At 40.6% G+C, this 60,948-nt stretch overlaps 2 protein-coding genes across 2 annotated transcripts in view; both read right to left on the bottom strand.

Annotated features, from left to right (window-relative positions):
• Nucleotides 1-13,796: 13,796 nt before the first annotated feature.
• LOC111249885 (transforming growth factor beta-2 proprotein-like) lies at nt 13,797-28,947 on the bottom strand. The gene is made up of 3 exons (XM_022804336.2): nt 27,696-28,947; nt 16,118-16,318; nt 13,797-15,920 (listed from the first exon to the last, which is right to left on the bottom strand). The coding sequence occupies exons 1-3, from the start codon at nt 28,036-28,038 to the stop codon at nt 15,367-15,369; spliced, it is 1,098 nt and encodes a 365-aa protein (XP_022660071.1). The 5' UTR covers nt 28,039-28,947; the 3' UTR covers nt 13,797-15,366.
• A 12,092-nt stretch (nt 28,948-41,039) lies between these two features.
• LOC111249430 (uncharacterized) overlaps nt 41,040-60,948 on the bottom strand; it is a 33,277-nt gene continuing 13,368 nt past the window's right edge. Inside the window, exons 4-9 of the mRNA XM_086987529.1 lie at nt 60,272-60,520; nt 59,746-59,797; nt 58,216-58,407; nt 51,043-51,301; nt 43,562-43,644; nt 41,040-43,113 (exon numbers count right to left, since the gene is read on the bottom strand). Coding sequence (XP_086843655.1) covers nt 43,025-43,113; nt 43,562-43,644; nt 51,043-51,251 — 381 coding nt within the window. The 5' untranslated portion in view covers nt 51,252-51,301; nt 58,216-58,407; nt 59,746-59,797; nt 60,272-60,520 and the 3' untranslated portion in view covers nt 41,040-43,024. The remainder of the gene's footprint in view (nt 43,114-43,561; nt 43,645-51,042; nt 51,302-58,215; nt 58,408-59,745; nt 59,798-60,271; nt 60,521-60,948) is intronic.

Below are 60,948 nucleotides of genomic sequence, written 5' to 3'. Positions count from 1 at the left end.
GGTTATTATAATGATTGTTACAGCACTATTGGCGGTGTCTCCTGCATGTATTTGCGACGTAAGAATGGTACTTATAAGACCATTAGGGGATATCTATTTGTTATTATTTATTATGCAGATGGTGCAAAAGAAATACTCTCTTATATGGTGGCTTGGCAAAAATAGGTCAGATTGGCTTATACTCAAAACAGGTAGCCCTAATTGATAGCTGCGAAATATCTGTCGGCAACATTGTTTACCAATAGATGACAAAGAATATACTATAAAAGTCTATAAAATACGGCGATCTTGCTGATGTCGTGAATTTGTTATGAAATTTGCATGCAATGTATAACAGATCTTGAAAAACTAAGGACCATGTTATCGTTACGTCCAATAGAAAATATGGCTCCCGCGACGAAGAAGAAATCTCGGGCAAGTGATACAGATATACGGAACCCGTATAATCCGTGTTACGAGGTAGACAACCGCCTTGTGGCGCGTTGTCGCTCAAATACACGTATTGCGTATGCCACATTTATTATGGGGTAGAAGGGCATACATCTAAATGCGGTACGGCTCACGGAGAGGAATGCAATTAGGTTGCACTATGTTGTGAGCAACTGGGACATTAGGCAACAGCATGTAGAACGTGTAGAATCCCTACCAAGGAAGGATTTTCATCCTTACTCTGCTGGTTCTACGTTAAACGAAGTTATTGGCAAATTTGAGTAATAAAAACGAACGCATACATGTATGTAGATTATGCTTCTATGTGAGCATCTATTTTTGCTTTAAACGTATATTATACGTGAGCACGGAGGAAGACTTCATTTGTAGTTTACTGGGAAGATATGCTGCCTGTGCGAAGGTAGAAATGAGAATGAGCTTTCCCCAGAGTCAATGGAGAGAGCTTGTGTAGTTGATTACGATCTAGTGGAAAAAGTTTTCTTGGTCTAATGAGTTGTTAGTCAGTTAGAAATATCAGCAGGATCATCTATAATGTATAAAGTAACAGAAATTCTAATATCTTAAGAACTAAGCAGTTTGCCCTATGCAGGTGGAAAATTATGCTTTTTAAGTGATTATTATATATAGAGTAGGCTTGCGTTCTCATTGTGATAGTTTATAGAAGTACTAGTAACGAAAGCTATGGTGATCGTACAATGTTTCTTAAAGAAACTAGGTCAACATACTTTACGTTATGAGTAGAGTCTCTAGATAGAAGTACCTCCCTGTTTTTTTTTTTATGACAGTGTCGTAGTAATAGCGTCGAAAGAAAATTGGTATACGTAAGAACAAGATCGTCATTGAAGTAAATCTCTAAATAATGAGAGCGATAATACTGCTTTGTTACGCTTTTTTAGGCACAGGATAAGATGTATAAGAAATTTTTCATTAAGTACATTTTGAATAATTGTCGGTGGTTTACAAATTTGCAATACTATTACGTTGACGCCTAGGTCTTTACCGCTCCTATTGATTCCTTCTTTTTCCTGACTGACGATTAAGTGTTGTAATATATATATTATCGCAAAGATTTTTTGCTTTTTAAAATGTTACCTAGGGTAAGAAGCTTTGAAACGTATGTGTCTTTTTTAAAATGCGTGGGTTTCGACATTTTTTAAACTAAAACCTATATGCAACCTTTGAGAAGAACCATGGGAACTTGAGACAACGATTTAGACAGAACAACTTAAACAATTCTCATCATCGATCTTATCATCAGGCAAATCCTAGCAGAAAATAGCAAGTTAAACTTAAATCACCATCATTCATCATTTTTCAATATCGTACATTATTATGTTGGCTGTTTTTCAGCAGTTATCTAGCATTATTTGTTTTAATTCTAACAGTTTTTCGAAAACCTTGCGCCTATCTAGCCCACTTGCTTATATTGTCAGGTTTTTTTGTCCTTCGAATGGTATTCATTTTATAAAATGTGGAAATTTCAAAATCTTAATTTAGGATAGAGCAATTTCTGTTCGGTCAAAACGACAGTAGCAGGTTTCAACAGCATATCGAACTTGGCGATCAGTGGTCATCTGATGACACAAAAAAAAAAAAGCAAGAAACCAAAGGATTTCTACATATATGCTTTATATGGTCGAATGGAGACACCTGCGCTACTGAGATTTTACTCAAAATTCTAATTCAAATTTTTCTCATACGACAGAAACAATTTCTTCTTATCCAACAGAAGTATTAGCTGCTTATCGATTAAATCGTCAGACTTGGTCAATAAGCAGCTGATGCAAAGCAGACAATAATGTTCTACCACGAACGATGAAGATCAAACGATATCGTAAAATCGTGGGAAGTATTCATGATGAATGTTGTTTTTAGGCACGAACAGACGCTTGTATATCAGCCGATAGCAATATACATCCATTTCTATCGGTTGCTATGCCCTCCACGTACTCTCCATAGTACCAATAGATGCGGCCGTTAAATACTGAGATGCTGACCGCCACATGATCATTTTATAAGGAATTCACCCAATCTCCCAGAACTGAACAACTAGCTGTCAGTGAACGCGCGAGATCAGGCGCAGTTTAAAAGTGGGTCTACCGCACTACCGGCAGGAATCAATCATAGAAACCTATCTCATATTTTAAGTCAAGACATAGGGCCTTGGCGTCGTCAGTTGTAAATCATGAGTATGCATTTAAAATGCGCATTTGCAACATTAGGATTATGCAAAGTCTGCCACGTCGATTTATATTGCCACGCACCGAGGCCGCGATAATAGTCAGTTTCTTGAAAATCCGATTATCAAAATATTTGTTTTTTACCCGTAAATACGGTAAGTTGCCTTATATCTGGGCTCATGAATGAATCAAATGCTTAAGATCTGACTGCACACGTCTGTATTTGGAAACGTGCCCGTTAATTTTTCGAAAAAAAAAAAAGCAACCCTTGCATTTGCTGCCCACCCCCTCAAGTAGAGTATATTTTTGATAAAAACATAAAATGCTTTTGTTAAACGCGCCCGATACCGCGGTCGGTTAATTATTATTACTATATATATATATATATATATATATATATATATATATATATTTCATATTTTGTTTTTATCAAAAATATATTCTACTTGAGGGGGGGAGGGGGCGGCAGCAAATGCAAGAGTTGCTTTTTATATTATATATATATTATTTTTATATACTTTAGTTAAAAAATCTTTTTGACGGAAAAAAGTTCTTACAGTCAATCATGCTCAATTATAGGCTGCAGTCCGTAACCACAGGACATAAATAGATAGGCTACTTGTATAATAACCGTTATTATTTTATATGACTTATGTTTATGAGTAATTACATTTTTAATGTATAAAATAATATTACTGTTTGTAGTAACATACTTGTTTTGGTGTACTAATAAAAGTGTTAGTATATGCTGAGCTTAATAGTGAAATTTCATAAATTTCAGGACAAGTACATTGACTGCTTATATGAGAACGAGCTCATACGAATCGCTGAGCTGCACATTCAGTGTACGGTGCATATATTACATACGTGCACCCATGTCACAAAACAGTACAATTTGGACAAGAAAGAGCAAGTGGTTCCAATCGTAACATGCCTTTAGATTTAGAGAAATTAATCTCTATGACACCTTATGAAAAAATCAATCTATTACACCAAATTTTATACACTATATATACACACTATACAAGAATTTTTCGTTTTAAGTCATCGTTTTTAGGAGCTATTCTCGGGGTGGAGATATCTAGGCAATCTTGCAATCAGTGTTAACTCTATTAGTCATATCGATTTAAATTCACAGCTCTGATAAAGTGCTTGCCTAATAAACATAGAAATACTTTACAACATGCTCTAGGTTCGAAACCGAGCGTAGACGCATTCGTTTAGCGCTAAAGGGAGCTATCAATGCTTAGCGGTAATGTATGTAAAATTGAAAACATTTTTTTTAAATAGAAGATAGTGTCAATCTGTCATCACACAGGCAGTAATATCACACACTAGTATTACAAGCTGATTTATTCGGGTCGAGGTCTAAGCTAAAATTATTTTCAATCTCGTAGTTCTTCTCTCCGTCGCATCCAATATATTCGAAGGGAAATTAGCGTCAAAGAAGGTACCCGCTATATGTATATGGTAGACGTAGTTGTCGCATGAACCGCATGTACTCTAATGTACAATCTAGCCATTTGGAGTTTGCCCTTTCGTCAAGTCGGAACCTCAGCGCGTAGGATAGGTTAGAGAGCACCCTCGAATCTATCATGTAATTATTCGAGTGCGAAAGCCTTACCTATGATTTGACAATGAGATCTATTCGCTCAAAAGCCACATATCCAACCTGTAGTTCTCGCTTTCGGTCGTCGAGCACAGTACCGCTTCCGTTCATTCCGACTGCTTCTGTTGCTTTCGAAATTCTGCAAAGGCAACGCCGCACACTGCCAAACATACAATTTTCCTTTTCGAACCCTTCAAGAGCGGGAAAGCGTGTGAAAGCGAAAAGGTGGCGACGATTGTTGCTGAATCTAGCAGCTGCGAAGAAGTAGAAGTGCAGATTAGTACGTATAATGTGCCCAAAGCACCTTACCTAGCAGAAGCCAAACTGCATTGTAATGCTGCTTGCTTGGCGTGTAGGTTCCGATCCATTCTACTCCAGAAGCAGCGGTTTCAACAGTCAGTCTTCATTGCCGCTGCCTCTCCTCATCGACTCCTTTTATGGCGAGCAGTCGACCGAAAGACATGGCCCATGTGTCGTCCATGCGGCGCCCACCTTTCCTGACATTCCTTGGAGTCGGTGTCGTCTACCTATTCGTTTGATTCCCCTTTCAATTTTTGGCTTCGAGTTCCTTATACTGCAACAGTAGTGGCAGCAACAACAGTCACAGCTGCAGAAATGGCGCCGAATGCGGGAAAGGTAGCTAACCTCAGGAATGGTGAAGGGTAGCGACTAGGAGCTCAGTAATGGAAAATATGCTTAAGGCAGTGAGTGATGGAGGAAGCTCCATTTTGCCTTACCTGTCCGTCGCTGATCTCGACCCATTTTGGCCGGCTTTGTCCTGCAATATGAAATCTAACATGTACGTATTAACCAACGAAGCCGTGTCGTCTGTCGTCTTCTACAGGAGTCACGTTTGAATACGTGGCTGTGACGGGATTTATCAAGAAATCCGCGTGGACGGTGCATCAAGACACTGGATCAGTATTATTGTGTCATTCTAATTTAGAAGTATTAATAGGACTCTGCCGGAAAAGGATGCAGAATTCAATGTACTGAACGCCGTTGATTTGGTCTTGGGGAAGAGGCAATTGTGCTAGGTCTTATGAGGCACGTGTTTGGCCAATTGTATTTCCTTTTGGAAAATAAGTGCTATCAAGGACAGATTTAATACATATCTAAACGAATGAATCCATATGAAAGGACGTCAGCACTGGAACATTTTAAAGGTCAGTGCTTAAGCACTCTTTCTTAATCCTTCTAAGAAAATTAATTCGGCTGAAAATTTCGGCAGTCAACGTTTATATAACGATGGCGTATGAACAGAGCATACGTCAGTACTACCTCGTCTTGAATCCGCTAAGTTTGGTGCGAAAACAAGTTAATCCTATACACGCCGGAGAAGTCATCGATAATTTAAAAACTTTCGGTTTTACTATAAATGTTCTCGAAATCGGCCCGATGCTGTTTCGTGCGGAAAAAATAATCATCAAACTGTGTTTAATTTGACGTTTGATGGATTCAACTTAAATTACTGAATGCTTAAATCTAGTCCTTGCTTTAGCGTTCAAATGCTACGTATTAAAAAGACTTAACGAGCTCTCCGTACTTAATGAAAATCTTATGACATCTCCAATAGACTTTAACAAGCACAGTGGCGTCCTCAAAGCCTTTAATGCTCCCTGGGAGTCCTAAAGCTTTCATCAATAATTTGAGCTCCTCGAGTCGCTCTCCGTTGAAGAAATCCATAGCATATGTTTTATCCTCCTCGTTTCTTAGACGGTTCAAGGTCTAATTCCGCTGGAACGCTGTTTACCCCCGACGTTTATCGCCGTCGTCAGCTGATCTATTCATTGCCATATATCTACATATGCTAATGAGTTTGAGAGACTAGCTCATCCCTGCCTTCACCACTAGGACGAAGCTTCCTTTTGCAAAACATTTGGACACCCGTTTTAGTAAAGAAATTTAAGCAAGAATTAATTAGAAACAAATATGACTACCTAAACGTAGGTATGTACACACTGAAACGTATAAGACAAATAGTTAATTGCAACGACGAGACCGATATACAACGACGAGACCTAAGATACAAGACGCTATGCAAATTCTATGGTGTTTTTTTCACTGTTATTTCTAAGAGAGCCTCAGCGTTATCGAAAGCACTGCCCTGTCGATAAACGAACGTTTATATCAGATCGAACAAATAGAAACCCCCTGATTCGCTATTTTTTTTTCGGTTTGCAATCATATTGTTTGTAGAAGATTATTCATTCCAGTGCCAAAATGCAAAGTTCTTCCAAGGTTTTCTTTTTATCGAAACAAAATGATTAACAAATATATGAAAGACGACACGATCCACCCATAAGCCTTATAGGCTTATGAGAGGATCATGTCGCCTATCAGCCAGCTAAGTTAATAACATTCTATTCAAACAAAGTTAAAAGCTCCATTTTAGAATCGCTATGGGCGTGTGAATATGCTTAGAGAATAACTTGAGTTTCTGTACTTTGAGACTTGCCCCTTACAAAGCACGTTGCCGCTCGCTGAAGACTGACGTTGCAATAATAATGATAATCCTAAAGGGAGAAATTGTCAAAGGACATATACTGTGCTGGTTTTATATGAAACCTCATGAAGCGTTATGTGCGATAAAATGCCGTTTTCAACATGAAGCCTTCGTTTGGTTTTCGACCTGCTGATAAATTTGAAAGCTTCTTGTCTATGGATTGCACTTGGATATAACGACCGACGACTGATCCGAGCTTTGTCCCTATGACATCATGCATGAAACCTATCAAAAACTGATCGCCATACCGATGTTCTACGTTGAACTGTGTGTATGTCGGATTTGCTTCTGTCTTTCACGTATCTGTGTATCTTCACTTTTACATCGCTAAGCTTAGCTCGCCGAGTATTACGACGTTAAATCTTTGAAGTATTTCATAATTCAGTAAGATACACTACAGCAAGTACTGGGGGTACGACATGACCTGTAGCGTTAATATGTAATAACGAGTTGCAATGTGGATTGGTAAGATCTTAGATCAGGGATGGGTCGGCAAATTCTCTTCTCCTGGTCTCCTTTAAGCAAACGACATCGTTTGCCTGACTCGCACCGCCAGGTGGGAATTATAAATTTTATGGGGCGAAATACATGTACAAATGAATTTCGGTAATTATTATTTAACGAATTAAATTGATGTGCGTTCTATATAATTTAATCGGTTGTGGCGACTGAATTTCGAACGCTTTTAATCTATGTCCTTATGCCTCGTAAAACTGGTCCCATAAAAGAGGATTTTTCGAAGCTGTTAATACTAGGCGCAGCTCGAATAGCGTGTCTTGTCTATTGAGCGTTACTGAACACAGATACGATAATGGGTTTGAGGTCCGCCTATTAAAACTCATGTGAGCTTTAATCACGTTTTTTTCTTTCTCCTTTGAACCGATGCTTAATAAAGTCGCAGTTCTTCTGTTCTCTCATATAAAAAGTATATATTAACGTGTAATAAAGATAAAAATTGTAGTCTTTTTATTTCCAGGGCGACTCATCGATGATCACGAGTGTGATAGTTGTGACCATATACGGTTCACAGCGAACTAGGAGATTACCGCTTTGTGAAAGATATATTTGGGCGCTGATTATGGGTTCCCGGAAAGGGTGACTGGCTGTGTTTATCACTTGTGAAATGTATGCATATGTTGGGCGCCCTCTTAATTAGCGTAATTAATTCTTCGAGATTAGTCTGAACAACAGATCGAACCGCTTCCCGATCTTAATTGAATGAATTAGAAGAGCATAATGGTGACTCAAAGAAAATTGATTACGTATGATCAGAAGCCGAAACGCTATTTTTGGGGACAAACCATTCCAAAATCCTCTATTGCATAGCAATGTCAACGATAAATTGCCCCTTTGAATCATTTCTCTATACTATAGATTAGTAGTACGGTACTCGTATAGCAGTATCAAAGGTACTGCTATCCTTATTGTACTGAACACATTTCCATTTCTTGCTGCGTCTCGCTGTCTCCTATCGGCGGTTGTTTTTAAATACGCGTCTTCCATCTTCGTCGTCTTCTTCTTCTGGTACAACAGGCACTTCACTACGACTAACCCCTGCAACGGCCTCGTACATTGACATATAGTGCACTGCGCACGCCGACACCTTTAATGTCACCAATGCCGCCTTTGTCCCAAATCAAGTCATAATTTTGCCGTCGCCGAGGTCTTTGCCAAGTGGGACGACTAGCCACTAATTCTACCATCTACTTCTTTGCCCTCTGCCAGCGTTCATTGCATCAGCAAGTTGACGCCTGCTTATCTGTGTACATGGTAACGTATGTGCTGGAATAATAGTAGCAACAACCACTGCAATAGAAAACAGTGCACATTATTTGTCGCGGTGCCTTTGCCGCTGGGTCGTTTGTTGCTAAAGATGATGGGCCTACTAACCGAGGCTGCCCGAAAAGGACTGTCAGAGCAATCTTTCCTGCTTACGCTGGAAGAGCGTGTCGGTGCTCTCGCGTGACAGCAACAGGATGGGAGCGGCATGGAGGGATGGCGGCAGACTACTGTAGAGAGCCTGTAACGAACAGAGACCTCCTGTGCATGCGTGTGCAACATTCGCACACTAATGGCCGACGAATAGTAGCTCTCAGCAACTCTTCCAGCTACGTCGTCTCGTTTCGTTCGTTTTACACAATCTTCAAAGAGATTTCCCTCAGGACCGTGGTTGTGCGTCTTCTCGTAGAAGGGACAACGGCGGCACGGCAGTTGAAGAAATAGTTAACGCAGGACGAAATGAAAAAACTTGTGCTTTTCCTTGGCCTGGTGGCCTGTGTGCTGGTATACATGTTTGTGTGGCTGCTCTTGTGCCAATCATCTTCTTCGATGGAAAGAAAATGTACTCACATCCTATCCTGCCGATTGGAGAGACACATTGCAGAAGATATGCTGGCTGCTACTTTGCTCCTAATAAGTCCTAGGGAGAGCTATTCTCTAGCTATTTCAAGCTGTCGAAGAAGTACCGTTGGCCGGCAGACTAGTTCACTGACCAACATAAGGACATTACCGGCCGGTACCGGATACTGTTGGGACGGAAAAACGCAGGGCCGGAAGTACGAGCGGTGTTTAGCCACGCCCATAAGGCAACAACTGACCTAGTAGCTGCCTTAGCAGCCGGATACGGAGGCGGCCTGGATATCAGAGCAAGACGGTCGTCTAGAAGCAGCAGCCCCGATGGGGCAAGAGACCTCTTAAGAACCACTGTCGCCGCCGGCAGCAGCTACTAATATATCCTTCAAGCAGAATGTGTGAGCAGTATTGGACTCAAGGCAGACGATACTTAGTATCCGTCCGTGATGATGGAGCGGATGTGGAAGCGACAACGAGCAGGACGAGCTCCACAACGAACCTCTCAAGGGATTAGACAGGGATCGGGCGCTGAGGAAGAGCAACAGAGACTGGAGGTAATTGCTCGTAATAACAAGGCGTCATCAAAAGGGCGACCGGGCACCAAGGGGCGGAAATGGATCTACGATGGGGAGAAATTTCAGACGGGAAAACTACAAAAAGCATATTACGACTCGATTTAGCGAAATAGAGGGAAGCGGATAGACGAGACAACACTTGTCGCTCGAATTTGTCTATAATTAGTAAATGCGTCGCTAGAATACACTGTTAAAATTCTAGCATGAATAATTATGGTAGATGATTTCTGGTATAGGTCGGCGAATATTTTGAACCTAATAGTGTAGTATACGTAAAATGTAAAACATTTATAATAGGCAGCTTCTATTATATTATTTGCACTGCATGAGCCTCACGTTAGTTGGAGGCCAGTAATGCATACGTTTTGCAGTGTTATTTAGTATTATATTGTCAATTAAATTGGAAAATGCGTCGACGGCGGGGGAGAGCTGAAAATGATTGTTTTTGCTCTTGCATGTTCTACTTCTATATTTCGCGCAAAAGATCACTCCGTGTCATAGAAACTTGTTATTATCTCTTCTATGTTGTGCAATATAGTTGTAGCAAGCTTCAGTGGCAACGAGACAATACAAGGAGGCTGACGGATGAAATACAGACGGCCTTAAGTTAATCATTGCCGTTAGCAACATAAAGACACGAAGCAACAATGCTCTGCGACGCTTCAAACATTGCAACGTTAATAAATTACGGAGGGCAGTGATGTCGTCTGCAAACAAAAAGAAAGAGGGACGGGAAGAAATGGGGGTTCGAAGTCAAAACAGCTAGCCGCTTGCTCATATTGCTTCGCTTAGGCCACTAGGTGACTCTTGCGTCTCATATGTCACAAAACGTTGAGACGTTTTTTCTATATATAGGGGTAAGTTTGAGCCGGCTCGCAATGTTGGTTAGTAACCATCTATGATATACGCTGTTGTAACGTAATTACAATCCGAGGGAAGGGCTTTACGGGAACAGGGACAAAAAAGAGGACTCTTATTAATTACAATGTTCCGTCTCTTTCTTCGTTATCAATAGGACGTAGTAGTAGTAGTACTATTTGGATATAGATTTTTTTCTGACGGGTCGCTAGCTTTCATATACCTCGTGTCGAAGACGTTTTGGGTTAGACAGTCATGAACTGGATCCGATAATTATCTCGCTACTATTAAGTGAAATCTTTACTCGGCTGTGTGGAATAATTTAGAAGGAAAATATTACTTAAAAAAAACTACATGAAACAAGAGGCAAATTGTATGTTAAGGACGACATACGTGTCAACAAGATGGTGCAATGATTTATCAAATCATTTGCTTTGCACAGTGTGGTTCGGCTTTGATGTTGTAGATACAGTTGACTCGGTAACAAAGAGATCTGACGGTCTAAGAGATGGACGGTCACAACTTTAAAGAGCCAATGCTTGACGAGGTTGCCCCCGTTGTACCGAAACGCAGTCAAAACAAAGCACTCAAAGGGTTACCTTGTTAGTTACCTTTACAAGTCAGGCCATACATGTCGCGTTGATAGAACGGCTCCAGTGTCCAGATGAGCAAGTGATGAAAACTCCAAGCGTAGCATCTTGATTAACCGAAGTGGGGAAACGAGCAAAGGCAGCCTGAGAGGTTTGCTAGGAGCTTTCTATCGCTAAGCGGTAGTGATAGCATTGTATTTCCACGTATCTCAGCCGGGTTATTTCTGCCGATCCGCTCCTTGTCAAACCCCCGTATATCGTTGTATGTATGTTATGCAAAACGGCCAGCCCGTTATGAGCTCGAGTAGGAGGAGACCACTGAAATTCCCAGCGTCAGCTAGTCACTCCCTTCAGCTAAAGCGGCGGCGTGTTTTAATAGAGTGCCGAAACAGGACATGTGATACGCACTGCCTTACGAGCCACTGTGGCAATGGGGACCCTGGATGATGAGTGCCTGCTGATACGACGACAGGCAGAATGTAACCCCCCTTTTCAAAAAGTCCTCTTCCCTCTATGGGAACAAAATGCACAGAAACGCGTGAGAGGATTGTTTCCTGGGCAGGAAATATGGGCTTCCTAGTTCCCTCGAACAGTTCTCCACCATAGCTGAATCCCATCTTTACGAAATTCTAAGTAAAGTTAGGCGGGAGGCGTAGAGAGATCCCCAGGAACTACTAGCGGATGGAAGGCCGCTTGCCCACTGATATTAACTAAATGAAATGCTGCTTTAGTTTAAAATTATCACACTAAAAGGTACTGATTTTACCAAGCAAGCAACAGTAAGGCGGCGAGCCACAGACTTAAACGGACCTGGCAAAAGCGGAGGGCCTAGAGGCAATTCTTTTACTGGACATTTACCGTTTGTACTGCTATCGATCAGAAATTTTTCGAATTTAACTTTAGGAAAAATACTATTCCAACTTCGACCACGATAGGAATCAAATGAGGTCCAAGGAAAGAAAGAGAAAGATGTCAGATTTACGGTCATGCGGAATCACAGGCAAAATAAAAAGGAATCGGAGGACATATGTCGACAAATAACCAGAAGGAAGAAAATAATGGACAGACAGGGTGGATTTGGACGTGTAGATGGTTGACGCACCGTACTAAACGGAAAAAAATGAGCAATAACAAAAATCGGGTACTATTTCGAGTTAATTATAAGAAGTTCGTTTAATTGATTATTCCTTAATTAAATCACTAACAAGATCTGCAAGCCACAATTTTTGCGACATCGTGCATATGCTCCTATGGATTTAAAGCAATTTTCTGAGGAGTTGTGAAATAAAAAGGCGGCTTACCTTTGACGACCTTTGAAAACGAAGAAATAGACATGCAGTATATTATGGGAGTCAATCAATTATTCAAGTTATAGGAATTTTATATGGCTAAGTATAGTCAGTAAGATTGCACTCAACTAAGCACTAAGCCAATGAAAAGGGGTTAGATTCAGGCCAAATTTGGGTTTGTCGTAGTCATGATTTTGTTGCGATTAGAACGTGCCTACTTTGGAGCTGTTGTGTAACTGGTAAAAAGCTTTTTGATGCGGCAAGACATTCAGTTGAAGTTATTTCATACTTAGTTGGTACACCATATATTACCTCTTATTCTATGTCTATTATCATGAGAATTATATATACAACAATATGATTTATTTAAAATTTCAGAGGAAACTTGCAGGCCGATCACTAATTATAATTTGGGGTAAACAAATGAAAACTATATGCTTAGATCCTATCTAAGCAGTTCATAGGTTCTACCTAACAAGTTGTGACCATTCAGCTGTCTAATGTGTTTGCATAAGGCACAATATATCTGAGACTAGGACCTGAAGTTAATAATTCCTGTATGTTTTGTTGCATCGATTAGGTCGGCTGGATATCGCGACTGAAGTTCATTAATAGAGAATTAAATAGGCTGTAAAAAGTTTCATATGTATTTTGACCTATTGTCCTGATAAAGTGCGCTAATCAGGTAGTCATTTATTTGCAAAAAAAAAAAAACGTTGTCTGAGCCTCGACAGTGTCCCCAACCCAATTAGTAACTACTATTATTATTACTATTGTCTATCAGTATTAGACGAGTCTGGTTCAATCCAATTTCTATTCTATTTCTATTTCCAACTATTCATATATGAATAATAACATATCCCTAGAATGAAGTTGTCTTTAAAAGTGATAAGTCCATTTAACAGTATTTTCCACAATCCCGTTGCTTCTCCCGGATTAAAACATAGGCACACCTTATCCGGGTAAAAATGCACCATTCGATTGGATCCACCTCGCCTCGCCAGCTCCAGCATGGATCCGCAAATAGTCCCGACGAGGCCGTGTCCTGAGCCACACGAACGCGGCCTGAATTAAGGCTGTGGGTTCACCCCGCGGCCTCTATATCATTTAACCAGTACCTATAAATCAACAGAGATTGCATCGCAAACCTTTCAGTTTATCACCAAGGTTGCGTGCACACCCCATTGTATGAATTCTATACAATCTTATACAATCTACCAATTAACACATATCGATCTGGAGTTATCAGTCGAAAATAGCGTTTCTGCAAACTGAGATAATACCAAAGCTAGTCAAAACACCGAGCAAGTTTTCCACTCAAGCAGCCTTTCATCAACAGGGCGAAGCCCCGAATAGCTATGGCTAGCAACAGTAAATAGCCCAAATGTGCATGTATTTTCATATATTTTACGTGCATTTATTTACAGAGTCAACACACAAACGATTCGACTTGCAGCATATCCGAAAGAGCTACGCGTTGAGACCGAAGATTAGGCGAAGGTATGGAAGGCAAGGAAATTGGGTAACAGATAAATCTAGGGCATAAAGGAATAACAAAGAGGAAGACTGGGGGATGAAATACTACTATACAACACGAATGGGTGTTCATTGTCAGGTGCGGGTCATCAGTTTCAGTGGACCACTTTGATAGACACGGCTGTTAAACATAATTGCTAACAGACACACCTACAGCAAACGAACTCATTGAACACTTTTCGATTCGGTTAAAGCGACGATTGATTAAAGAGAGATTCATCATCGGTCCTAATAGTAATTATCACTGCGGGACCGGTTGCCATCTACGTGTAGAACAGTTCGCTCATCTAGGGTAAAATAGGACAGACATTGTCGAATGTTGGGAAAGTCATCTCTGCCCTTGGATGGATGATATGTTCCATCTGGGTTTTATCATTTGGCCCATTTACCCCTCGAGTCGAGTCGAGATTTTGGTGTTGCCATAGCTGTCAGTTGGCTAGCGTTGTCGTTAATGAGGGAACCATTTTATCGGTCGTGCAATCTAAAGCTATTCATGATTCTTTTGCCCAACCATTGGTGCTGTTGACGACAAGCGTAGATACCATTTAAATAATGACACCACTAGATATCGTGGAGGATTTGTTGAATCAGGTTGTGGTTTGAACAGTTTTAACATCGTTTTTCAACATCACTGAGCGATGATATGGTGTTCCTTGTTGTTCGTTCCTGTTTTTTTCTGTTCGCTTGCTTTCTTATCTCTACTGGGACAGTGAGTTACATATGTGCGATCTGTGTCTCTCTCTCTTTCTTTCTATATATATATATATATATATATATATATATATATGTATATACATATTTATGTAAATATGTATATTTATATCTGCTATAATACTATATGCATATATATCGACACTAGAATAAATTATTACCTTAATTATTATTACTTATTAGCTCAGTTAAGTTGCCTAATTAAATTAAATTATACCTAAATGATTGTTTCCTGTTTATCACTCGTTGTCTTGCAGCGACAACAATTGTTCGTGGCCACTAATCACGGCACTATTCCATATAACTTATCAGCAGTTTATAAAATACTTAAAGGACACTTGGGATTTCATTGGTTTAGAGAAGCGGGATCAAGGAAGTGAGCACGTGGTAACCTCTACCTCTTGTGAAAGCTAGACAAATCGTAGATCTAATTGAAGTAGAAAAAAGTTTGAGTCCATTATATCCTGCACACGGTGGCGTTCGCAGCGAAAGAGTATCGCTTTGTTTGACAAAATCGACGCTTAGCCTGATCTCATCTTCACAGTTTGAATCTTCGGCGGAATGAATTGCGATAACCGGTTAAAGCTCGTTCGAGCATCAGAGGCCTGCTTTATCATTGATCTAACTGGTCGATTTGCTGTTTATCAAAGAACTGTATAAACAGTTAGAAGCGGTGTGGGGACAGGAGAAGTTCGTTCCGTGTTAACCATTTATGTACAGTGGCAATCCTCAACAATCATGTCCGGTATCGTGGTGACGTTAAGGGTGTCTTTGTTGACGAAATATACAATCGTAAGCGGTTTAAGCACTTTCGGAGCGCAGCACATGGCCAACTCAATGTTCTGTGCTCTAACAGGGTACGCTTTCATGTAGCTGTTCTTTGCCAAGCCGTGGGGACCCAGCATATTCACCTCAAGCTCACATTGACCCCGGCAAAAATTCGGCGTGAACGTCTTCGGCACAACGATCCAACGCCAGCCAATGTCATCGTGAAAGCTGACCTCGAACGGAGCTTTGCAACAACCTTTCTGCATGTTTGACATCGAACATTCAACACTGCGCTTTAGTCGTCGATTGGATTTTTGCGGAACGATAGAAATGAAGAGGAAAGGTGATTCCTTAGCATCGCGAATTTGATTGAAGGTCCCGTTAATACAGGTAGGACAAGCTAGCTGGACAATTCGTGTTGACGAAGCCCTTGTTCCCTCGCTCGTATCCTTGACCCAACGAGCCACCAACGAAGTTGCGTCGAAACGTACCCATCCTGTCAAAGAGCGAACAAGTTTAACCTAGATTAGTTCAGGCTAACTTAGACCAAACCCTATATCAGGATTGTAGATTAGGTTGGATAGTGGCGAGTAAAGTTGATCATTATGGCGCTAATAGTCAAGCAGCTCTACTTTCGTTATTGGCGGTTACCAAGGAAAGTCAAAAGTGTTTAAAGACAAAAGCAACCCCTACCTTGAGACGAAGCGCCGGTAATACGGGGACCAGTTAAAAAGTTCTTCCGTATTTCTCTCAAGTTGAATGACTGGTTGTGTCCTGACAAGAAAAAGATGCCAATTTCAGCGCGAACGATCGTACTCGACTGGAGGACGCGTGATATGTCGAATTGAAGACAGAGAAGTGCCTCGTCGCGTATTTCGCTTGGACACGTAACATCTGTGTTTCACAGCATAAAAGGCTCAAGTGAATTCGATATCGGATGAAAATAAATATCGCTGACTATGTTAAATTCAATAGCTTCGTGAATTGTGCCAAGCTTGAGTAACGTACCAAATTAATCCAACCTTTGTGTCAAAGTGCAAAAATCTACGCTGGTTTAAAGCATCTTCGACCTGATCATCACCAGCCTGCGATAATCTAGTAACACGAGTAGGCTTCCTTTCGTTTTTCAGCGCAATGATTATAGCAGCAGTCAATTTTTTTTACGATAAATAAATAAATAAATCAGCAAGTAACTGTTAATCACTCTGTTTAGAAACATATTTCTTCTGTGTACAGATAGTGAACGTCATTTGTCAGATTTATGGGATGCTTACGAAACTCCAGAGAGGCTATTAACTTGCACCTAAAAAACTAGCTCTCCTTCGGTTCTTATGCTCGACCTGTTTCGATGATGGGGGCATAAGCAGAATTGATCTGAGCAAGTCGACAGAGAAAAAATAGCTGAATGTATTTAGCATCAAACCGCATTGTTTATTAAAGCACACTTATATAAGTTCATTTAGTCCTAACTCGTTTTTAACATGGACCGAGATCTGGTATACTGAGCTGTGCTTTGAGCGCCATTTGATCCATATAAACTGCTCTCGAACTACTACCTAGCCAACGAAATGTTTGTTGTCAATACAATTGGACACCGTGACATATTTGCTTCAATGACAACCTCAGATTTTACCTACTGCAGTGTGAGGGAGCCACACTAACAGCTTATTCACCTTGTCCCCTAGCCAAACATACTAAACAGTAGGCGATAAGTCCGTGTTAAAACAATCCATCAGGTCATCGCACCCTCATAAATGCCGTCCTATACTGACTGGAACCTTACCGCTTCCCTAACAATTTTTCTCGATAATGTCTATACGTACAGATCTAATGAAATAATATGTTTCTCTCCATCCACTCTATTAAGCTTTAGTAACGACGAAACGCTCACTCACTGCGACTAATGATGGCACCTTGCAGTATGTTCTTCGTCAATTAAATATTATATTCTGTTTGTTGAGCAGGCTCTTTCGTATCCAGCCGTTGAACTTCAGCGACGAGAAAAAAAAAAACTAAAAATAATCCTACTGTAATAAGGTACTGAACTCATGAGCAACATTCCGAAATTACGTTATTATTTGTTACATGTTGTTAAGGGGAATGTGTTGCATTTCATTGTTCCGTCTAGTTGGAGCCTATGCAAGCGTAGCGAACGCTACAGCAGCGTTGACGATTACAGACATTTACCTTGCATACCTATATCTATACGTGTTCAAGTACGGGCCAAAAGTGTCTCTAGAATATGTCTAGCTTGATTTGGTAGCCAACAACAAATCGACGCTCCTCCTTTGAAGTTCTTTTATTTTTCGTTGTTGGTCCTAAGCTTGCCTGAAGCTTACGTCAACTTCTATCATCAGTGATAAAGTATAATTATCTCCGTACCTTTTCCTCCCATTATCCTAGTCTGGCTGTTCGCCTTGTAGGCAGAGTGAAATAGCATAAATATTGTGAAGCAAGGACAATCGTTCCCGTGATAGGGTAATGTATTTGTCTGCAAATTTTAGCGACACGTAGGTTCTAAGCCGGGTGTATATACACGGTTCGTTTCGTACAGCGAGCCAGCCGTCTAATGGAATGCCTAATAGCGATACCGGAAAAGGGAGTTAGAATGGCAGTGGACATTCGAAACGGCCTATTTTATTGAACGTGTTAAATGCATATTTTATTGCGCCTGATTTGCCTCAGCTAGTTTCTGCTTCCTCGACAAAGAACCAGTAGTAACCGATCGCGAAGTGAGCTACGGAAGAAATAGTCAGAGGCGTGATAATCAGTCCAATCTTTTTCTTTTGTCGGCGTATGGCTAAGGAATTCATCATGACACGGATCAGTGTTGTCAGTGAGATTGTTTACTAGCAGACGATTTTTAACACGGCCCGGTCGTAGCACTGGCGACAAGCTCCTCTGAAAGTGTGCAATGTTTATTCAATAGAGTTTGCTGTTTTTTTTTTCATTGAAATCACGTAGTTTACGTTCAGGGCTTGAAAAATCATTTGAATTATGAAGTAAATAGCGGCCTCGTGAAGGTCACGTCGGGTAATGCATACAGTAATTTATAGGATCAAAAAAATCTTGACCTCCTATTCTGTACAACTGCACTTTGATCCAGTATGCGAACTAAATCGGCGATAGGAAATCTGCATATCTGATAAGTCCGTTTCAGATCGGTTTATTTGGGATGTTTTGGATCGGGTTATTTCCCAGAAGCAAAACGTATTTTAACGAAGTAGAATCGCATGGATTGTAATTCATGCCTTGGTTATTTCAATATGAATTGAAGAGCAATTAGCAAGTTAATCAGTTACTCAATCATTTCTAAAAATAAATTCGCCTATAGCCGGCGAGGAGTTCGACTTCGGATTGTCGGAGACCCCGCGTGCTGAAGTTTCGAGCTCGTATAATTACGATATAGCACATAATAACTGCACAGCGTTTTTTCCATCAGCTTCTGTGTACCAAGCTTATATACTCAAACGTTTCATTCGCAAAACCAAATTTATGTAGGATTCGAACGCCTCGGCGAGTTTCTGTCCTGCGGCTTCCTTTTTCCCGTTCGTAGATCAAATTTAGATGTGGCGATGGCACGTATCCATCACCAACGGCGTCCTATATGTGTAGAGTTTTTAGGTACTAGTCAATTTGAGAGCGGAAGAAACACGTGAGTTTACTTAGCACGTGATATTCGTCTTACATTCCGCGTATCCAAGCCTACGATTCCTCTGCTTGCCTCCACCTTTAATTATATCTCCTGCTATCATGTTTCCAGTTTGCAAACGAGCCTAAATCAAGCCGCCCCATTCGCATATCTGCCTTTTTCCATCCCTTTCATTTAACGTGGCGTGGCACACCTCTACAGGCTCACCTTGTAATCCCATAGACTCACTATTTTATCAGCTGAGTATTTGTCATTCTTGTATCATAGAAGACAAGTTCCAGTTCGGGGGAATTCTAAATGTAGATGAGATAATGTGTGTATAGACCCCCAGCAATCAAGGCTATCAGTCGAGTTACAATAAAAGATTGTTGCCAATTCACTTGGGTTAGGCTTGCTCAAAACTGCGAAAGTCTCTCTTTTTTTTTTTCTATAGTTTGACAGATATTGCCTGCGAACCGCAAATGTTCAAACGATAGTTGGAGACGTTTTGCTTTGAACAATGATGGTCGAGGACGAAAAACAGACCCGAACTTCGTTATCTGTCGGGTGCTCACAGTGTTATATAACAAAATAATACTTCCATTCAAGAAAGAAAAATAAAGTAATCGGTATGACCAATAACGAAGACGTATTATCCGTACGTAAGTTATAGCTGCATCTTATAGTAGCGAAAAACTAAGTTCTTTTTCGATCTTGTGAAGATGGCGGCAGGTAGAAATCGATGTATTTCTTCGCGTAATTTCCTTTGAAGGTAATACGTAATACCATATATATTCGACGTTCTGTTATAACACAACTATTATTATCACTCTAATTGAAATCTTTTATAGAATCTAAGCAATCGTATACAGGGGCACTAAGTTAGTTGAAGAGTAATTGCCTTTCTGACCAGTGTTTGTGAGCTGCTATTCGCAAGCGTTTTTCCTTCTCCACAGGCCCTTCGTAATTTCATTGTGTAGTGAAAAGAGAGGTCTTTGTTTTTTGTAAGGCTTTTATACTTTAAAAAAAAAAAGCCTAAAAGGTCGTTGCTCAGTCGAATGACGCTATGCAAGGAAAGCGATCAGAAAGAAAAAGTCATTTTTCTCCCCGACAGATCAGACGATACATGGCAAAGGTCGTAGGAGCTGTTCTCCAAGTGTTCTTTCACACCCTTTATATTCTCCAGACACCAATCCGCCGGATTACGATCAAATTAAATTTCTAACAGTATATTTAACAATAAAGAGGTTGTCAAAAACTGGCTAGACATGTTTTTCAACCCCAGATATAAACACTTCTGGCCAGAGAGAATAAATCAGTTTGTTTTGTAAGGATGGAAGCGTGTCATAAAAATACATAATAAGCTAGTTCGCTGCTAGAATTTGACTGAAACGAGGTGATCTGTGTTGCTTTTTCCGTCCATTAATGTCTCACGTACCGAATATTTATTCATTCACTATTGTATCTATTCTTTTCCTGCGATTTTAGCTTGAATCTGGACTTCAGAACGGTACGCTTCAGCGGACAGCGGTCAGAAAGATCAAGAAAAAAGTGCTGGAAAATCAGCTTCTATCATAAACATGTCTGTGAGCATAAAATAGTCATTTGGCAAATAGCTGTTTACCAGGTGCCACCGAAAACCGTAAGCACTTTTCCCAACGGAAAAAGAGAAAAATGCCAGCAATTTCGGGCGTTTCACCTAAAACTTCCCGCCAAGAAAGCTACGGTTGATGATTCGACACTTTTCGTTGCTTGCCGAGCTTCACGCTGATGTTTCACGGGCCACAGAAGCCAGTCAAAGGAACAATAGGGAAGCCTTATGCTGACGTCACAATTGCTCGAAATGGGTGTCCTCGGCGCTGTAGTGCAGGTTCGAACGAAAAGAGGAAAAAAGAGCTAGAAAGTGATAATGGAAAACCGCCGACTGCCTCAAGGATGATAACACGACTCGGCGCAGCAAAACTGACCACAAACATTTTTGAAGGGCCAGCTCATTTCGTTCATCTTTGATTATCTTTGCGATCCAGGATCTATCTCGCTTGGATGATCATTAGTAGTTGCCCGTAGTAGCGCTGTTGTGGCCAGCCCGCCTTAAAGAAACCTGTCCATCAGCGCTGGATGGGGAACTCAGAGATAAATTCCCACACGACACTTGACCCGACTCCAGTTCGCTGCCTCCGTTAACCAGCTCCAGTCCAGGGGAATAACATGTACCAGGAAGACTGGGCACAATGCCAGAATCTTGTTCCACCGATATTTGTCTCGTTTTAAGCATTGTTAAAGATATATAGCGAGTAACGAATTGTAGCACAACAAAGAGTACGACCGACGAATGTCATCTCTCAAGCTCATGAATGCCGACGCCGCGCTCTCCAACAATGTCATCTTTGATATATCGCCAATATACTTAAGAAACAATAACCAAATTATTACCATTTCTAGGGGAAGGCGACGGAACAACAGAGGCGGGAAGGTTCCAAGTGAAATAAGGGCAATTGAATGTATTCGTTTTGATATCGGTCCAATGAGGCATGACTAGATTCGTTACGGAATTAGGTTTAGAATTTGACGGTTGTGGATGATCGCATACGGCGCCGCCTGTGGAAGTTAATTTTGGTATTGCAAAAACGCTGAGTTGGTCAAAAATGTGTATACAGAATTGAACAAAGAAAACTTTCTTGGCAGCTTAAAACTTTCCACTTTTCTGCTTCGCTTTTACTGCACTCTTCTGCTGCATGAGAATCACTCAAGTGAAGACTCTGAAGCTGTTAAAAGATCTGTGCACTACTTTGTAGTGCAAGTAAGGTGCGTGCGTATCAGCGTAACCATAGTGCTTTACCGACATGTCGAATCGACTTAGAAGAAAACCCAATTTGGGTCTTCCTCGAAGGAGAATGAAAACAAAAACCGTCGACGATGAAAATGATAACGATCAGTCAATTTTAACGAGCGAAAGTTCGCGCATTGTTAAAAGGTCATTGCTTGTGATCATAGCAACTGTCGATAAACACCAATGGTAAAGAAAGTCACCATTGCAAGGAAGAAAACGCACTTGTCTTTTTACGACGATTTTGTAAAGGTCTTGTTTTCACTATCGTGCATTATCAAGCATGTATGGATCCACCTGCCCCAGTGATGGTGCATTGGTGACGCGTTTGTGTGTTTAACTCAATGACATGTAAGGTTATGTAAGTTCAAAGCTAGGCGTAGGCATCACTCGTCTTGCGCTGACTGCCACCCACCTGAAAAAATACTTCGTGACGTCACTAAAAACAAAGGTCAAAACATTTACGCAAATCTACTTCAACATTTCTGTTCGATTAACGATTTCAAAAAATGGTTTTGCAGCTGTCTGCCTTAAGAATGCGACATTACGGAGCTTTTTGCACAGGGTTAATTTTTTAAGAGTTTTCTTAAAGGAGCTACCTAAAATCTGTAACAGCGCCTTGCGAACCTGCATATTGTAATTAAATCGGCCGCTTGTATTGCCGTTTAAACAAGCCGTGTGGATGGAGATAGGCTAAAATGTGCTGGACGGTCACAACACATGCGGCAAAGCAAAATTAAGATAATATAAAAAACAACGTATTTTATTTACACAGGTACGATACGGTTGTGAAATTATGTTTACGAAATAGTACTCGTTGTTAGATTATCTTATCGTCGATTACCATGGAGTCGAGAATCATCGTCTCCATGAAAACCAAGAGCTCAAGATCCTCAAACCGGTCCCCAAATAGAGTCTTGATGACAAGGGCACATCTGCGTTCGAAAGAACGTCGAAAATCCATAAGCGTATAAAAAGGGTCCAGGTTTATTTTACGCCTGTATTATTGCAAGAGCCGCGACCTCTCACTATCAATAACTTAGGTTCTAACTATAATAAAGCTTACAACATTACCTGCATAATATTACTGACATAACATGCGTCAGCATATTTATTTAGAGCATGCACTAGCTTGTTCATCTACCTCATCTCCTATCGCTTATTAGATCAGAGAATATGTAATGCCAGTTTTTGTTCACCGCTTTGTTTCTCGTCCCTTAACGTGTTGCTTGTCGCTGCCTAAGTACTAAACACGCCTGGAAAAATAGATGCGGATGCATTCATAAACATCTCTATTATTCGCCTGTTCTTCTTTATGGTTAACGTATTTTTTTTTATCCCTGCATGTATTCCCAGTCCAGCTAACAATAGGTCTTTTACTGAGTTCTCTTCGACAAACAGTTCCCACTCACTGGCGCTCAATAAGTGTTAAATCGTCTTTCAAGTACATCTGTCTTCAAGTCATTGATGGCGCCATACGGTCTGCCATCTCCCTGTTCAAACTCTCAGTATAGCAACACTACGGAGCTTTTGCCTCTCGCATTTTTTCTTTTTCGACCTCTTTCGGCCGGCACGCCGTCTGGCTTGGCCTGGCTTTTTATCCGTTGTTTTCTCTTGGCCCCACTCATTTGTCTAGTACACGTCTACCTAGTGGGCATTATGAATCTGAATGAACGGAGCGGAAAACGAAACCCTAGGAACATAGGCAGTATCCGCAGAGAAGCGTCTGCTGACCACTGTTTTTTCTCCTGTTACGACGTGTACAAGTACGCCTTTCGAACAATATTCCCATGGAAAACTTCTTTCATTAATGCGCAATACTGTTGCTAGCCATAGCAGCAGCAGTAGCAGCGATACGACAAGACCAATAGCCCGCTTCCCCCCTCAACCCTGTCAGATTCGAGATGGCGGAACAGGTGTAGATGGATGATGCTAATGATCTGATATCGATAATGTCTATGGAGATGCGAAACGATTGTGTAGGACTTGCAATTATCAAGAATACGATCGGTGTGAAAAAGCTTTCATTTGGCTTCAGCTGGAACTTACTTTCCGGTTGAACATAGGTCAAAAGACAGGCCGAGCATTTATCTAATCCAGAGAAAAGACGACCTGCTCCTTCACAGCAGTCTTGAAAAGGCCAGTCGCGCGAATCGCAAGCTGCTAAGAAAGAAACGATCGTACTTTTCCTCACTTTTTCGCCTCGTTTTCTTCGCGTTTCTCTGTTCGTGATTTGTTTTGCGTCAGATTCGGGAACTCATGGTGCGGCCAATCAGCGAACCAGCCCATCTACCAGGTTTCAAAGCGGTATTCATTTCCGAATGATATGACAAAAAACGCAGACGACCGTCAATAGCGAATTGCTTTGTTGTTGTTTCGTTGAACATATTCATCGAAGCAAGAAAGGCTTTAGTGAAGACGACAGTCTGTCCACTAAAGCTCGACGTGGGTGACAGCATTCTCTATGAAGAAGCAATAGTTTTGCAACTGACTCTCACAGAAGATCTAGTTAGTGACGTATACTTATACCAATGACGGTCTGGAGAAGACAAAGAGGTAATACAGTAGACCGGACCAACACTAACAGATACTGTGGTTTGGCCCTTTTCGGCAAATTACTCGTGTTGTTACCATGTTGCTACTGTGTCTTATTTCTGCAGTCGCCATCGTGACCGCAGGCGTTCATCGATATCCCGTTCTTTACCGCTTTAAGCGACACGGCAACAGAACACCGGCCGGCTAGTAACGTTTGCCTTTTTCGGTGGTTCAATGGGCGAAGGGCAAAATGTCACGTGTGTCTATCGGATCATCAGCCAGCCGTAATGAACAGCAGCAAGGGTCTGAGATACGAAGCTGGTTTTTATACATTAACAATAATAGCCAGTTGTTTTTTGACGGAGATAAGTTTGTTAGCCATCCACTCTATGCTGTTGTTTCTTGTGCTGCACGATTCCATATCCCAGGAACACGTATATTTAAATTTGATTACTGCAACGACGCGTTTAAAAGGCGATTGTTTACTTTCGACGTGCAGCTTGGTTCTAAGGAGTCGATGCTAAGCATTCGTTTGTAGACCTGGGCCGCGGTGACCCACTTCAGCGCAGAAAGCCTTTTTCGGAAGGTGACTTAACCTTGACGGCGTTTCACCGACGAGGTAGTTCACGGACCAAAAGCTGTTGGAACACGAAGGCCGATTATAGCGTTAGTTATAGAAACCATTGAACGATCTATTTATCTATTTTAAATTATGCACCGCTGCCAGAAACGCAGTTTACTGCTTCGTAGCCGCCTGGGATAGCCCGCCAAGATATAAATCATGACATGATATACATAGTAGGTTCAAAGAACTATAGGCGTAACTCTACGGGTCCTAGAGGGCGCTAGCCATGGTTCTTGATTGGGCGAAAGGCTATCATGTTTAGTAAGCCTATCCAGATGAGACGATTAAAAATGCCAGAAGGAACGTAATTGGCAAACTTTCAACCAATATGCGGACCAAGTCGATGAGCCGATGTTATGCATAACTCTTGGAAGGACCACCGGTCGTCATCACCATTAAGGTTCAACAAGAACAGGAGCTGATTATACATGATCGATTAGTCGCATCTATATCGAGTCTGATTTCTGTGAAGTGTTCACCTGAAAATATAATGTAAATATGTATTTGATAATCCAAGTTTTTGTATGAAAGAAACCAGGGTAAGATAAATTACGTTAGACCTAGATTAAGTTACATAAAAGTTTTGAGAATCGAACAACTTTATTATTGGCTGGGCTATCTACTTATAAAGCCAAAAGCTCCGCTTATAAAATCGCCCTATGACATTGCCACAACTCGAGAACTTAACGACTGTCTGATAATTGCTCTCAAATATGGTAGAAACTGAATGTTTTTTAGCTGACACACGTCGTACAAAGGTGGGCGAGGATGGTTTAGACAATTAACCCTAACAGTCCTTCTCGGGCGTCCGCCGTGTTTCGTGCTCTAAACTTCAACTAAGTTTAAATTTCACTCAAATATTCACTCGTAATTAGGATAGTAGGATCGTTTGCTGATCTAGGTGGATTTCGAGCTCCACCTCTTTCCATGATGCGAGAAACTGTTGACTGATCAATTGAAATACGCACGATTTCAAACTGCCTGTTTTGACACTATGACTGGCTATTATAGTCAACACGATTCAGCGATAGGACATAATCATCTGTTGGAGAACTCTTTAGCCTTTACTTTAGGTCGGACAGAACCCGATCAATTCTATTTGAAACGAGAGTGCTTTCCTTGGTGTCGATCACGAACTAAATAAAGGGGTGCGGCCAAAAATTATCTAACATATCTGCCCTAGAAAAAATGATACGAAACACAGGCAAATGTAATTATCAGAGTTATGATTTTTTGGGAGACAGATCGTTAATACTTTGTATCGTTTGTGGTGCTCTGTTTACCTGGTAATTTTGCAATAATGAATTGATGCCGCATAGACGCCCGAGAGCGGTTTTATGTGCGATATAATCCTAATATCTGCCACTCGTCCAAACGAAGTTACATGTCTGTTTGAACGAATTCCATTTGACAGGACCATCCTGGAATCATTCTAGTTACCGGTATGATCGTAACAAAGATATAACTTCAGATGTGATACTGAGCATCGGTAGAATGTTTTTCGCGCTGATGAAGTTCAGCAACAACGGGCTGATATGCGGTAGGCTGGGTACCAGTGTCAACCGTATACTGCTTCCCAGCAATGGAAAACGAGCAGCATCTCACAAAGCGCACGACTGCTGTTTAAGGCATTGTAAAAATATACATTTTTATGAACCTAGATGGTCATAATTTTAACATTTTAGATGCGGACATGTACATATATGTATGTTAAGCTACGTTATAAGATGGATTATATGGACATTTGCTTGGTTTCTTGGGAATTAAAATGACGCATCATATATTGCTAATATATAACACGCATATGGAATATCGCTAATGTGGCTAGAGCGTATCGTAGAGCTTTGAAGCTACCTAAAGATCACTTAATAATAACGATCATTGTATGCGGTGTTATTCTGGTCTATAGGTATCTAGGAAAGTGTTTATAAAATATCATATAAAGTCGCTATTCGTTAACACAAAAAAAAAGCAAAAACAGTTAAGCTAATGGATTTCGAAAATCTCCATAGAAAATCTCAGCTTAACAAAGGAGGCCATGTCAGGGTTAAGTTTGCGACTCAGGAGAGGCGTATAACTTATATAACATAATTTTTTAAAATGCATGTTGCTAAAATGTATAGTCATACATATCGGAGCGTTTGCCGCGCGTTCGTGATATTCAACTTGAATAATAAGTTGAATTGACATAGAGAACTACCGCTGTGAAGCCAGGTCTTCAACTATATGTTCTTTAGTCTGGATGCCATATAATTACACATTAAGATCATTTAAAGCGGCTCAAACGAAGTGAAATGTGCAATACACCATCATGCACAGATTACGGTTTACATCATATTTTAAAGTTTTCGCAGTAAACAAAAGTAATTCCAGATTAAATATTTTAGAGACAAAGAAAAGTTTGTCAAGTGACTGACTTCCACTGGCATTAACGCCGTGGTACGGATACGGCTGTAGATAAAATGGTAGAAAGCAATTCAATTACAAAGGCGGGAAAGTCTAGCCATTGCTGTCTCAAATGGTGTATGACATATTTAGTTCAAAGCGGTGATCACCAACTGTAAACATTTTCGCAAAAGTGGGCTATCTTACGGACCCACCATAGTTATTCAGAGAACCATTCTAGTTAGGGTGACGGTCGTCGGTCACTTACCTTGGTCGGCAAAAACAACCATTCTAGATTCCTCCTCGTACTCGTTTCTTTCGGTGAACATATTTTGGAGACTCTGCCCAGCTCCGAGTGTATCGCCGGCTAATAGTGCGAGCGCTTCACGAGATCGATTCGGGTCCATTTCTATATTCGTCGCATGATGGCTGCCCAGATGTTTGAGAATCTTCATTTTAATTGCCTGGATATGGGCATTGCGGACCTCAGGTGAATTTGGGTTAAGTTGAGACATTCGACTTTTAGGACAACTCGCCGTACAATTATTGATCGCATTTGTACTGCGAACAGCCGTCGATAACAGCAAAGCTATCAACAAAAGTTCCTTCATTATAATTCCGTACTGAACGAGGCTATGCTCTGATCCCACACGCTATTTAAATCGTTGCTAATCAAAGCTAAAAAACCACAAAAAGACCCCAAAGTCGAGTCGTGCTGAAATTGCTCGTGGTTTATTCCAGTATCGTGGGGTGCTATCTGACGGTATACAATAATGTAACAGTGGCTTAAGAAGTGATGTACTTTTCAAAGCAGTAAGTTCCTGAAACTTCAATTGCCAATTGTCACCAGAACTCTAATAACAGGTCGTTTTAGGGAACTTTTGTTCGAAAAAAGTCCTTTCTTTCTCACTTGTTTTTCTCAACTTGTTTTTTTTTTTTATTATTTGCCCCTCGAAGTTCTCTTGTTTAACTCTTCTTGGCTCGTACACCTCTTCGCTCGTAGCCGGTACGCGCCGGTGCAAGGACGGTTTAGAAAAACGTTGAAACAGCACGTCTGCCGCATCGAGCGCGCTTTTATGGGGGGAGGCGGAGCGCTGTGGGGTGGGTTATTATAACCGAGAGCACTGGCTTTCTTTGCTCAATATGCTAGTGAAAGCAAACTCGACTAAACATTTGTAGCCATCCATTCTCCGCTAGTCGACCGGAGAGAAGGGTGGCTTGCCGTTGGGTTGCTGTGTCGCCGCCATCTTGGACTTCGGGTGAGAGGTGGCACCTTCCTTTGGGCCGATAACCATCCATATGTGACCGTGTGTGGGCCTGTGTGTACACTGGTCCATCCCTCTATTCCTATGCTGCTATACCCACCGAAGCTAAGAAATAGCAGCACCAAACGCTAATTCCGCAGCCCTGCCATCTGCATTATACGGGACCGCACACCCCACCATCTTCAAGCAATCGGCGCAGCTCCGATCTTAGCAGCTAAGCAAGCAATCTTGAAACAAGTCGCAAACCAGCTTCTTCGTTCGGCAGGAGAACGCTAATAGAACACATACGAGCTTACGCATAGCGCGTCGCAGGTCGCAGCGGCACCGAATCGCTCGCAGCATCTTACCGGTGCTGAACGGTGCCGCGGCGAGATACGGGACGAGGCAAACGTGGAGAACAAACGTCACAGACATTTCGACGGTGCGAACAAACACCAATACATACGCAGAGAAACTTGTCGAAATCGCCTATGGCTGTTTGGTAGGGTGTGAGAAGAGAACGGGGAGCTAGCTGTGCTAGATAGAGAGAAGGCCAGTTAGCAAAAACAAGCCGGTCACTGTTGAACGAATAATGACTGGAATGGTGGATGGAGAGAACTAAATAATTGTACTGGACAGCAATGGCACAATATGACATATCTTGAAAGAGAAGTTGCGAGAATCTTTAATTATCACTGCTGCTAGCCTCGCACCCCAGTACTAAGCGTAGTGAAATTATAGAGCGCCAATGGCTAAAAGGAAGGTCTAATAAGCTTCTGTAGTATGCTCAGCGGTTTACCAAGAACGTTGTTATGCTTAGCGGATATCGTTTAGCTAACTCCCACCTTTATCACCTTGATGAAATATCTAGAGAATTTCTTGGGTCTTAAATATATAATTAATACTATCATATCGTCGAACTATAGGACGCGTAATAGAGAAACTGGGAGCTCGACAAATAGCTTTTTTAACGTTCCAACTCCGATTTGGCAAAATTAGAAACCTCAACAGTTAACATCGAACTCTCGTTTCTCTGGTTTGAAATCTGACATCGAACTCCTGGTTATGAACTTATCAGCCGCTGAAACAGTGTCTTTCTAGGTAGATGCACATTGGCGTGCACGCTTCGCGGTTAACGGAACCACATATTGACTAACTTACTAACTGCAACATTACCTTAAATCCAATTACAGCATAACATGAACTTCCAGGCTCGCCGTAAAAAGCATTCAAATAACGGATATAATATAACGGATTCATATTAGTCAGTTCAAAATTATTAATACCAATGACCAGCCATTTTTTTCACACGTTTATATTTCGTGGATGCATACATTTAACCTAAGACAATATATGTGCCTGTATCTATCGAAGGTGTTTACACTGATCACGTCGTATGTAAAATACATAAGACGGATACGCTCTCAACAGTTGAATAGGATTTCCCTCAAAAATAACAAATTCAAAATGAGCCACCGTTTTGCCTTAACAGGGCGAAGAGACGTTCAGTTCTAATTGTACGGAGTGCCCTTACCGTCGAAATGAGCTACGTACAATAAATTGGTATATTTCAATTTTTTTTGCAAGAATTTTAGGTTCGAACAACTAACTTTAGTTTAGAAATTTCAAATAGAAGGTAGACACCTTTTCTCTGGCATTACTTTTCAACTCTGACCTATTCTGCAAAAACCAATTCCAAATTTTTAAAAATTGAATAGGTATTGAAAGGCCATACAAAAATAGTATCACTTCTTAGCGAGAAGGTCACGACATTTAAAAATCCATCTATAGCTAACGAGCCTTTTAGCTGCCGCACTACAACTTCATAATTGGTATTTATACAAAACGTCAAATGAGCTGCCATTTCTGATCAAACGAAAAAGAAAACAAGAAATGTCAGTCCACATTAACCTTGTTCATATTATTATTATTATTATGTCTAAAACTGAAAACGTGGACGTAAAATAAAGTTGCTATATCATGCTTTGATGGTAAATTGACTTCAAGGTTTGCCCTTCTCAGGCCGTATAAGACAAACAATATGCCTGCGTAATATTGACGACTCTATATTTAACGGTATGACTCGCTGCACAATACGCAGAGACAACGACCTGGAAGGGGAATTTTTTGCTGTACTCATATCCTATGGTTGCCAGGTTTTACGATAACAAAATGAAGATAAGCTTTTTCAGTGTGGTTATATAGGTATGGGAAAATTGAATTTGGTTTACTTAGTGACTAATAAAATTTATCTATTATTATTATGTCTCTGTGAGAAAGAAACTAAGTCTATTTCGGTTAAAATATAGAAAAATTACTTTTTTTACATAAGGATTTAATAATAAAACTAATGAACTTTGTGATAGAACTGCTGGTGAAGTAAAACAATATTTTAGGCCGAGTTTGACAAGTTTTACCTTTTTAGCTTCTGCCGCAGCAGTATTTACTGGGTCTAGGTCCTATTTAATAGAAAACGTTAACCCGGTTGGCTGTGTTTTCAGCCAACTGTTTACACAGACAACCTATGTTTTTTGAAGAAAAATGTGTTATCCCGTCAAGAACATGTCTGTGTATATGGACAAAACGAATCGGACTTAAGTCTTTTTGCAAAGACTTTTCATATATAGGTAAATGGGCTTCCAGAAAAATTGTCAATGTCCTTTCAAAATGTATACAATATTTTTTTGTAGTCTGTCGAGGAACTTTCGCTAGGTTCTGTATTTTATTTGAAAATCTCTTGTGGCCACTTGCTAAGATGATTCACGTAATCTGTAAGGCACACGCGTCCAAACGTTAACTGGACACGTTTACGTCCTTGCATTGGGGAACCCCTTTGACAAACTGATGCACAAATTTCGCAAGATCCCTTTCGGGTCAACTAAGTGTTGGCGGAATGCTGCCAAGTTGCTAGGATGCTGCGATTACCAGCAAGTCGCTGCTTTTAATGTTTGTTTACCAGTCCAATGGGGTATATTTTTGTTTTTTAAGATCGACGGCTATAGGACGCCTGTGTCTTAGTTGGACTTTGTCTGTGAAGTGATCAACCCTACTGTCGTGCAAAATCATACGAAGCGTACGGCCTTGGCTATACCTCGATCATAAAGAGAAGCATGAAAAGAGCTGCCACCATATAAAACAAAAAAGGCGCTTTATAAAAGAACGCGTTAAAAGTCAATATTATTTGGATTTCGATTTCTGTAATAAACTGCAATTGTTTCCGGTACATCATTTTGCAAACATTTTAAATAGGTCATTAGGATTCGTAATGTAATTTCATAAACCCTTCAGGCTTTATGTGCGTAACGCGAGCTTTTCGAAATGGAACTAGATTGAGAAGTGATGCTTTCGATATAAAAAAATATATATATATATATATATATATATATATATATATCTAAAATAAAGGTTTAGTATTATATATATATATATATAGCCCATGTAAATTTTGTGCATTCATGATGCAGCAAAATTCCATACAAAGTGAAGGGTTTTACTTAGATCATGAGACCACAGTTGGGGAGACGGATCTAAGAATGAACATGCATAAATACATTAACATCAAAAGTACATCCTCTTCCATTTATTGAAGCCTGTGCTGCAAGGACTTGGCAGCTCTCGACCAAACCCGGGTTTTTTTTCCAATTCGGAGCGCATTTCATTATCTTTTTTATTTATTACATTTACGACTGCGATTTACGACATATAGTTACTTGCATCAGTTGTTTATACGGCGATAACGCAGTAGATCGGTTAGGAAGGTCTGTAATTACAGTCTACATATAACGCACATTGGACTATTGAAGTGTGGATCCTTTTCAATGATTATTAGAAAATCAATTTTCGGTGTGTCGTGGGAAACTTAAGGTAGCGTGATCTTTTATATAACATTTCTGAGTAATAAGGTCATTATAATGCTTTTAATCCTCTGTTGAAATTATCCTGGTATCAAGCAGAATAAGTCAGTCTAGTGTTACTAGAAGAAGATTCGAGCCAATCCGGAATGAAGGATAAAAGAGAACAAGAACGATGCACGACAACAGCAACATGCATGTACGGTTATTGTCTCGTGTTTTTGTGCTCGTATATATTGCGTGCAATTAAATTGGGAACAAGACCTGCTGCTCCGATGACCTTGTAAGTTAGCGGAACTTATGAAGGACCCGCAGAGTTGTAAACAGCGGCCTGCTGAAAATATCAAGTTATCCTTTATATTCGAACTGGCTTTAGTTGACGTCATTTTTTATTACAAGCCCTAAGAAGCATAGATCTATTTAAGCAAATTGCCCCCTAAATTCGTTAAGATCAGTTTACATTATTCTTAAAATTAACGTTTTAGATCAAGTTTATAAGAGCTTAGTCATAGCTTAATTTCCATAGCTAACTAGATTTCCGCCAAAAAATACATATGTATCTATACTTCTTGTTTGATTTGGTTTTTTAAGCTTAAAAAAATTGAATTTTTGCATAAATGCATATTTCTTCCAAGCCAGATCAAAATATATAGCCAGCTGGCTGAGAGACATAGAAATTCAGCAACGTTTATGATATGCGTTAATAATCTATTATATGTATACTTTCGTGTTGTATGTGTTTCTATAGGAATTCGGAAGTGATCCAAAAGTAGGCAAAATGTCAGGCACAGACACCTTCTACAATCTTCTATGCGTCTTATAAGAAAGTATAGTCATATAGAGCGGTAGGCGATAGTATTTTATTTGCATCACAGAAGCTCTACATACCGTTTCCCTCCAATCTATGGGTTGTATGTTAGACGTTATGGCTAATGATCTCCCGGTGACGTCTAGGCCTAATAAAGCGGAACATTTCACAGACCAATTGAATAATATATCTATGTTCACCAGCTACCCTGTATCGAAAGCTGAAATAACAATGTCTTTATATATAATGTACTGAAGAGCTGTTAAATTTTAATAAACTTCAACGTAAGTCTAACTAATCAAACCTTCTCTAAGTATCACCACAAGAAGTGGACGGACATCTAATTATTAATAGAAAACGATAAATTTTGTAATTTTCCTACTTCAGAATCGTTTTTATCTTTGTCTCCTTCTATAATCGAGCAGTTCCAATGTCATTACTAAATTTAGTAATTAAACCATATTACCCACCGTTATATAAACGTCAAAGCAAACTTTTCAATCTATTTATGTAGTAATTATATTAATACTATAAGCCTGTCGCCAGGACACGAGATAGCAAAAGTAAAAGTTCTGCTGCTTTATTCCAGAAGGTGTAATACATCCATTATTTCATACGCCCCATTTTGTATCTCCTTCGTCGTAAGAGCTAATTGCTAATATCTCGTATGATCGCATAGAAATTAACATATATATATATATATTAGAAATCCTCCTCCTAATAAAAATCGTTCATACATAAAAACGGTCAATCTATCGATTATACTCTTTGTTGACCCTTTAGACTTTCTTCTGTTTGATTTTATTTTCGAAGAGTACCAGATACGTTTTGCAGCCCGTGCTGCCAAGTGCCGTGTTTACCAAGGCGAGCAGCGTATGGAGTGAACCGCCGTACACCGTAAGTCGAGTGTATCGATACGGCGCTAAAAATTGACCGAAAGTTGATGCCGCATATTTGATTTTCTACCCACGGTACTGTTCATCTTTTCCAGCAGGATGGGAACAACTATCTCCTTCAGTAATCTCATTATGGTGTTCTCCGCTGGCATCGACTAGACAAATATTTTTTGGCTAAGTTTCAATGGTTAAGGTAGATAAGAATAAGTTGTTGTAAGTATGAAAAAAAATAAACACTGCAGCTTTTCTTACGTAACTATGTACCTCTAGCATTAAAAGCTGCTCTTAAATGTCTGTGGTGTCGTGCAGTTAGCTAAATCACATAAACTTATATTGTATAGACACAAATATCATTTTTCTCACAAATTTTTGCAAAAAAGCGCCAGACTACCTTCCAAAGCGCAACAATTACCTTTATCATATCTTTGAGACGCAGATGCGTATCAATTATTGAAATGTGTGCAAAAGCGAGGGCATCCATTAAGGCATACGCAGTTGATATCGGTGTTGTTTGGCAAACACACACAAGCTGACACCGTTCTGTAGTGTGCTCCGATGGTTACTTAGAAAAACGCGCGATCATCGCTTTTATCTAAACATCATAGTTGATAGATGATAATCACGTTACTTTATCTTTTCTTATTCTTCTTATACAGGATGCCAGAAATATTGTACTCCGTCCAAAAATGTAAGTCGTATGCGTTCCGGAATTTTCTCAGTTCGATGGAGTTCTGAGGACGCTCTGCATTTTTGGATAGAGAATACAGAAAGGAACGCAAAAGCAGAATAAAAAAAAAAACATTTCTGTATAACATAACATGGTGGAGCAGTCTCCCCTATGGGATTTTTGTTTCACCACACAAACGTGATATACGTTTTTGGATAAGTTTTCATTTTTGGACACATTATCCTCACCCATGGGAACAGCATCGCTATTAAATGCGATCCGTTCATCGCCGTGGCCAAGAGTTAATTATTTGAAAAAAATATACAGCATTATCTAGACACCCTGTACGTATAGTAACAGGCTACATAGAACTGTAGGAAACCTATCGAGAGTTTACAAGACATCCAAAAACCCACTCAGAAAAACAAGCGTACTTACATCGAGTCCAAAAGGTTGCTGTTTTTTTTTCTATATTTGGAGCCCTTTGGGAGACCACCCTCCTCTATCAGAAACGTCGAACGTGTTGTCTCAACGGCACTTGTGCTCTATAGATACGCATCATTCACTTTAATCAATCTTCTGTAAGTCAACTTCGTATTAAACGGGTATGTCACCGAAAATCTCAGTTTCGAGTGTCCCGATGGTAACAAAACGCAAACATAAACCAGGCCCAAAGAATGCATGACAGTCCTTGTGATAAAGGTCGAAAATAAAGAAACAAACGCTTTTACCTCTAAATGTGGCACCGCTAGAAAATGGTATATAGAGCTTGATTTTAAATCAAGATTTACTTTTGACGCCAAAAACAGATTGTAGAGCATGATCGCTAGTAGAAGGCCGCGGATTAGGTTTCACTATCTGATTTTTGATACATTTTCAATATATTTTTCGCTACCTTTCAGTGGCGTTTAGCTTCTACAATTTTTTTTCTCTACACATGCAATGGCATAGCACTTGGTGTAGATACGCGTGGGCAAAAACACATTCAGCTTGCATTGATGTAACAACGATAACACAATAACACAGACCAAATCGAAGAGGAATTCCTTTTTAAGTCACGATACAGTCATATACCTTCAGGAAGCGAAGCTAATTTTAGATCAAAATGTATTGCTTCATTTACACCGTAAAGTAATACCATTTAGCAAGTATTTTCTATTTTAGACGCATGGTACACCTTTTTCTGTGTTTCATATCATAGCTGCAAAGAAGGCGAGTTCTCAGAAAAATTTGTCTAGGTTACCGGGTGCATTGAAGTTCGCGATAAGACCGCTATCGATTATACTCAAAATCATGCAAACAGCATGCTGTATGTATTGTATATTGCGATTACCAGGAAACGCCTCCACGAGCCTGAACGAGCCTCGCCTACTGATTAACGGTATATCTGTCGAAAGTTAAACGGTACCTTGGATTACCCAAAGTGCGAAGTATTAAAGCATCGAGTATTCCCTGGGCCTTACAAGACACTCATAACCTATGACAGATACCGGCTACACATCATCACGTTCGCTTTTTCAGGGCTGACCCTGTATCAAACAGGACACACTTCCTCCTATCACTTTTTACGGATGAACGCATTACAGAAAAAAATTGTTATGGGAATTTACTAATAGGACCCATTTGGTCGATCCACAGGTTTAGGGACAACAGGAAAAGCAAAACTGTGACAAGAAATAGACTGACTCAACAGAATTCGACTTCCCAGATTCGGTGCTTTGAGCAGTAACGTCCTTGAAAGACAAAGTTTCGGTTTGTATAATGTATACAGAACAGGGGGAATGACCCTCAAAATCTATAGAATTGTAATTATGATTATTACTTACTGTTGTTTTTTTAATAAAATGAATTCGTTTATAGACTTGATCCTATGATAGGCTTATTACGCAGTGCAAATTGTGTCATATACCCAGCTCGACCAAAATGGAGAGTGTTGCCGAAAAAATATTCTTTAAATAGTTTAGCAAAAAAAAAAACTGGCACAAGAAGCAACATATAAAAATTACTACTAAGTGAAAATAGAGTACGCACACGAACCCATAGACGGCATTTCATACATTGACGCTTCGAAGCTTATTTTCTGTCTCAATGAGACGGCCAAAGCGTCTCAAATCGTTCTAGGCGGATCAACCGTAACGGTTTTGTAATGCGTTGCGATCTAGCTGTTTCGTACTTGGTCTGAAGAGCTAGAGGATGGAGGTTGGTGAGTTTTGGTAGGAGAAAAACAGTATAGACGCCATTTATATTTCGAACTCGGAACACCATATACCGAGCTGACAACATCATTTTAAATTATTTTCATACGACGTAACAGTGTATGGCGTAATGCTATGGATTAGGAAAAACACTTAAAAGTTTGTAGAAGTTGAATGTAATGCAGGGGATTCTCAGATGTTTAGCTTTCCAATATAAAATTCGCTTAGGTCTTATAAAAAACACTTAGGTTTTATATTGGAAGTTGGACATGGTGGTTTGTCATTTAGCAGTACTTACGTGTCTATTTAAGTGTCCATTCGGAGGCATCATATCCATCTTTTATTAGAATGAAATTGTGAAAATTGACGCAAGTCCATTTGCGTAATGCATCTGGCTCAATTTTGTGCGTAATGCTGTATACTCAAGGATTAGATTGATCTATACAATAAAGTAAAGGAGAAACCTTGTTCGATGCAACTTAATAAACTTCTGGTTATCGATCTCTCGAAAATGGAACTTCAAGCCGTTTGCAGACCAACCTTTAGATTTTCTGTTATCTCTTATTGCTGTTGTTGTTATTATTAAATGATAATAAACCATATTTGCTGCAACTCTTCATAATGAAGCCGATCATATTAGAAACAATTTAATTGATAACGAACAGCAGATGCGAAATGTTTCGGGGGTGCAGTTAGCGCTCAGGCGCTAACTCTAAGAGGCTTAATAAAAACGTAGCAGACGGGTAGAAAGAGGTAGTTCGGTATTATTCGGTATAGTTCGGAGGTATTTTTTTTTTAAATTTCCGAAGAAGCAAAGATATGTCCCGTAATTAAAGGTTAAACACAACAGAAAAATACGTGTAATTTCTAAGTAGTTCTTCTCAGCGCCTATTTCAATATGGTGACTTTTGTCTTAGACTCGAGCAGATCATCAGCCGGTAACTACCCAAACTCAAAAAAAGGAAGACTGTGCTCTGTTGGTAGATTTTCATAAAAGTTTCACCTTGTTATTTAGCTTCTTAATAAGCAGCATACAATAGTTTGTCTGCCTTTTCAGTGGAACGATATATACCGTAAAACTATTTGCAAGGTATTCTCGAAACCTGTTTACCCAGATGGCTTCCAGCATTCGATTTCAGTACTTGTTCAATTACGCAAAATGCGCCTTTTCTATAACCACATTAACCACCTACTAATTTATATGTAGGTCAAATCTACATGTACACTTATACTGAGGTAACCTTTAAGAGAGAGATTAATGAAGCTTTAGATGAATCACTTATGAAATGAATGATTACCCCGCGTCAGCCGTCGGTTGTTACCATCGTAACACGCAATAGAGGAATAGAGATGACCCTAACATTCAACTATTACCATTCGTTTTGACAACGGAAACGATTGTAAAAATTGCATACTTTCTCATTCTCGACCTAACAGCATCACCAGTATTGTAAAAGCTTCAGACACCGCGTCTTTACGTATAATTATCGTATTGAGGTTTATAAGATAGTCGACAGCTGTTCGAGGAGGTTTTGGTGAAGATACAAAGTTCAAGTACGTGACGGATATTGTCTATGAAAAATGAATATGGTCGCTTTATTGCATCAGAGCCTTTTCAGTACCCAATCGTGAAAATTCCGACAGCGTAGCGAGTTACCAGGAATTACCATTTAGCTACTTCTAGTTATTAGCAGAACGCGTCAAACATCATTAGAAAAACGTATAGTTAAGTTTCGTACTAATAAAAACACTCAGTAAATCAGTGTTTGAGTGAGCACGAATCGTAAGTCTAGGAAGTTGTTTCCGCAACCGACCTGTATCGAAGTATTGCTAGAGGCTGGGTATGTCCACTTTGCCGGTTACCCGTCAGCTATCTTCAAAAACACTGTAGATACGACACTTAAGACAGTAACATCGTAACCTCTTACTTCTTCACCAGCAAGTTAAATTTTTAGCCTGATTTAGGCAGAACTAGGCCATTAAAAATGTACTATGTTCTCTCTAAACAGTGGTGACATTGTTCGTTCGTTTTGCTTTGAACGCTGGCTTGTCACCTACGCAATGTAAAGGTACGAGGTATAATGCCTTTTTCAATAGCTTTTTCGTGAGTATTTAGGTAGACAGCATATATTGTGTAAAGCACTTGAGTGCCCCCAGTCTCTGCAACCTTTGTTTCCCCCCCAGTTCCTGCTTTATTTCTATAAGCTACGACGCTTTCGTTCGCAACGCAATACCAATCGATTTGGTATTTCCCATAGGCTTGCTTCAGCGCCCCCTTCCTTACCGAATGGCGATGCATGAACCTACAAAGGAGCTTTACGCTATTGAGCTCCTTGGATTAACAACTCACATTTTATTAGCATTGATCTAAACGCAATTTCCCGAAACGGCCGAGAAAAACGTATGGGCCTCTGCTTCGGTTAATCCAGATTACATAGCACTAGTATCAAAAAAAGCCGGGCCATAGAATTCGTCACAATATCGAGCACGATTCATTAATCCTTGACTTTCCTTCTCAGTATGTTTTACCAAGGACAGGCATCTCTTTGCGTCTTTAGATTGTGCTAGATATTAACAGACGATTAGCTAACTCTAAAAGTTAGATTTGCTTTACTAGCAGTAGCAACTTGCTGAAGTTCGCAACTTTCCTTTTCAAAATCAACTTTATAAGTATTATTTATACATAACATTATACCGCTATTAGTATTGAAAGAGCCGACCTGTGTGCGGTTTTGTTATTCATTTGTTTTTAAAAAAATCGCGGCTGATGATGGACATTCTGCAAACCTTCCTTGTTCAACGATAAAATAATAATTTGATTTCGTACACTTACTTACTTACACAAAGCGACCCAGTTGGAAAACTTTCCAAGGCAATAGTGGCGTACGCTGAACTTTAAGAGTATCCCAGATGTCATAAGAATTGTTACCCAAATGTTTGCCCTTAACGTTTTTCCAAAGGTAGGGAAGACTAGTGGGGTATGAGCAGCATGTCCGTTCCACTTAACTAAATCTTGTCTTGTACATGAAAATACGAATACGCAAATGTATCAATTCGCTTGCTGTTAGCTCGTAAAGCGACACTTTCTCTGTGAAAATAATAGATAACTAAATAATAGAGATGATGGATTTTCTATTCTACAAAAACTGAGGACGGAGAAGCGTGTGAATAATTCCTTCGCCTTTTGACGTTATCATTGGACAAACGAAGAAAAGTACAAGCCTAAGAGCACCCGACGGCTTTTTAGCTTGTCCTAAAGACACTCGACCCTTCCGTCACTCCACACGTCCCCTGTAATATCGACCTACTTCCGTTGCCGTTCACTGAACAATCTGATAACAATGGCAGAGGATGAGTCTCATGATGTCGTAGGAAGACGCATGTAACTTCAGCTTTGTTCTACTTGGCGCTTCTCTGCATCGGTCGAATCTCCATTACTTAAGGTACCCGAACAATGCAGACAAAAATTGTCGGCAGTCTTGTCCTTGCCAGGTAAACTTTATGCTCATAACACACATTTTCCTTTGCTCCCGCTATGTAGCATGGTAACTCTTGATTCCTCAAAAAAAATAAAATTAAAAATATCATCTTTAAGTGTACGCCAACGACAATATATATATATTACTAATTACGGTAGATATCGTTAAATAAAGAAACGTAATACATTGAAGTAGTACGGCGCACCTTTTTGTGAACGGTGAACCCTTGTGTGTGAAGTCGGGTGACACTCTTAGCAGAATGCTTTCCTTACACAGGAGGTAGTATTACAATGACAATAGGTGGTTGAAATAATTCCCGTTCTAAACCAGAGCTATCGCGAAATGTTTGTTTTTACTCGTAATGTTTGGATAGAGACCACCTGCAAAAAGACTCAGATTCGATCGATCACGGAACTCGATTTGCGAGGTACCTGAAACTACTAATGTCATAATGTCTCATAGCGAACTAATAACTAGACAAGGATTCTAACAGAAACGGACGCTTTCAAATCGATTAGTTTTGGCGTAGCGATATCTGATATGTGGGTTGATTGGAACACTTAAATGTAAAGAAAAAAAAAGTTCCTTAAAGCTGATGGAGAAAACGGTGTAATGATGGCGATGTCAATAAGTCTGTTTGACCGTCCAACTTTTCTAGTAAAGTTAAAACTGTTATTAACGTACAAACGAACTAAAATGTAGTTGCCGCTTAAAGTTTTGCGGAATAACGCTAACAAGATTAGATAACTAACTTGTTTATTCATACAACTTGTGTGCTATGTGTCATTGGCGGAACTTTAGGCCACGAACCTTAGCCGTTTAATACGGTCATGTATTACAGGATAGATCTATAATGAACAGCCATCAGGTAATTCTTCTTTCACAGCAGACGAAATCTCTAAATTCAGCCATCGACGATATACTGATTTTGTTCGAATTGTACTTTTATATAGCACATTCCACGATTTCAGCACATAGTCATGGCTTGTTTTAGTAATAAAAAAAAAAATGTTTACGTGCATATACTCAACAAGCTGTAGGGTAGATACCGCCATACGTTGGCGAGGTCGGAAAAACACGGTACGAATATCGTGCGGACTAAAAACTTCATTAGTGCTCGCTAATCAGGCCGGTCAGAGAGCACATCGTGGACTGGTAAAGCTTATCTCATCCACCATCGTTTTCCCGCTATCTCGGTAGTTTATCCTTTACCAGAGCTATCGCGAAACCTACAAATGGACGCTATACAGCTGTTAGTAAAAGACCAAATGTTTAAAAGCAGTAACAGCCAAGTAAGCGAACAGAAAGTACCTTTACATTCGTCATGGCTAGATATGTATATATCTACCCGTGCAGCTTAGAACTAGGTGTATAGACGTCCGCAGAACTCAATAGACATGTGCGGACAAGAGAGTCATTTTCGTGTCGGTTCGCTCTGTTAAACAGCAAATTCAGATTAAAGGAAAAAATAGTTGAAGGGCGTTCACAAAACGGGTGTCCTTTTAAGCTAATTTACTCCACTCCTGCTTTTTCTTCCACACTATGTTTTGCTCCTGCCTCGTGACTTAGGTCTGGTGAAAACCTCTACTTCAGGACACAGGCTCAGCTGCTGCCGTCGTGGTTTGATTGGTGCAATAACATACCAGCACAGAGTGGTCATGCCGGATAAATCAAGAACTAATCATTATTTCTGTCGTCATTGTATAGTCAGAGCTGTAGAAAGTAGCGTATGTTCTCGATCCACTCGCGTGAACTAATAATCATTTTTTTATTTTACCATTTCAGACTCTGTGTCGAGGTACTACGCCTATTTTGTCACGCAGTATATTGTCGTTGGTGGGGTTCGAACCGTAGACTCCCGTTGGCTTTCTCAGCTAATGGTATAGCCACCTAAAGCATCGCGCACTATTACTAAATACTGCCGATCGTTAGCTATCGCTTAAATGCCGTACTTGTCGGCTACTTAATAATAGGTACACCATTATGATTTGGCGACTAAACGCGGTAATAACCAGCGCGTCCACGCTGGAACAAGTCATGCACTCCATCAGCGTGCCTCTAGCGTGAATCATATCCGGCGAAATTGGGTAGTACTCGTTTAGTTTGGGACTGCGGCGAACTGTCAACTGATGAACGCCGACGATCGCCGGGACCGAATTGTCGTCAGTTGTACGTAGTCTGGCGGTTACCATACGTCCAATGGCCAATGTTGTCTTTAAACAGTTTGTTGCTAATGCCTTTGCTGTTGTTAGGGTTCGCGACGACTGTCGTTTCTGTCGGTCGAGTTGTTTGAGTCGACAGCGTACAATGTCCGCCTGTGTGCTGATACATGGTACGGGCGGAGGGAGATCTTGGCTAGCAGTTAACGCGCTGCGATCTCGTGGGGTAATCTTAACAATTTGCATTGAGATTCTTATGTTGCTGACAGTGGTGTTGCTGCTGCTGCTGCTGCTGTTGCTAGGAACTCGTTTTCCAACGGCTGCTGTTGTCCTCTTTGGACGGGGGTCGGTCGTTCAGCTGTTCTCTATGGGAGATGCAACAGATACCTAGGAAAAGAGGAGAAGGATTTTGTGAGGTCACAATTGTGAGAACACCAGGATACAAAACGGGACTGATAGCGCGGGGGACAATTGTCCTACTTTTAGTGCTTGCTCGCAAAGGTAGCAGCTAACGGTCTGTGGCGTTATTTGTATAGAGTAGATTATTGGAGTTGTGGAAATTTTCGCAATTCTCGTATTATCTTGTATTCATATTTTCAAATGAAAAACAAGTTCAGCTAAGACGAAATATGCATGTAGCTCTTGTTTATTAATGGCCATATTTGTATTATTGTCTTTGCTCGCAAAGAGCGTCAGGTATACGTTGGACTGGGTCGATTAACTCACCCCCTATAGTCGAACCTTTGAAACAAACCCGGCGAGGCTGCGAACTCCGACGAGAATTTAACTGAAAGTTAGCTGATTCAATACTTAAAAGTCTTGCCTTTTGCCTTACCGTTGTCCCGATACGATAGAGTGCCTTTCCTCGAAAGCTCTAATAGAATGATGAAATCTCTTGAGCTTCTCTGCTTACGGGTCCTGAGAAAAAGGAAAGTCAAATTGAAAAAAGAAACCACTGAAGCGTGCGCCTTTGCATGTGATAAAATCTCTATGACATTTTAAATAGAAATTTTTAGCCCAAAAGCAGAGTCCGGCGCAGTATTTCAGTTAGCCTATCTTCATCAGCATTCAGCTACGGATAATGATGGAAGGAGTGCAACCACGCGTACAAACAGCCGAAATGAGACTTCTGGGATAACAGTTGGCCTTCTATAGAGCTCTACAATTCTAAAAAGAAGAAAACTTGAGATGCAAAAAAAGAGCCTGAGATGAAACCGCACGAGATGAAAATATGGCTTGCTCTACAGTGTCAGACCCATCGGAAATGCATGGTATAGGCAAGATGACTATCGCAGGCCTTTAATTCGGTTAGGGTAGGCCAACCAAAATTTGCCACAGTTGTAATCAGGACATCATTGAAGACTGCTACTGAGCAAACTTAAAGTTTAACTAGGATTAGGGTGAAATGTCCTGTATGTTAGACATAGTATAATGAAATTATACGATATCGTATGGGAAGTAATAGTAAATTGTGGCAGTTTGATTAGGCGTAAAATAGCCTACTTAACCGGGGTCACTAGGCCCTAACATATGGGAAAATCGTTAACCACGTGTCCATTTCCGTAAGCGAACGCCGCCTATAAAAGTCCTTATTTATGTAGCAACATTGCGATACTGCTGCCTCTAAACAACGACAAATCTAAGCAAACAACGGCTAGCTATGCGACAATTGCGCCCCATACAATCTCTGCTGTAAAATATTGTTCTCGATGAAGATAGCTGAAGAATTTTATTAATAAACAATTACTAATTGTTCAATAATCCTGTGAATGTCAAACTTATTCTTGGAGCTTTGAGCAGTTTCAATGATTGCCTATTAGAAGCGGATATATAAACCTGGTATTAAAACAACGTTCTGTGCTCATTACCTACTATTGTAATCGTTTTCAAGTGTGTAGTGCTCTGTGCCGATGTGTGTGTGTACCTTGTTTTTTTTTTTTTAATCAAAAAATGTCAAAACTTGCGTCCACGCGCAAATCAAGTTTGACGTAAGCCTTTTGTAGTTTCGAATGTCAAAAGTTGAAGTTCGCTCCAAAGACGCACAGTAATAACAGCCCATGTTCCGTTTGTCTTTGATGTTCTCGGCGGCGATCAAGTTTCATTTCCTCGATCAACGCCGCGTTTCGAAGAGATGAGGTCTTGTAATCATAGTGTCATAAGAATTTTTTTCTGGAAGCGAAAATAAGGCCTCCAGTCTGCTGCGCAATGGCCACAAAAGGACCAACATGCTCAGATAAACGTCAAGACACTGTATAGGAGATCTTGATATTACTATTTATATGGGATCGTTTCCCAAGACTGCGTCTAGCATGCGTTGACTAGGTAGAATCCAACTCTGCGATTAGGTATTAACAGCACATATGATCCTTCAGGACTGAACTGGGTTGGCTCTCTGGCGTATCTATCGTAAATGCGATTGTACATTGTGTCTTTTATTGTTTCGGAAATATAGCTCGAATAGAAATAATGGATGGGAGCGCTGTCGTCAAATCTGACAGTCACTCAGATGGTTTTATTTGGGGCCAGAATGATAAGAAATATTTGTAAAATATTCTTTAAATTAGCTGACAGACCTGTCAAGTTTACGGACTAAGCTCCCAAAGGGAATTGAAGGTCAGAGGTTTAAGCTTTGTGCAAACAAAGAGTCAGGTTTCTTAGAGGCATAGTTTGTGCTTGATTTCTACAGATTTTATTGCATCGTGGTGGCGTATTTTGGTAGTGCGTCTATGTAATAGTATTTTATATTCGTTTCTTTCTTTTTTGTCAAAATCGGAAGCTTCTCACGACGCACATAAGGTAATAACTTTCACAGTTGATAGGTTGCACATCCAACATCCTTTTTGGGCATACGAACTTTTTTGCGCATAATTTAACATCTGTATGTTACAGCTGGCACCTATATGTTCAATGGAATAGCCGGCAAACGCCATAGGTAAACATTTATAAAAATGTACGAATGCTATTTACCTAAAGCTTATGCTATTCAGCTCATTCAACTCCTGTTGCAGTAGCCAGAATACCCTATTTTAATTGATACTCTTCTAAAAAATGAACAAATCCTATTTTTTACATTTGCTATAATTACTTCATTTGCGTAACTTTACAAAATTTATTTTGTCATTTTACCAAATTGTACCTTTTCACAGAACTCGACAACGACCATCTTATCCAAGAACTCCACATTCTCTTATAACCTTTTTTCTCAAGCCACTATCTTCCCAGAACCTAATAAGCCACATCAGTTATTCATTTCAATTCAATTTCAGTTATTTTCTTCTAGGCACTACTTTGTCGTCCTGGCGTGATTAAATATTGCAAACCCATTTAATCGCTTCTTGATCACGCCAACCCATTTCCCTTGGACGTCTGTTATATTGTATTATATTGTCCACCCCCCTGTGTGCTTCTCGAGTAAGAGTTCGTTGCCCTGCTTGAAGAACGTAGTCGTTACACTGGATAATTACGCCTATAGTACAGCCCACGTGTTCTTCACAGTGCGTTTGTGCAGTATGTCCACCCACGCACGACCATAGTGACTGGAGCTGCCTGCTTGTCTGTTTATCTAGCATACTCTGCCCTCGCTATCCCACTCTTGCCCCAGTATCCCACCTTACTCCTTAGCCCCCATCGTTTGTCCCACCTACTGCTTCCATTCTGGCGTGCTTTCATCATGCCAGTCCAACACTACTATATCAAGCACGGCTTCTTCATTCTCTCCAGCGCTTATTGAGCCTAATCTATTGCTATTGCCAGTGGTACCCCCTCTTGACTGCTTCATCGCAAGCAATTAATCCGCCACCAGTTGTATTCAATAGTGGAAGGCGAGATCGAGGCGGGAAGACGAGGCAATTGCTGTTTGTCACTGGCTTTTGTGGTAATTGTGAGCGGCCGGCCGGCCGGCTTTTTTTCTACCGTTAGAATGGTTACGGTAAAAGCAGCGGCCTGCTTTGTCTGTTTGTCGTTTCTATCGGCCACCACAAACTATTACCACCCGATGCTTGTCGCTTTCGCTTTGCCACGACCGCGCTCAGGCTGCGTTCGATTAGTCTACGCCTTACTAAGGGCCGTAGGATAGCCTGCGAGGTGGCTTTTCGTTAGCTACAGCTAGGTCCGGTCCGTCATCGTTTCCTCCAAAGCCTGTCTATTCTAGTATCTCTGCCTGACTGCCCGCCCGTCACTGATGTCCTCTCTGGAAGCTTTTCGCTTATTTCAATGCGCCTAACCCTGCGTTGTTGTGTTCTTCAATACAGATATAATACCACACGCTTTGACACTTTGGCAGACAGACTAAACGCTAATGCGCGAAGACCCATGTTTCACTCACTCAGGAAATGTTAATAACAAGAGCATAGGAAAAAGATCGATGAGATACAATGGAACAGAAGTGCTTCGCGCGAATGTATCTCCCGCAGGGACAGAGAGCATATGGAAATATAGTAATTCAATACTGTGGTACCGCTGAAACGATCTACACTCGGCCTACACAGATGCACAGTTATGTGCTGTGAGGCGGTCCTGTTTAGGCAGAAGCAAATAGGCGACGACACGAACGAGCAGACAACGACAGCGAACTTTATCTGCGCATGTAGCATGTATAGTTCCACCTCTGGCATTTCCAACCCATGTGACGGGTATGTGAAGGACTGGCTTGTGTGGCAGGTTGCCATAGTTAGAGATGGTGAATTTCCTCCTGTAGTAGTTGCTGCTGAGACTTGTACGCTATGTTCGGGTTGTCTTTCGATGCATTATGGAATGTCGAATTAGATCTAATCTTTAGCACTGCTGTTCATTCTCTTTCCATACGTCTCTCTTCCTTTTTGTTGCAATCTACTCTAGTCACTCTTAGGCATTGCCTCAAGCGTCCGGAGTCATCCAGGGGCAGTCCCTCCGCGAGGGATGCAAGGACCGGGGCGACCCGCTGCCGTCAAAGCCCACCCCACCAGGAGGCAGACAATTGTCCGTTGGCTTCGCTGGTTCCTTTGTTCGGCGCAGGCTGTAACGTTCTATTTCGCCTTTCGTCATGCGAGACCTCCTGTCGTCTTGGTGGTGGTGACGATAGCTGAAGCAGTGGATAAGCTTTGCCCTCCTGACTAATGGAGTGTGGAAGCTAGACAACGGCGAAAACCGTAGCAACAGTAGGTGAAAGCCGCCCTAAGACAGCGGACGTAAGGCAGAAGTACATTGGGTGGACAGAGGAGAGGTCGGGCGACGATTGTGAGCTCTACCTAGCGGCAGTAGCTAACTCGATCAGAATTCGAGGAAGACAAAGGAAAGCAGTGCAGAGGACTCAAAAGGTGCGAGGTGGCATGATCAACGAAGCGAAAGATAGAAGTATGTTAGAAGTTGTCGAACGAAGAAAGAAACATTGAATGCTTTCTGTACTGCTCACATATCTGTTCGTGCTGTAAACGCACCTGTCCTGATTTTAGTGTTTCACTCGAAAGAGTGTTGACTTTCGATATAGTGGTAACCTCTTCATCGACTGCCGGCCCAAATATCACCTTTACTTGAATTTCTGCTCGTGGTTCGACAGAAGGGAACAAATCTGCTAGGTCCCACTTTTGCCTACAAGGGGGCTGCATCTGCAACTGTGCAAGCTGCTGGTTGGACGTCCCTGTAAGAGTACCTCGGAGCTTCGTTCACAGATCAAGCCAACTTTTTGACGAGAGCCGAATGCGGCCAAACAATCTTAGCGCCTTGAATTGTTCTTTCGGTGTTTTCACGGCTGTTCTTCCCTTTTTTGGGAGAGAATTTCCACTGCGATCACGGCAGCAGCAGTAGCAATTATGGGGTTGTCTGTTTGGAAGAACATCACAGTCCTAGCGATGCTTTTCGCCTATATAAAGCAGCCAACGAGTGTGACGGCCCCTTGTGTCCTGGGCGACGATGATACCAGTGCCCTAGATTGTATATTGAAAAACTCTAACGGCCTTAACAACTAACGACGGTCAACATATTTACTACATCTTTACTTAATGTTTTCACCTGATGAAACGAGTCCGAACTACATGGCGGATGCTCATATGGTGTATTGCTATATAGACGAGCGCTTACAGTTTGAATCAAGGGAGATAAGCCATTTCCAAGGTAGTAAATCGATAAATTTTGGTTTGATTTCTTTCTCGGTAGTTCTAACGGGCACGGATAAATTTTGCGGAGAAAAAACCCGCACAGCCAAAAAAGGGAGTTTCTATTTGTGCCCACAATAGGTCGGCAATTTCATTATGCGAACCTGACCGACTGATGTCAAAAATCAAAAATTATTTTTGTATGTTTTATATTGAATACGATAGTTAAGGATAAATTTTCAACTCATTTCTGCGCAATGTATTATAGAGTGTGATGCATAGGGTAAGTTGATTGTTTTGAATATTTGCGTTAGTTCCTTTCTGTAATGGATAAATGCATGGCCTTTAACTAACGCCATTAACGCAAGCAACTACAAACGAATTATCACCGTAACTTTCAAAAGCTCCCGGGAATTTTCGGTCCTTTGAATCCGTACGTACAGCGAGACTTAACGATGGTCCTATCGTAATATAGTACTGCTAATTAATGCAGCAATGCCATAAGGAACATGTCGAGCGGAATCAGCCCTGTAATTTCCACAGTGAGTAAGTGAGCTTTTTGGATTCTCGCCTGGCCTGAACACGAAAGTCAAGCTAGATATTTAAGGAATACTTGTTACTTCTGCGAATCAAACGCATTGTATGTCATAATTATATGGATTTTATGAAATTTCGCAGCCCAACACAGAAGAAGGGAATGAGCAATAATACATTTATGACATCGTGATACTCAAGCGATCGTCCTAATCGAATAAGGCCGAGATTCATTAATGAATGTCAAGACACGCTACTATGTACTACATCATCAAACTCAGAAATAATGTCATAAACTGACCGTCGCTACAAAGAGATGTAAAAAAAAGCTTAAAGACAGTCTAAGCTAGCTGCTAATTTGGCAATCAAAGCAGATCCGAACTAACAACAAAGCCAAAAGCACATACCGGCACGATATCAACGTACAGCGGATTGTACGGGACCGGATGAACTCGACTCCGGATGCCGGCCAATAACGAAAAAGCCGAAATCAGTCTTTCCTTATTTAGTCATTGCTGGCTGTCAACATTTCAGTGGTGTCGATGTTTCGTCCATCGTGTATCTCTTAGGTAATTGTAGTAACAAACTCATACTCTTAGCCGAGCGAGAATTTATATGTACGTAACAACTGGAGAGTCTTCAATTCGCATCTGTTAACGTGGCGGTAAATACGTTGCAACAAACAGCTTCGGTAATGAGATCACTCTTATACCATTCCCGAGCGTACTAACTAACCGGGTGTTAATCAATGAGACCAAACAGTCATAAGTTCAAGTGACCACAATCGTAGCTATTGGATTCTATAAATATAGTATTATATAATTTATCGAAATGATATTGGTCGACTCTGCCAATGTGTTGCAGAATTAAGTGCTACCATGTATGTATATACTTATATATATAAGTATTCCGAAAGTAACGCTAGCGACCAAATTGAAATTAAATCTCTGTGAAAAATTCATTTTATGCTAAACGTATTCTATAGAGGTATTCTCCCATTGTGACCTGATGAACAATGGCCTTGTTAATCAGCTTTGTCAACAACGGCTGAGAAGTACCCGAATGGAAAGTTAACTTAACTTTCAAATTCTACCTAGAAGTGTAGGATCGCGAGATAATTGCTATAACCATAACGGGATATCGAGCACTGGAAGCATTTTTTATTTGGAAATTTGTCAAGTGGCTCAAAAATGGGCCGTGTATATATAATACAGTAACACAGAAACTATGCATGCTGTAATAATTATTCTATTATTACTATTCCATTTCTCAAGATGCTAAAACAGAGCTAATGGTAAAGGAATTTTTTGTTAATCTTCGTCGAAGACCTTAAAACTAGCCTAATTCACTTGCTCACAATATGTGCCCTTGACTACGAAATTGAATGCGTACACCTTGTTCTAGACAGCGGGATTTATATATGTATATATATATATATATATATATATATATATATATATATATATATTTAAAGTGGTAATTAAGGAACTAGAAATCTGGAAATTTATTTGAAACGTAATCGGTTCAATCACGGGACCCGTCGCTCATTTCTATACAAATACCATAAATAACGACTGGTCGGATGACGCAGGTGCAACATCTTTGCGTGGAAACACTCCGATAGATCATAGCCTTTTTAAAATCTCACTAAACTTTTACCACATATTACAAGCTCGAAATATGCTATCAAAAACATAATTTCTGTATCACATACTCAGGCATCTCCCACTTTGTCTGTGTTGACTGTTCACTGAAGAAACGTCCCCTATGACATTCAATACGCTCGACGCCGTCCTGCTTGTAAGTATCCGCGCTCTTGATCGCAGGTCGAAATGCTTGGTCCAAGATCTGGCGGCCTTTGTTGGCGGTTGTCGAAAACGAGCATGCACTGGATTTCGATTCGGATAAAGAGACCATAACCATTTATCCGACGGGTCTCGTTGAATTTACTCGGCAGGTAAAAAATGACCTTGCTTGAGTGGTTCCCGTTCGATAATCCCATTTGCCAGGTGATAATTATCGCATCGGGTTGGAACGAGAACGGTTAGGAACGGGAATAAGTTTAGTTTAAGTCTAGGGACTATAATTACTTCATTTTACTGATTATTATTACTGCAACGCAGCTGGCCGGTAACCGGAAACGTGGCCCATGGAATCTGGGTGTAGACATCGAAAGGTAATAGCTGTGTTCTTGTAGATCGGAGGAGACCCAATCCTCAAGGATAGGTTAATATTGGGTTTAGTTACGGTTTAAGCGGTGCAGATTTAGTGACATAAGTGAAACCCAAAGTTTAAAGCGTAATAGGAGTCATTCCATAGGAGATTTCGATGCCAGGGCTGGTTTAATACATTGTCCTTAGCTGTCGCTAAATCCGGTCTGTGAAAATCGATTCTACATGCTGCATACATGAGACATCAGGAAGTTTTCGTACAGTGAGTATCTACGTCCTTTTGAGGGACCAACGCCACGTTTACCATCAGATAGTGTTCAGGTTAACGATTTTTCTCAAAGCGAACAGATCCAACTACTCCGAAATCAAGCACTAAATTCAGTTAAAAATTACAAGAATAGTGCGTTAAACTGACAGTAGCGTTTCGCAATTTCCGGTATTATTGTATTTTTAGACTTAAATTTAACCCATTTTGTGGAAATTGACGTATCAGACCTTTTGCGTATCTACTACTATTCGATTTGATATGATAGACGTCATCCCGATCTCCCAGAACAGGGCACATTCAGCTATACCGGTCTACATTTGAGTTTTGTTTCAGTGACGAACTATAAGCTATAGCTTCAAATACGATTCTGCTGAGTACGTCTACAAACAACCAAATAGCATATTCATTCAATGCCATTGTGATAAAAGCTGAACAAGTTGGTCCGTTGAAAATCGCGCACGGTTATTCGAAAACCTCGTTTTCGAAATTTATCTATAAATATCAGTGGTTGCACAATCGTTTTTGTACGCATTCTGTATACCGAATACTTGAGACATAGTCCACGATGGAGCATTTAGAGTAACTTTCCGCATATGACTCCAAAGGGGTCTCACTGTAGTAAATAACTGGATTGTCGGATGAGTGTGGACGCTTTCAACGCTATAGGCATATCAAATTGGGGTTTTCTGTATTATTGTTAAACTGCAACTCGTCTGCTTGCATCATATCATTTCGTTCAATATCGAAAGCTTCCATATGTCGAAACCTTTTAAAGTATAGCGTATAGATATAACAGTTTCAAAAGAGGTCCAAGTTTCGCGGTGAGTAGCAATGTAACCTTTACTGAACGTAACTTCGATCATAACAATTGAGCCATTCTAAAAAATGGGTCAATTGGTTTCCTAGAACTTCTCAAATATTGCCACTACTCTCTGGGTGAATTTTAGAAATTTTAAAATAAAATTTACAAGCAACAGAACCAATCGGGGTAGATATTCTTTACTTAATTTCGATACCGAAATGCGCCACCCTTTGTGTTTTTCATAGCGAACCGTCTACAGCTTCCCACAAATCGTTTTTGAACTGCAAATGCAAGGAAGCGAATTTTCTTATCATTGTAAGATGTTTCGAAAATAACATGGATTTTTTTTATATTTGTAAACAACAATTTTGTACAATCGAACTTAGTCTACGCACCCGAACGTCAATCAAAGTTAATAATATTAACGTACAATGTCTTCACATTGTACGTTAATATTATTAACTTAAAAAAGCTGACTAGTTCCGAAAGAACAAGGGTCTTCAGATTCTTAAATTTCATATTCCCCTCTGTCACGTATTCTAGAAATGGCTTTTCTAACGTAAATTATGCCTTTACCCAATTCTATTCACGATGCAAGCTCCCCTATATCTAACATTTATAATTCACATATATATGTTTTCGTTCGACTCGTTCAACTTCAGTGGATAGACGCAACGCGGAGCGTGACCAATAGCCAGACTGTGCTCGTTAATGCTTATCCGCGGCGGTCAACGCTCATTACATGTTCGCCTAAAGAGATAGACCTACAACTCGGGGTGCCTCAAGGTCGTTCATTCTGTTGTCGCCCTAGAATCTTGCCGATCCATAGTCCTTTTCACGTACTTGCAAACCCCTCAACCCCAGGGCTGGCTGCACCAATGCGTTCGATTTTTCGTATTCGACTAGCAGTACACAGGCATATTTATATTTCGTATAGACCGCCCTTCCAGCTGGTCCGACACCGCTTTTGGTCGGCGCCGCTTCTGCTGCTGCCCACTATAATAGAGAGGGTTCGTTCTGTCAAGAAAGCCATTCAACTGTATACGTAGCGGTGAGGTATGCTATACCCTGTACAGGCCACGTCGGGCCTATCCCAGCGTGTGATTTAATCGCCCTGAGGCAGTCGTAAACGGGCGCTCATGGTAGTTATGCAGGCGAGACAAGGGGGAGGGCAACCGCAATTAGGTGGACGCCAATCCAGCTCAGGACAAACGAGTCGTGTAGGCCTTTAGCACTGCGGTGCCGGTATGCGAAAATGTCAATTCGTCCTCTCAGCCGGCTTGGAGCGAGAATCTGTCGCCTTATTCGATCGCCTGCTGGTTTGTCTTGATCGTTCTTCCACTGCGACAACTGCCGCTTTCTCTGGTTCGCAGTACATCTCGTTTCTTTGCCCCATGTACCTTGTCATTTTTTTTCTTTCGCTTGACTTTTTTTTTGCACTTTCACCATCTGCCCGTTCTCATCTAATGAAGAGATACCAAATGCGTGCCGCTGCTCGATCTTTGATCCGCTCATCGACTGAGACGTGGTTAAGTGTCTAATGCCGGCAGATATCGACTAAGGATCCTTGCGGCAACGGTGCAGATGGAGGACGGTAGCATTGCCTCTAACGATACTAACGTGTATGCTAGTAATAATAATAATAAAAATGATCGAAACAGTTATAGGAGAAGCAGCGGAAACGATACGAGGGGACTGTTCCATTGCAATACGTTATCGCTGTCGTTGATGCTGTTCCAGATGCTGACATCCTCGCTGTTATTTTAATTTCTGTTGTTGCTGATGTTGTCCGTTCTGTCTTCGTAACTTTCTACAGAGAGTAGTGCTATTTACTCGTGAACGGACCGTCTACTGGGTGACCATGTACATCCCTAGCTTTGTTATGGTCACGTCTTCATTTATGACGCTCTGGCTTTCAGTCAAGGCGACACCGCCTAGGGCAATGATCGGTACTATGTCCCCACATACATGCATACGCAGTTGAACATGCAATCGACACATCGCTTGCCCTTAGCAATACACACACATATATTTAATGTTATTTTTTCTGATACTAACTATAAATATGACTCCTTTGATATTAGAAGCGATATAACATCCTAAATCCAACAAAATCTTTTGACTTTCAAGGTCTCGTGTTGCTTTTATGATCACGGTTTAATGTGTTCATTTATGAAATGACAACTTCCCCGCTCGGAACAAGCTGTTCGAGAATACTCTCCTGGCCCATAACGGAGGTCAGAACACAGCAGCTCGACCGTTGGACGTAAATATGTTACTGTTATGTTACCGCACAGTATAAAATACATTAGCATAAGATTGGTATAAAAATCCAGATATATCCAGCAAAACCGCTTTCAGCACTCGGCGTCGAGTAAAGATTGTTTACCTATTACCGAAGTAATGCGTAGAGCGGTGCCAATAAATTTGTAATAGCGTATTATAGTAGGTAATGGCGCCCTATACCCAGCGTTGAATCCTACGCCGTTTGAAAATCTCAAAGTCACTTGCTATACTTCTTTTTATCCTGTCACTAGGCAAATCGGCTGCTCTAAAGCTTTATGTAAGACGTAAATGGAAAAACAAAGGTAGGCGGTGAGTACCCCTACGAGCTTTCCCTATTTAAATGGGCGGGCCTAATATTTAGCAGCACTGACAATAAAGACAATCGCGAACACGCTAATCTGGCACTGTTCCTCGCGGTTCGACATGTCTTAAATGCCCCATTCGTTAGATCGGGAACATCAGAGGTTCCACACAGTTACATCTAACAGTAAGCTCGAAAATTGCGCTCCGTTCTTTTATCAGCTAGATTGTTGAAATTCTCACGGGTACACAACTAATATGACCCAAATCATGTTGAACCCGTTTAACTGTTTAGCGGTGCGGTCTGGCAAAATCGATTTGGGCCAGTGCCTAAACCTATGTCTGACGTACGACGAATTTTCAGGCATAAATTAGCGATATTTACTTAAACGTCATCTTCTACGCTAAAAGTCTCTGAGAATATCTTTTCGCGTCGTGTTAGATTCTCAATTCGGGAACTGCTGCGTGGTGGCACATATCCAAAATACGAAAAAAGAACAAAAATACATTGAACTACGACTTTTATAAAACTACGTAAAAAAATGACAGGCACAGAAATAAGGAAAATATTTTTCTTCGGATATTGAGACTGACTGAATCAGAAAATATCTGACGCGATTGCACCTACATTTACGCTTTGCAACAATCTTGAACCGTCTTATGAAAATCTGATACGCCTTTCCTTCTTTTTTTCCTATCGAACTTTTGCATAAGACAATACAACAGCTATGCTTTTCGTATATGAATATGTACACTTTGCCATAAGCTTCTTGCAGGCCCAGGCTATACGGCATTTAGCGTATGTGGACAGAGAGGTTTATTGGATACAAAGAAACGATTCATTGAAGTTAACAACAACGGAAAGTCTTCGAGATTGCAAGTTTACAAGCGGCTTATACACGACGCATACTTGTCGACACGCACCGATATAAGACATGGACATCGAGTTGTTCATCAACAGTATTCATTGGACGAAAAACGGGCTAGTTTAGCGTTTAAAAGTTACTTCCATTGGTACCGCGGAAAGAATACACATACATTGACGTAAGCATATACTCTCGTGTATACAGTACGTTTTTTGAAAAATGTCATGTATCGGCTTATGGTGGCGTTTCCCAGTTTCCTGAACCATTTCAGCCTATTTGATCTCCTCATTTATTATCCTGTCTCTTTAAACGTATAGGACAAATCATCTGTCCGTTTGTTGTACACGTAATCGTAGGATCGATTGTAGTGGTTGGTTGTTTTCCCCACAAGATTAAAAGCCGTGTTTTTCGCTGGACATTTCAGGCACGACGACCCGTTTTGATTTTCTCTCGAACGCGAGCTCGTTTCCCCAAAACCTACCCGCTACTTCGAACCTGATCGCACTGCACATCTGGGACTGGGTCTCTATAATTTTTATCTATATCGGTTTGCTCGAGTTCATTTTCGTCAATCACCTCGGTCGGCATCCACGTACTAGCGAGGAGGCTGATGCACGATATCTCGAACGAGCGTTGCGGCGGCCCAGTATCAGAGTCTGGGAACGATTCTGTTTCTATTTCCGGAAGCCGAACAGGTAAATTGAATTGGCCACGTCGCGCTTCCTCTACTTTCCTACTGCAAGTTTGTGCCTATTCCATTAACAGCAGTGCTACACGACGTATCCAGACGGTAAGATGCCAGCCGCCGTTGTTTGATATTATTTAAATTCACAGTAATCATTAGAAATACGATGCCACACGAGAGTCGAAGAACAGCGTATTAGATTGCAGCTGGCTCGTATAGCTTTGTTTTTAGTAGAAATGAAACATGAACGTCGTAGGGAAACAAAGCAGGTTCGAGCCACCCAATGTCGCTCGCCTAGCGAAAATTGTGAGTACTGTCACTATATATATGCTTTGTATAGGAACTAATTTCGAAACATGTGAGTTAAGCGGACAATGAAGCTGATTTCTACTGCACTTTCGGCCCTGATACCCAGTAGCCTCATACCGATAGTCTCATCCGAAGTTCTCCTTTCACAGTAGGTTACCTCCTTTCGACCAGCTAGGCATTTTCTATCTACTTCAACGCTGCATATATACTGTAACTTGCTTTTCTGTGTATGGCCATCGTGGGATATATGTTCATCATTCGCGGATGAACGTATCGGTTTGCGCCAACAGCAATAACAAGATGCAATAGCCATGCATGAATAGAATGAATGATCCCGATATGACACTGATAGTATATCACTTGATTATGGAGTAATAATAGCGGCTGTTACAGAAAAAAAAAAAAAGATTGAACAATAAACCGGTATCGGAGCGACATCAACGGTAAAATTGACGAGGAGCAGGCTAATAATACGAGAGGAAAGCTTCTGGAGCTAAAATGAACGATAGGACGATCTATATTTAACCAACTGTTCCATTCGTATCCCGTACAGGATTTCGTACCCTAGATAACAAATAGCACGAGAACCAATAATAACTTAATTTATTATTAAGTTCGTTTACTTTTATTCCTATCGCTGTCGCGTGGTTATGGCAAAGTTTATCGTACGAGCGGTCACCGTTCGTGAATGTTTCAAATTTACGATGACCTAGTTCATGGTTATAATTAGCTCTATTGAGAAATACTTGCTACACTCGAGTGTCAAGCTAATGACAAAAACTGTGATGTAATAATGAGCGAATGCTCAATTCAGAAACCATGCCCATAATGTTGCATCATCGCCAATTTCTAGATAACGGTAGACGAGCAGATATAAGCTGTTTCTAGTACGCGTTAATTTTTCTTCGTGAGATGAAAGATTCTTATGACAAAGCTTATAAAATGTTGAGATTAGGGTGTTCTTAAATCGCACAACCTAATTCTTGCGGTACAACACTTTAGAAAGGTCGGCATATTTTTGTGTCATGTGGCATCGTACATGTGCAGTTATGGTTTGCAGACAGCTGAAAGGTCTTGCGTACGCTAAAGGTATTGACCATGGCCTGGTAATGACCATTTAGAATCTATCATGGACGAGAGCGAGACGAAACTCACGTCGCTTAAAAATCACTATGTGATGAATTGGTGATCGTCACTCACCTGATTTGGAAAAGCCGTAGAATCTCTGCTGAGAATCGAACACCGCGCCTCATGCTTGTAAACCCGTTACAAAGACAGTTTGAGATGTAGAACTTCTAATTGACTCGAGATCCACTAAACGTTGTGATCAATATTGACGCTAGAAACGGAAGGGACGAAGGGCGTTTCCGGCCTGAGTTAACACCTGCCGAACTAGTAGCTTTCTCTGGTCAACAATAGCCTCTGTCATTTTTCTCTTATTTAAATAATTATATTATTATTATTATAGTAGTTTCTTTTTGTGGCGTTTTTTTCTATCAATAATTGTCTTTTTTCTGTTTGCTATTGTCTTCGAGAATGAATGAATGAATGAATGAATTTAGTTTTTATTTTTTGCTGCATTTATTTCGAAGGCAAACGTCACGGGGCGAACACGACCACAGGAGCCCATCACATTTGGTGCGAGAACACACAAGCAGAAATATTCAATTGCACGAAATACTCGCAACGGAGGACTGAGATTATTACTGCTGTTGTCGCTATAAGAATACCAATACCAGTATATGGCCAATATTCCGTAGAGTTCCATATCATATCTTTCTCCGTGTATCGAACATGCCGGCTGAGAAAATAGCCGAGATCAAGGATTGATTGATTGGCCCAACCTATCCTTTCTAAAACGTTTTGTCGGCTTTTTCATAAAAGCCTATTGAAATGGAGTGTTCGACGCTCTGAACAGAGGGGCGTGGTCGGTAAATTCAATCTCTTTTCTTTTCACAAGTACATTCGAAGTAATAGCGTGTGCTATTTCTAGCTAGGTACACGAGGGAACAAGGTTATCGGTAAACAGACAGAAAGCCAACGACAACGAACAGAAACTATTTTTATACACTACAGTACAAACCGCGCGAAAACTTTTCGCCAAGATATGACGGGAATTCTGGAAATCCTGGGAGCGTATCTTGAACTTCGTTGTAGCTAACAGGATTAATACCGACACTTCATATACATAGTGCGCAAGCTCACCTCATATTGAGGATCATTGATTTTTTTGCGTATATCTGAACTAGAATTTACACAAAATGCATATCATGAACGTCTATTTATATTTCTGTTAACGCTTCCAGTTATTTTTCTTATTTGGACAGGTTTTCGGAATCACTTCTTCAGTATAGCATCAAGGATTTGGCACCACGAAAAAGTCTTGTTAACTCATTGTTTCAATCGACATGAAAAGCCAGTATGTTAGCACTATTTACACCTGTTACTAGAAGAACACGGCTTCGGATGCGTACCCAGTCGAATAATAGTCTCCGGACGATACTTCAGTATGCGTGTTAACACACGTGGTAGAGCGCCCCTTCGATCAGTTTATATGAATTGGATAACACTTGTAAATGCCAAGTAATATTTTTCAATATTAAATATCCCAACAATGATAAAAATCTATAGCGGCATGTATAGCTTCACAAAACAGAAAAATCTTTGTGGTAATTGTGAGCCAATCTATAGTTTGTGCTCCAAATATAGATTATCATTATTACTACTTACCAGTGGTACTTACAGTGGTATTACTACGTACGTAGCGCATTTGAAGTTATTACTAAAAATAGAAAAATCAAATGTATCTTTATTACTACATCAATTTACTGTTTTGCCTAAATTCACCTTAAATTGTTTAATATATATATTTATCTAATCCGACCACTGTCCAACAATTTTAATTTCGAGAGGGTGACATACGTTTGATTTTTTTGGTCATATGACATCTTTGCCCTATCGCGACATTGCCCCCCCCCCATCCGCACTTCCGCCGATTATGAATCTTTTCGGTATTCTTTGCTTCTGCTCGTGCTACCGTTACTGCCATCTTTACCTCAGATACGCAAACGCGTTCCCTTTCATGAGAAACGGAGTGACATTGATGTCATGTCACGCGGCGCATTTCCAATTCCTTCGTCATCGACTACTTCATCACCTAGCGAAGGTACTACGCTTGGGACATCGACTTCACCTGCGAGGTCTACAAGGGTCTTATCAGCTAGTACGAAGGCAGAAAAACGCAAGGGTCGCTTACCACACCATAACACTATACCGAAAAAAGCGAATCGCATTAACGGCGTGGACGTTGTCCTCAGAGGACCTGCTCTCTGCTGGCGATTCTTCGAATCAGCACCGATGAAGGGTAGTTGTCAGGTACAGCTTTGCCACTGTCGCTGCTTTCAACGCTCATACTGTATAGCGGAACGTTAGATGATTCGAGTGGCGGGAAAGCGGATAGCAGAGTTTGAGCCCGATGAGCGGAGATGCTAGAGACGCGATATCGCTGACGGTAAACAAAACAGACCACTTGTTCAAAGAGTGATAAAAGTGGGCGACGTTTGCTTATGCTAATGTGTGACAAAATCGCCGTGCGAGAAACATTGTGATCTTGGAAAACAAACGATAGAACATAGCTAGCTTATCCACATTCAAGTGGTATAGTAACTTTGCAAACATAACACTATACAGAAATTCACTTTATAGACATGATTTCATCAGTATGATGAACTAAGCCAATACGTGAAACAGGTACGCAAGAGAACTGCAGCCACTTTTGTGTTCATCGATAGAACACCGTGCAGGAAATGCTTCCGTTAAGTTAAACTTTTCAAGGCGTATTTATCAGGTTAAACCCTACTTCTAGCACAGGTTCAATGCAACAAATCATTTTTAGCGATACTGAAAATCGTCCCCACGACAGAGCGCTAGCTA

Source organism: Varroa destructor, unplaced genomic scaffold, assembly GCF_002443255.2.
Source record: "Varroa destructor unplaced genomic scaffold, Vdes_3.0 BEIS01000004.1, whole genome shotgun sequence".
In the NCBI taxonomy this organism is placed as follows: domain Eukaryota; kingdom Metazoa; phylum Arthropoda; class Arachnida; order Mesostigmata; family Varroidae; genus Varroa; species Varroa destructor.
This window is presented reverse-complemented; position numbering and strand designations above follow the sequence as displayed.

Bases quoted from the DNA above. Each gene is read 5' to 3' on its own strand.
- LOC111249885 (XM_022804336.2), bottom strand. From the start codon at position 28,038: ATGAAGGAACTTTTGTTGATAGCTTTGCTGTTATCGACGGCTGTTCGC. The intron at 16,319-27,695 runs GTAAGTGACCGA...TGTGAAACACAG, and splicing joins GGTTGTTTTTGCCGACCAAG to ATGTTACGTGTCCAAGCGAA. The intron at 15,921-16,117 runs GTAGGGGTTGCT...GCTCTTTGACAG, and splicing joins TACCGGCGCTTCGTCTCAAG to GATGGGTACGTTTCGACGCA.